Below are 59,773 nucleotides of genomic sequence, written 5' to 3' on the forward strand. Positions count from 1 at the left end.
TTTTGCTCGCAGAGACGCGGAGCCGGGCGCCGAGCCTTCCCACCGGGCCGCCCCCTGCCCGGAGGGGCCGGGATCGGGGCGGGGTCCCAGCCCGGTTTCCGCGGCGGGCGGCAGGGGTCAGTGTTGCCCGCCGTACGCCGCCTCCCCGCCCAGGCGGGAGGCCGGGCTGGTAGCGGGCGGCTGCGGCTATTCCGGACGAAGAACGGCAGCTGCGCCCCGCCATCGCCCCGAGCCGCCGGGTTACGGAGGCCCCAGCCCTCACACCTACCGTGCTACCCGCGGAGTAGCCCACAGGGTTGGGGGCACCGAGGCGCGGCGCCACTCACGCCACCGGGGGCTCCCCCGGTTTAAGCGCCGGGTGCGGGTAACGTCCACCCCCCACGCCGCGGCAAAACGGGCCCCTCTCCTCACAAAGCCGCCCCGGGGGCCGGGACAGGCCAACCAGCACCGGGGAGGGCAGCAGCGGCGCCCGTCGAAGGGGAGGCGGGCAAGGACCGAGCCACGCAGCGCCCCACGGCGCCAGACGCCGTCCCTCGCGCGCCTTCTCCGCCGCCCCACGTGCCAGCAGCCCCTCCCTCCTCACTGCAGCAATTCTCTGGGCGCGCACACACCCCACCATTTACTCCAGTGAGCCTTCCCCCGACAGCCAATAGAAAGCCTGTTGCCAGGCAGACGGCTCATTTGAATCACCCAATCAGGCGCCCACCCACTTTGTCCCTCCTTATATGGGGAATCGGGATGCGCTCGCTACCCCTCCCCCGCCCACCAGTGCGCGCGAGAGCCGGGCCCCTCCCTCTCCCTCCCGCCGCGGGCAGAGCGCGGGAAAAGCAGCCTGGCTCACACCCCGCCCCGCCCCCGCGGGTTCCCGCGCGGGGGCCCAGCCGAGGGGCGGGGCGGGCGGGAGGAGCCCCGCCGCCGGGAGCGCTTCCAGCGGGAGGGAGGGAGGAAGAGAGGGAGGGAAGGCGGGCAGCTGGAGTGGAAAATTCCAGGCAGGAGGCCGCGTGAGCCTGACCGTCGCCAGCACTGCCCTCCCACACGGCACCGCTCCTGGCGGAGGGGCGTCCAGGCGGCACGGGGGGCTCCCCGACCGTGCCGCGGCGGGCAGAGGGCTCGGCTCCACCCCCCCGGCCAGCCCCTGGTGCCGCAGCCCCGCGGAGAAAGCGGAGCCGGGCTTTCGTGCTTCGCGCCCCCGTCTGGCCTCGACGGGCCTGAGGGGGGAGGCGGGGGCTGCGGGGCGCCCCCGGAACCGGGCGTCCGCCGGCGGCCCGTGTGGTAACGCCGAGCGCACATTGTTCTAGCGGCCGCGCTTCCCCGCGGCGCAGCCCGGCCCGTCCCTCTCTCCTCCCTCCTCCGCCTCCCGTCCCTCTCCCCTCCCTCCCCCTGGTCCCTCCTTCCCTCGTCACCGGGCGGTGTATAAATCCCCTTCCCCGCTGTATCCCCCCACCGCGGGAGACCCTGGTACTTTGGCCCCCGGGGCGGGAGCCCGCCGCCTCCGAATCGCTGGGACTTTGCGCTCCCGCCGCTGGCCGCCCGTCCGCCCCTCTTTCCTTCCTCCCTCCCTCTCTCTCTCTCCACGCGGGGCTTCCCCCTCGGAACACGGTTCCCACCGGCCTCTTCTTCCCTTCTCTACCCCGGGCCAGGATGTCGGAAAAACGCGTCGAGGAGGCGCCGGCGGAGCTGAGCGCTAAGGTGAGACACACACAACCCCCCCGGCCCCCGGGCCACCTCGCTCCTGACGGTATTGGGGGGGGTGGGCGGTAGGGGGAAGCAGTGAAGGGCGCCGGTTCTGCTCGCCCCACCGCGGGGGGCGCACGGCGGCGTCTGAGGTGCCCCGGCGCGCGCGGAGGGGTGGGGTGGGGGGGGGAGCCCCTCGCGCCGCCCGGCCAATGGGGGGGCGGGGGCGGGGCGGGGGGCGCGAGGGGGCCCTCGCGCCCCCCGCCCCGCCCCCGCCCCCCCATTGGCCGGGCGGCGCGCGCGCTGGGCTCGCCTCGCGGAGGGAGGGGGGGGCGAGGCGGCAGGGCCGTTGGGCAACGGTTTAACGGTTTAACGGCGGTGGCTTCCCCCTTCCCCGGCCCCGTCGTCGTCCCGGGCGGCCGGCGAACTGTGTGGACACAAAGCGCGGGTACACACACATACACGCACGCACATATATATATATATATATACACCCCTTCCCGGGTGGCGGGGGGGAGGGCCGGAAACGCCTCGATCCTACGGACAAGGTTCTTTTTTTTTTTTTTTTTTTTTTTAAAAAACAACCCAAAACCAAACCCCAAACCATTAAACTCTTTCGTACTTCTGGTTTCCACATGTGTGTGGTCTAAAAGTAGCTCTGACGCGTTTTCTTCGCTGCCTCTTTTTTTTTTTTTTTTCCTTCTTTGTCAGGGAGGGCAGATTTAACGCCTAATATGTTCTCTGCTCACCATTATTCCGCATCTCCTCTAAACCCTCTTTGTTTAAGCATCCCCCCGTCTTTTATTTTCTTGCCGCTAACCACCAGAACACGGTTGGTTGGTTTGTTTTTTTTCGCATCTCGCGTATAGGAAATGAAAGAAAAGAAGGAAAAACTTGAGGAGAAAGCGGTCCATAAAGAAAAGAAGAAGGATATAGTAGAGGTGAGGCCCTTCTGGGGGACGGATTTGGAGGCGTCGGGGAGGGTTTTACAAGGGGTGGTTAGCTTGGCTCGCTGCGCGTAATTGATATGAAGGGAATATGGGAGATTAAGAAAGAGGACAGGCCAGGGGAGCTCGCGGGGGAGAGGGGTGAATGAAGAGCGAGCTATAGGATAATTGTGGAGAATGAGGCTTGAAAGACTTAGTGCAGTCATCATGGCCCAGTGAGAAGAAAAAAGATCAAAGAAGGGAAGGGAGTCAAGGGCGAAGAGGAGTTAGATAGCACAGGAGATGTGGTCCTGCACCGACTGTAGTATCCGGAGGTGTGCATAAGGGAGTGGAAGTTGAAGAAGGTGGGGGGGAGGGACAGTGAGGAGATGCACAGATTGATGAAGGTCAGAAGGGACCTGGAAGCAGATGTTCTATGAGCGCAGGCTAGGTCATTAGCCTGTAACCAGCAAGACGTTCTGATTGTTGGGATGGGATGGCAGCAGCTTGTCAGGATGTAAGGCTTGCGGTAGTCAGGGAGGTTCATATTGGCGGGGAGAGGAGATGACTGGAAGGACTGGTTTTAGAAAGACCTCTGGTTGGGAGGAGGGTTTCAGCTGGGATGGTGGGAATGATGGTGTCTGAGTAATGGTGTACAGGTCACTCGATGGACATCTGAGACTGGACTCTGAAGTGGCTGGAGCTGCAGAGATTGTTCTTGCGCTTGCAGCAAAGAGCACATGGGAATGTCATCCTGACGCCAGTTTCTGCTCTGACCAATTTGTTTCACTCAGGATGAGGAAAATGGAGCTGAAGAGGATGAGGAAGATAATCCTGATGATGTGGATGAAGAAGAAGGTGATGAGGATGAAGGTAGGAATAATTGGTGGAGGGAGAATGGGAGAAATTGGGCTGTGGGGGAAGAGAAGATCATGGAGGGAAATTCTTCCTCTGAGCCCTCTGACCGCGAGATTGCGTTCTGTTAAATGCTACTTCAGTTAACCTGAGATTTCCTCTCTTGCTTATGCTTAGAAGGAGACGAGAATGGGCAAGAGCAGGACGGTCATGCAGAAAAACGATCTGCAGAGGAGGAAGAGGTGAGTGATAGTGTGAGAGTAATAGCAGTGAGAAGGAACTAGGTGGAACTAGGTTACGTGCCATGTACTGATCAAATCGCGCGGATGCTGTTGCTGAGTGTCTCAAATTGGCCTTGGGTCTCATTGCTGCTTTGGCAGCAGATGGTTAAACAAATCTGACGTGGCAAGGGGATAATAAACCCCCATAGACTCCTTGCAGGAAGTCCTTCCACTGGCAGCCACGGTGCTGAGTGTTAGAGAGTCAAGGTGCTTGAGATTGTGCTGGGCGATGACCCCTCCAACACCTGTGACTTCTGGGCTTCAGGCCAGAAGGTGGAGTTGCAAGGGTGGTTTGCAGGGTCCATCTGAAGTGACGTGAGCCTGGGCTTGTTGTACCTCCGGAAAGTCACAGCGGGGATGTCCCACCAAATGGAGCTGTCCACATCTTAACTGTGACTGTCAATGGAACAGTTGTGTCAGGCACTCAAAGATCCTTCAGAGGAGTGGATTTAGGGTGGGTCAGACAGATTTCCATACGGAGGAAAGAGCAGCAGTAAGAATTCTGTGGGGAAATGATGTGCCTTAGTGTGGTGACTGGTGGTAACTCCTTTTTTTTTCCCCGCTCTGTGTCCTACATAGGATGAAGTGGATCCAAAGAGACAGAAGACAGAGAACGGGTCTTCAGCTTGAGTCCTTCCCTCCCATCTCCTCTGTTCCGTCCATCTCTCCTCCTCCATTCCAGCCTGTGCTTGCACTGTCCATTAGCCTCTGGCTTCACACAATCTCAGATGAGGAAAGATTAGAAATGCTCTCAAACAGGGAAGACAGCAGTTTCCTTCTCACCCGAAGACCTGCCCCATCCGTGACCTTCCCCAGATGAAGTTATTCCAGCCCCCCCGGAAGTTCTTTCAGCTCTGCCCTGCTTACAAATGATCCTCTTCCCTCAAGAATCTCCTCGTTTTCTGGGGCCCTGTATGAGATCTTGCCAGGCCCGTCGGCCAGGCTACTCATGTGGCAGGCAACCCTCCTTCCCTTCTCACTTGCCCTCCTTTTTCTTGAGTGTTTTTGGAGGTTTTTTTGTTTGGTTGGGTTTTTTGGGGTTTTTTTTTGTCACTAGTATGTCTGAGATTCTTGACAGCTTCTGCTCCCCAGACCTGCTGTCAGATCTCCCTGAGTCCAGGAGGCTGCGGGCACAGATTTCATGGTGCGTTTCCCAGTCCTAGGCCTCCTCTCCCGTCGCCTGCTTTCCCGCTGAACCCTGGGAGACAAGGAGAAAATTGAGTATTACAAGCAAATAACGGTTCTATTAAATGACACACATGGAGACAGAATTTATCTTAAGCTTTTTTTTTTCTCCTAGTTTACATGACAACAAGCTGGCCCTCGTGAATTTTTCAGAAGATAAGGGTTGTTTTTATACATGAATTTCATCTGAACTGCATATTTTTTTAATTTGGAGGCTTTTTTAAAACAAATCAAGAAACAATTGGGGACCAAACTTTGATTTCCATTTTTTTCCCCTTCAGATTTTCTTGTGACCATTTTTTGTAAATTAAAGGCGATACAGCCACAGCATTTTCTATGGCACAGACATCACGAGGATGATAGATATAAATATATATATTGTTTTCAACTTAGCACTGTAAATAAAAGCGTTTAAAAACATTTCGAACGGCGTGTGTGGGCAGTTGTGTCTGTACATCTTGGGTCGGTAGAAGGTGGTTTGCGGAAAGACGGGGGTGGCTGGGTCAGCAGCAGGTTGAGTGAGGAACCTGAAGGTGTTAATTACCTGCGTTAATTACTCGGATGGCCCCTGTGGGTCCTGCTCCTGCCCTCTGCCAGGTGGTGACCGGGCTGTGGTGAAGCTCTGGAAGGCACCACCAGGCCTCAGCACCAGGGGACGGAGGCTCAGAGGGGGCCGAAGCTTGGGCTGCCAGACATTGCCAAGGGTGGCTCTGAGTACTGCTGCCCTGTGGCCTCCTGGCCCTGGCTGGCTTCAGGCGTGACCCACCCCGTGTCGGTCACATCACTAGGGATGTGTTTTAAGAGGCAGGAGCTTCAGTTCTTTGTCCCACCAGCTGCCTGTGAGAGATCTGTCAGGCGTTCTGTCTTTTTATCTTTGCAGACCTCGAAAGCTGCTGTTAGCGTTCCTTCCTTTTCAAACTCATATTTTGGCAGTCTCACAATGGGGCCGCCAGGAGCGGGAGCTGTAAGCGATACCAACTTTTGTCTGAGCATCGGTGGCTTTGTGCTTGTCCAACTGCAGCAGCAGATCAGATACTGGAAGCGCAAAGAGTTGCTGGTCTCTGGAGGGGCAAAGCATTGACCGTCATTTTCTCCAAATGTCCACGTTTGGCTGCAGGACTGGCCCCAGGGCGCAGAGGGACACAAAAGCATGGTGCAAGTGGGACAGCTGGCACCAAGCCCCTTCCCACCCATGAACATCTCTGAGGACGAGCACTGGCCTGGTGGGACCTCACTGCACTGCAGGGTGTGGGTGCACCACTCCCCCAGCCCCCATTTGCTGCTGGAACCTCTGCTGGGCCTGGACCCATCTTGTCCCAGGGGCCATCACAGCCCTGGTGCTCCTGCTCCAGCCCCTTCCCTCCTTCCCAGCTCAGTGTCAGGGAGGGGATTTGGGCCCTTCTCCTCCAGCAGCGATGGGCCTGGTTCAACCAGGCCCCTCTGGTCCTGGGATGTCCCCACCTCCAGCTGGGGCTGTGTGCTGGGCTCTGCATTCTGCAGCACAGGTGTTGCAGCCATGCCCTCCCCTCTCTCTGCTGCCCTGGGTGACCCTCAGCTGTGTTCACTGCAGCCCTGTCCCACCCCGCAGAGGCCCCTTGGTGCCTTCCCCCACCATGACCAGCGTGTCAAAAGCAGGTAGCTGCTGCCTGGCATTGACTGGCAACAGCCCTCCCTGCTCCCACCCACCTTGGCCACTGCGACCTCTGCACTGATCCAGTCTGTGTGTATCTAACTGCGCTTTTGCAATTTTGTGTTCCTACTATTGCTCCATTTAAAAAAAAAAAAAAAAAAAAAAGGTGGATTCTAGTCCCTGTTCAAGACATTTTCATACTGGAGCAAGTCCTCAGGACTCCCCCAAACTTTCTGCTGACCAGTCACCTTTTACTGTTTGGTACCAAAGATAAATTATTAGTGGATGATACAATCTCTGCAGAGGCTGATTACAGTTTCCGCGCTTCTTCCCCACCACTGCAGCAGTGACTGACTATGCGGAATGAAGAACATACTCGCCATTGAGAACTTGTGGAGAGATAACTCCCATCTCTGCTTCCTGTGTGGATGCAACACCAGCACCTCTGGCTCTATCCAGCTGGTCATCCAAAAGGAAGTGAGGCAGCACTCAATTGTTAGGCCAGCACGAGCAATGTGAGCAGCCACCCCTCATTTCTCCTGAGGAAAACACTGCAGGACAGAGGGAAGCGACAAAGGGCTCCCAGCCAGGTTCCCCGTGTCTCTGTGGACCCCTTGACTCCACCGCTTCTACCAGTTCTTCCATCTTATTCATTTTTATCGAACACCTTTGTCATCGTCTATGTATAGTTAGAAGATATAGCTATAGTTATAGAAATAGGTAGAAGAATATACGCTTTGGCATTTTTTCATCTCAGTGACCTGTGGGACATCATCATTGCCTTGAGGTGAGGGCTACAGATAACAGAAAATTGCAGTTTCTTTCCTTTCCTTAGACCTGCAAAGATCCCTGCTGTATCTGGTGGTATTTTAGCTGGCAAGGTGATCACAGCAAGAAGTTGCATATATTTCCAGAAAAAGTTGAGGCTGTATCCATGGTTCTGCACCACACTGTATCTCAAGCCTGGCCATGTGCTTGATTTGCATCCAAACTTGAAGATGCTTTTCATCATTCTGCCTAATTCTTCCACTGTGAGATCAATGGTGTGGTGCTGGTGTCATCAAGGCAAGAACAAAGTTTGTCTTCATCGGTGATTCCTCAGAAGTAATGATACCATCGAGGGGCCTTATTCCCCTTCTGGGCTCTGTGCTAATGCCCCACTCATCTAATTTAATTCCTGTGACCATCGGTTAACCTCATTGGCTGGGGGCAGAACTCTCTCAAGGCTATCAGTTTTGCCAAAAGTTACACCGAAAGTTAATGCATGCTGGGATTAAACTGCAGGAGACTGTCTGCACAGAAGCGTGTACTGGCCGGACCTAACCGTCTTTTGATCAGGTCTTACCACTGGGTCAAGTGTGACTGTAGGCTGAACCTTGGTTTTCAATAAGCCCACAACAAAGTCCTCAGTGGTTTCACCTGAGAGAGGTTTTGGTGTCAGGAGACCTTTCCTGAGCGACTCGCTTGCTCCAATCACAGCATTGCTAGAGCTGTCAAGGAGATGTCTGGTGCTCACGGTCCCTTCCTGGCTTCTGATGGCACCTGCTCCAAGCTTCTAGCAGCTCTGGTCCTACCAACAGAGTGGCACCAGAGGTTTCCATCTTTCTTGTCCTCTGGCGCTGCTTGCTTTGAGAGAGTTGTGGAGGTGGCACAGTCATGCTCTTGCAGGTTCTGCTAGGCTTCCCTCTAGACTGACAATGTCTGCTTGCGACAGCCCTTTTGTGTGGTTTAGAAAAGCTAACGCAGACACCAGTGCAGAGAGCAGGTAGAGCTGCCTACCAGCTGGTAGCTAGGTCCCTCTCCTACCTCGGATGAGTGAGTGACCCCCGGCTCCCCGGCAGGGATCACCAGACGACTGGGACCTGGACACGCCAGGGCAGTGAGCTCACCACCTGAAGGCTGTGCCGGGGGGTGCCAAGGCTGCCAGGATAGCACTGGTGGGATGCGAGATGCTCCTTGTTGGGTGACCGTACAGGCACAGCCTCCTGAAGAGGACAGCTCTGGCTGCAGTGGTGAGCAGCAGACGACAAGCATGAGAAGAGGCAGCTGAACTCCATGTTGATTGAATAAAACAAGTTAACGCTTCTGGTTAAGCAGAGCAACCTCAGCTAGCTTTGGAGACAGCTCTGCTGCAACCGAGGGGGTTGGGCTAGAGTGGGTCCCTTCCCACCCACATCTTTCTGCGATATATGAAGAGGTAGAGGGCAGCCATGGAAAGTCTGAACTGAGTCTGAAGGTATTTTGAAGTGCTGAGCCCAGAAGCTACTGCTCTTTGCGTTTTATAACTGTGACCTCCTCATTTCTCCCTTAGGCAAATGATCCCCTCCGCCCAGACTCTTTGGTCTTTCACACCATTTTTAAGCCCATAAATGAAACAAGATCAGCGTAATCAAAACCATCGCAGGGGCAGAATCGTGAACCCTCCTTCAGACCTGGAAAAAGTGAGCCCTCCAGCTGCTGCTGGTCTAGGAGGAAACCCCTTCTTGCTTCAGGAAAGTCCATAATCACCCTGTTGTACTAGCTTAAAAAAAGTAACGAAGACTAATTACTTCTCTCTCCCACCCCTTCCTCTGTGATCCGGGGTCTCTCTAGGCCCTCTGGTTAGGAGATACATTGCTCAGCCGCTTCCCATACGCCATATGGGAAACTGAAACAACTTGCCTTCCCAGATCCTTAAGAAGCCCGTGTACTTTTCCCTCCCACCTCTCTCCCTTATTTCAAGAGCGGAGTCAAAGGCAGACACGCTCATGGCTGATCCAGTCTGTGTGTTTTCTCGGGGAAGAAGTCTGTGTTTACATGTGTGGGCTCAGACTGGGGACATATCGCAGATGGACAGGACTGGAGCGCTGGTATTATCGGTGGGTGAGTTTGGGGTTAGTTTCCTGGTGAGCTCTTACGGTTCAAGCAAAACATGGACATTCACAGGGGTGAGAAGAGACCAAAGGTGTTAGCATTCAAGGGTCTCAGCCACACAAGATGGCTTATGGACCAAGCGTGGCACCATCAGATGCAGCTTCGCTTTTGTGGGAGGCACTTTCTATCAGACACAGAAGGGAATGCTTTCCCATCTCAGGCTGTTCAGGAAGCCTGAGTCCCGGCTGGAAGTATCTGTGCACAACAGCAGTTCCTTAGCTGAGCCTCAGAGAACTGGAACATCAGAGCAGACAAGCTTCACCTTGTCAGGTGTACCTGTGCAGGCAGGCTACGGCAGATGACTAGGTGACTTGTTGCAAATTGCCCATTGAAGAGGACAGAAGAGCAGGTGACCCATATATATGCTGTGGGTGATATCTAGCTGATGCTGCTTGTCATTGGGGGGTTGTAGGAACCTCACATTCTACAGATCTCCGGTGGTTTTTATGCTGACATTTGTTGTCCCTATTCTCTGCCATGTATCTTAAACACTTTGTCTCAAAAAGCCCAGTTGAACATTTCCAATGTCCTAGTGGGGTTCAAGACGCTTTATTTTCAATTTAGTCACCTAATCCATGAAGTGGTGTCATAACGTCATCAGGGTGTTTGGCCACATGTCCCACAATGAAGAATCTTGTCCCTAGGTCTGAAATGTTACCGGAGCGTCATGCATCCAAGATGAAAGATCCTAAACCCAGTAAAGGCTGTAAGGTGTAGCAAAAATAGTCAGCTTCCAGAGCTCTGTGATTATGTATGAATGCCAATACCTCTCTGGCAGCTCAGGTGGAGTCATGTCTTAGACTTTCCCAGGTCTTACAGCAGGTCATCCATCATTTTAGGCTGCATTTATTAGGCTGCATAATTTGTAATGAAAACTTTCAAAGACCCTTACCTGAAGCATCCTTCAGCAGCTTTTCTGTTGTTGCATGTCCAAATGACTTCACGAAAAGGTCTTTGCTGGACAGGACTCCACAATGTGAACTTGGGTAGTGCTCTGTTAGACTCACCCATAAGCACACCAGAAATCCCATCTGAAAACTTCCAGCTAGTTGCTGTTTGCTTATGTGAAGGACAGTTTCTTACATGGTACTTCTAAATTTTTTTCCTATGTCAGATCCAGTCTTGAAAACAGCGGAGGCTGTCAGATATGGCTCCAAAAAACCTCCTGAGCTTCCAGCATAGCAGCGTGGTAGATACGGACCCAGTTTTGAGCTGGGAATTTGCGAGTTCTTCACAAGGTAAATTTCACAGAAGATTCAGTAAAGAAGTTTGGAAAAGCCAACATTGTAATTCAGATGAGTCATGAGGTTTTGCTCATAACTAAAGAAAATACAGACTGCTTCAGGGTCTGTGAATCCCTTTTCCTAGCTATAGAAATAAACATTCTTGTAGAGCACTGCTAACAGTGTGCTGTGTTGACTGTAGTTTCTTGTTGGGAGAGGATCCTGTCCCAACTCAGTTTCCCTGTTTTAAAGAGCTTCCAGATCAGATTCCTACAGGTGTTCCCAGTATTCCCCAGTGTTGCTTTTGCTTTTACTTCCAAGAGTGAAAAGCCTACAGATAGTTGATGAGATCCCAGACCGCAGACAAGAAGGAAGACTGCTGCCATTGAATTGGGATGCAGTGGTGACACCTGCGGTGTCCCAGTTGCTATACTGTAGAACATCTCAGCTCTGTACGGGCTCTCACCACTGAAGGCTACAAGGGGACCTCCAGCAGGACCCGCTCCTTCTGCTTAACTTGGGACACAAAGGCTAAGCCCCAGTCTCTTCTTTCAAGACCTCTGCTTGTTCTGCAAAAGAGCACCACTCTGGGAGAACAGGCAGTACAACCAGATGTACCTCAAACTGATACCTCTTTCAGCTTGGAGGATGCACCTTACATTGCTTGTCTTGATCCTCTCGAATGGATTTATTAGTGGCAGAGGAATCGCTGGAGTCCTTCAAGCATAGATCTACGGCTTTCTTGCCTAAAGGGCCCCCTGGTGGCACCAAACGTGACATGCCTGCAAACACTTGACTGAAAGACTGCGAGCAGTCGCCATCCGAGTTTCCACATACCCAAAATGCCTGGCACAGAGCACGCTGTGAGCTGTCGCTTACAGTGGAGGAACCAGGAATGGCTGTCATCACACCGCCGGTGTTATAAGAAGCCTAACTCAAACCTGGAGAAATGAGAAAGTGCCTGGCGTGGTCAATCAGCATCAGATTTGTCTTGGCTGGGTGTCCACAGGGTGATTTGAGCACGCACAGGTTGCTCTCTGGCTTCCAGGAGAAACGGTCCTTTGCCTCGAGAGTCCAAGGCAGGTCCAGAAGTCCCCAAGCAACCATAGCAACTGTCCCGAGTATCTTAAAATCTGTCAGTGCTGCACTGTGAGCTGAGTTTAGGATGCTGCTTGGATAGCCCACTTCTCCCAGAGCCATTTACAGACATCAGCCGGCCATTCAGAACGTAATTCTATGTGACAGCAATGGCATTTTAAAGGTTTTCTGTCCTTTCCACTCTTCAGCAGTTTCTCGTCCACTCAGTTGTGCCCGTAGGAACCTGCCACGGAAGCCATTTGAGTTATTCCCCATTCTAATTACACATTCACGTTTTCCTCTCCTCCTGCTTTTAAACCTAATGTTTACATTGGTCTGGCTTACAGGCCCATGAAGGGCCACGGAATCCCACCCTCAGGCACCTGGGAAGGTTTCCAGGTCATCTTCTGACCCTTCAATGAGTATGCCCCTTCACTTTGAGGAGTTCCCTCTTTTTTTTATTTCTACCTCAAACGTTTGTTTTCCACAGACCAGGGCAGGAAACGCACTTAGTCTCAGTTTTGTGTTGGTTTTTTTTTTGTTTTGGTTTGTTTGGTTGTTTGTTTTTTTCTTTTGAATAGCTACTCTTGGGCCAGTATTTTGACTGTAGCATCCTTTTCCATTATTATGGCTTCTAAACTTTACTTTGGCTCAAGACTGGACCATTTTGTCTGTATTTCCTCCTCTACACAAGCTGATCAGGTCTTACAGTTCAGGCAGGGGGCACACAGAACCCTTGAGGTTACCAGTCTTTCAGAGTGACTTTTATTTTGACTTAACAAGCAACACAGAGAAGAAAATGATAGTAAAAAAAAATAAAATTAAAAAAAGCATGAAAAGAAGAGAAACCCCTGTATCTCCTTCAAGTCTGGAACAAGTGAGCCCTCTGACCACCTGTAACTAGGGAAAAAACAACAGGTCCCTGCTCAACTCGGGGGAAAGTCCCCACACCCACATGCCGCCACCACCAACTCAGTTCATTTGAGTCCGGGAGCCTTTTCCTTCCTTTTCCCTGTGGGTTACGTGCCTCAGCTCAGCAGCCATGCTCCTCGGCTGTTTCCCAGCCCCACGCTGGAGTTTTCTTGCAGAGCAAGACCAGCTGGCTTTTTTTCTGTGAGTCTCAAAAAGGGCCCACTTACACTCTTAGGGAAGCCCTCCAGCCAGGGCTGCGAGTAAGGGAAAAGCCAGGGGAAATATGAATAGATGGTGTTTTATTCTCATGATGGTGAGAAGCTGGCTTGGCTTCCTCATTCCTGCATCCTGGGGCAGAGCAAGAGCATGCCATTGACCATTTTTCATGTCAACGGTCTGCAGGTGGTGAAGAAGCCACCACAGGAGTTCTTCCCATGTCAGAGCCTTGCTGTGAAAAACACGTACCTTGTTTCCAGCCAAATTTTGGGTTTAATTTCAAGCCACTGGTCATCCTTATGCTCCTCTGCTGGAGTAGAGAACCTGCCCCTATTTCACATCTTCTCCTCATGGGGAGAAAATATCAAGGACAGATTGTGAATGTAGAAGCACAGAAATGGTTGTAGCGGTGGTCTCTCTAGCCTAGTCCTCTGCTATGGCTGATACAAGATCCCTAAAGAAAGACACTGAGAGACAGAGCATCCTATAGAAGCTTCCTGTAAACAAGAGCTCAGGATATCCCAAGCTGGCAGGCATACCCAGGCCATCAAATTCAAAAGCCAGTGAGGAACTGATCCTCCACAAATTACCTAATTTATACTCCTGGTCTCCACAACATCCTCTAACAATAATTCTACTGTCTTCGTGATTGTGACACATAAAATTAATTTCCTTTTTTTTGCAGTAAAGTTGCTGCCTGAGCTCACCACTGTTTCCTTCGGATTAGGTAAAATATGTCAAACACTTCAAGTTCTGTACATTCAAAAGCAAGATCTCCAGGCCCCAAGTAATTTATTTTTTTTTTGTACCACTCTTCTAAATCCTTTTCCATTTTTCCACATCCTTTTTTAAAATCATGGACACATTCCAGTAACTTGTGCTGTAAACAGAGGTAACACAATCTGTTCACTCTTTGAGATCCCATTTTATACAGCATGCTATCATGTATCTCACTCCCTGGAGTCTTTTCTTCCTAGGATACTGTATTCTGTTCTGGAAGTGTGATCCACATACTGTGTTCCTCAACATATAACCTTATGTTTTAATTCTAAGTGTGATTTTACCAGAGGTCTTAGAAGGCGGTTCCTTCCCGTTAACCTTGCCAAATATGAAGTCTGCACCATGCCAGGAGAGACAGTCGCACCTGCAGAGCTGTGAAGCCCTCCTAACCACATTTTGGCAGCATAAGATAGCCATGGACATCAGAAAGCAGTTGGATGTTGAACAAGTCATGTGGCAGCCTAGCACTGGAAGCTCACAGAGTCTGAGTTTCTAGGATGCTTTCAGCTCATCAGCGAAGGGTCTAAAGTATTTACACAGGACACAAAAGCATTAGCTGCTTTATCTTCTACTCTCACGCACACTGTACAGCTAGAGAGGGTCCTTTGGTCTTTTGTGGCTTTCTGGGAAAAACCTGGCAGAGAAGCCTGTTACAGTGGAGAGAACGCTGCTCAGCGTGACCTCTTTCCCTCCTGGAGAACGGGACCTGACAGCTGCAAACAGAAACTTCTTAGAACTAGAAAAAATTATAAATGGTACTAAACAAAAAAAACCAATCGAGCTTAAACTCATGTTTTCCCTGTGTGGTCTTAATTGCATCCTAGTGATCAACTCCTGCCAGAACTTCCTAATATTTAGTTTGTTGTCCCTCCATCTTGGGAACCCAGATCTCTCCCAGCCCTCATTGTGACACAGGAGGTCCGAACCCTTCTTGGGAATTTTAAAGCCCCCTTAACCAGAAGTATAGTTCCACCTCTTTGATCTCAGCCTCCTTCAAGGGTAAATAACAATCAGTCCTTATACCAACAAAGCCTGTTGTATGTGCCATAAGGACAGCCGGTCATCTTCCAGCGTGGTGAGAATGGGAGGTACCTCCAGAATCAGCGAGGTCTCTTCAGTAGCCAAAAGCTGGGCTTCATTAGCAAGAACATAGCAAGCAGTGATTAGTCCTGTCTTCATGGCACGTGAGAAACCATGTCTGCAACACTGTGGGATGTTGGCATGCTGGAGCAAGTCCAGGGAAGGGCCCTAAGATGGCTTTGGGGTGGATGACACGGCACGTGACAAGGGGCATTTGTTCAGCCTGAAGAAGGGGGGGAGCTAACTGCTGTCTGCTACTGTCCAAAGGAGGTTAGAGAGAAGACAGAGCCAGACTTTTCTCATGGGGGCACAGAGAAAAGGCAAGAGACAAGGAGCACAGGTTGCAACACATGAACTTCCCATGAGACACAAGGAAAACCTCTCCTGTGAGTGTATTGCAGCAGTGGAACGGGTTTTTGGAGAGGCTGGAGAAGTTCCACAATTGGAGGTGTTCAGGATGTGCCTGGGCCAGGTCCTGAGCAACCCAGTCTAGTTTGAGAGTCACCCTGCTGGGATCAGAGGGATGGAGTGGCCACCCCAGAGGTCCCTTCTCACATGTGTCTTCCTGTGATGCAGTGACTAGCAGGGGGGTTTATTTGATTTTGTGTTTTTTCTTAGTGGGGCTGTAGAAGCTATCTTACAAAATGATGCAGGCTGCCACCTGCCATGAGGTGCCAAATGGAGAAGAAATGGAAAAAACAGCTCAGCTGCCACCACACTCTGAATTTCAGTCTGTCACACAATTGCGTTAATCCAGCATAAATGCATAGTGCTGCAGAAAGGGGCAATCCCATCTTCCCTTTCATCTCTCCTGCTGCCTCTCTTTTGTCAACACTGATGGGCATCAGAGAATTGATTCAGCTGAAAACTAAACTATAAAGAAATAAATCCCTTTTGATTTACAATGAGCCCTTTCAGTTTAAAAATGCACCATCTCCCTCCCTAGCAATTTTTGTTCAAAGCAAAGCGGTTGGGGATCACCAAATCAGAGACTTTATTCTCTTCAGGAGTATTCTGGAGCACCACTGTCCCCTTCCTTGCTGTGCCATCGTCCACATGAACCTTCCCGGGGATTGTATTCTTCTGCAAATGATTTCTCATAGCATCACATGCTCCTTTAGTTACCCTCAACTTTTTTATAGCTAGCTTTCCCACTAGAAAAGAAATTACATATTCTTCATTATTAATAAGGTATTTGCCTGTAGTCTCCAGAGCTCCAGTGTACCATAAGCTACAGACTCATGTTCTCCTGCCATGACGCACCGTGAAAACACAGCACAGGGACCAGATCTGCTTTTTCACAGCTCCTCAGGACACATGCGACTGAGCCTAGAGCCAGACCCCTCTGTGCCCTGTGCAGTGCTCAGCCCCCAGCATCTGAAACATGTCCAAGGTGCCGCTTCTGTGTCAGCGAGACCCATGCTGCTGCCAAGAGTAAGACATAGAGAGGTTTCGAGCCCCATGAACAGAAGGCACATCCTTCTGCGGCAGTTTTTCTTTGAGGGGATGCTTGCTGTGTTGTCAGTTCAGGGCAACAGCAGCAACGGGGATCCGAGCCTGGCATATCTGGATCAGTCTACCTCTCTCTTGGCACACAGGAGACCATTGATATCTCCCCCAGCAGATCAGCTGCTGGCAGGTCTCACACCCGCAGACACAACCCACATCTGTTCTCCAGAACAGACCCCCCAGGCCAAAACAGCTCTCAGGAAAGGCAGTCGTAGGGTCTCCCTGCAAAACTGGCAAGAGACTGGCCAAATGAAGAAGCCACACCTAAGAAGGGGCTTGTGTGTAATCCATTGGGGAAATCTGGGTGCCTTTGTTTCACTACATGTCCCGGGTCATCCTCCCAGCCTGTCCTGACACCGCACTTACCACCAGTCTTGGTGCTGACAGCTCTTTCAGAGGTCTTGTTTTCTGGCCATTTCTGCCAGTCCTCACCTGCTTTCTGGACTACCCCAATGTCCAGCAGTTTTCTGTCATCCAGCTCCACTGTTGGCACTGGATCTTCCAGCCCTCTAGGGCCCAGGAACCCTGAAGATGATCAGACCCTCTCTCTCTCACTGCCCCTGGGAGAACAGACCATATTTTGGGAGTTCCACTCTCAGACCAAGTTTCAGCTCCTATCAGAGCACTTCTCAGTTGCGTTCAGCCCATGCCTGAGTCAACGGAATCTTTTAGGACCGTTCTGCTACTCCTCCAGTCACTCAGCGACGTGCGGCACATCGGGTCAGTGCCTGACTCCTTCACCTCAGTTTCAGGTCACTGTAACCGAGAGCTTTCTCCTCACAGCTGGCATGCTTCCCCCATCCCTTGCATGCTCTGGGCTCCTGGGTACCTCTTTGTTCTTGAGAAAACTCCCTGCAGCCCTGGGACATTTGGGAGGCTATCGCATTTTGTTCCATTGAAATAAAAGCATGGCTTGAACGCTGCAGTGAGAAGTGAGTCAAAATGTAACCTAGCCTGCTGCATGGCTTTTTGTAGTTGATCCACCTCACCCTCTCTGTTGCAAAACACAAAGGCTGTGGCATCAAAGACATCCTGCAGCATCAAAGATGTTGCTTAACTAAATATTGGCCAAGGTACTAGTATCCATCACTGTCTCCACAGGTAGTTGTGGATATCCAAAGAGGATCCTGCAGCCTCCCATCTCTTCTACAGCAAGGATCTGGAGACCTTGTGAAAGAGAACAGTTACACACTCCTCTACAGCTAACGCTGGCCAGACACAAGATGCTAGCTGCCAAATATGCCCATGAATGCTGCAGATTCTCTTCAGTGATTAAATCACTGGGTTGGGTTTTTTTTTAGCAGAAATGCAGCCCACAGCTTCAGTCAGCACCCTCCAGTGTTGTTCCTGACTTTCTAATTCAGGTTTCTCTGGGATATTCAGCTATCTACTCAGGATTGTCACACAAAGGTCACTCGCCCTTTAGAACTGTAAAGAAAGAAACTGCAGATTTGTCCAAAGACTCCGTAAAGCTATGCTTTCCTAAAGGTGTTCCCATGGGATTCTGGGAAGCAGGCCACCACTAGACTGTCCTCAGCTCCACATCAGAGAGCTGTGGTGTCCCAGGCACTGCCCATTCAGCAAATCCACTAAAAAGGACCTTTTCAAAAGTAACGAGCCTCCCAATAAACGTGAGGCAGACAGCCACTCTTCTTCCTCCAAGCACTTCTGCAGAGTCACATTTTGGTTTTGCCAAGATCTACTGGGCGATGTGAACTTTCACTTTTGTAACCCTCTTCTCCTCAGCCCTTTCTGGGATCTGTCAGCTCAGATAAATGGGTGCCTCCTCTAAGACCACTCTCTGATGTGCAGGGTACGCTGGCCCTGGGAAGACAACATGCTGCTTCCAGGCATCACAGAGGGACAGAAGGCTGGAGCAACCGCTTTCTCCCACGAGAAAGGAAGCACATTTGGTACCCATCCTGGACTTAGAGAAGTTGAGCAATTTCATATCGATCTCAGGGACAGTGCCTTGGTAGAAATCATCATGACCCTTTGTGGGGGAAGACTGATTTGCATCCCTCTACCTCAGGGGTGCCTATTTCGATGCATTTCCGCATTGTGCATCTCACACAAAGCCTGGTAAATGGTGGCCACCGGCTCTTTCTGGTTCAGGGTCCTGCTGCTTGGCTCCTCCACAGGCACAAGTTGTTGACCTGGGAACCACTGCATCCGTCCCTAGCACCCAGAGAAGGGCAGCTCTGTTACTTCCCCTCTGGAGCTGAGTTTAGCTCTGTTTTAGCTCCCTGAGCTTCCCGGTCAGTGCCAGAAGACTCAGTTAATCCCAATCTCACCCCTGGAAACCCCATTGCCTGTCCAGGTGCCTGTCGAGTACCAACCAGCCTTTGCTCACACTACATCCCCTGCCAGACCTTTCCTTCTGTCTCCCCAGGCGTGGCTGCTTTTTGTTCACAGTCCCTTGCCACAAAGTTATTAGTTATCTCTTATTAGTAAGTAACTTCTTTTTGCCTGTTATGTTTGCTTTAGCTCTGGGCAAACAGCAGTCAGGACGTTTTAAATGAGGTCCTTTTGGTGAGAACCCTATCTCAGGAACACCCAGACCAGCTGATCTCAAGTTGCACAGCTGATAACCCAGCCTTCCAGTCACAGCGCAATTTCTTAGGTCAGTCAAAGGTCTGCAAATAAACGATAGAGCACCTCAAAAAGTCAGCATGAAGCAGTAGATTATGATTAGCTTCAGACCTGATGCTTGTAAGGACCAGAACATGAAAATGGAATCACTCACAGAAAAACATGGTATCATAGAAATCTGGAAACGCAACGGAAAATTCCTTCAGCAAGACTAACTCAATGACGCTGCAGAATAGTGTTTTCTATTCCTATTTTTCTTGTTAAGTGTAGTTTGCACCCATAAGACATGCCAAGAGAGACAAGAAAAGCAATGTGGTAAGGTTGCGCGCAAGGTGACTGCTGCGGGTAAGTCTGGAACCTGGCTGAAGCTCGTTAATGCCTAACACGGACAAAGGAGTATTTAGTGAGCTGGGCTTCTTCTAAACCCCGTCCTGGGCTGCTCCTGTCACAGCCTGCCCCTCGTTCCCCATGGCTCTGCCAGACTCCCACACGTCCCTGTCGGCCCCTCTGCCGGGGGGATGCACGCAGGCAGTTCTGAGAAGATGCCCCCGTGCTGATCTTGCTCCGGTCACTGTTATTTGTGCGGCAGGGTCCTGTTCTGGGAGATGACGACAATGACATTCAAGGGAGTCAGCATTTAAAATGGGTCGTTAGAGAGAAACGTCACAGGTGTCTTTGCTAAAGATAGCCCGGTGCTGAGTAAAACAGTGCCGTCAAAACCTTCATTTCACAACATGCTCACTCAGCAAAATAACCAACCCCTTGGCCCAAAAGCCCCCCGGTGCCAGGTAGCTCCTGTCACTTTCCTGGGCTCTCCATCCATCCCTCATGACCACCTCGTGGAAAGCAGACGGTTCTTACAAGGAAGAAGCATTTCCTAGAGCACGGGCTCAGTTAAGGGTAATTTTGGGGACTAGAGGAGAATAGTGGCCGGGCACTGAGGCTCAGAGTGTGGAGCGGGTCGGGGTGGAGGGGGAGAGCAGTGAGCTCGGTGTGTCCTCTGGGCGAAGCCAGGGGTGGGGGAGCAGACGGCACTGGGCTGCGGAGCTGTAAGTGTCTCCCCACCACGGTTCCATCTCTCTCTCTCGCGTTCACCCACACGCTCACACCATTCTCGCAGTGCTGATTCAGGGGAAAGAGTGGTTGATGCTTTCTGCTTGGACTGGGCACCACAAACTGTTTTTCTTCAACAGTAGGAAAAAAAAACACCTCCTGCCAACCGTCACAAGTTCTCCCCCATCTTCTCTTCTCCCTTCCTCTCTCATGCGATCCCATGGGCTGCAGAACACAGAGGACACGAAGGATGTCTGCAAAGCAGTCCCCTGGGGACATCAAGGCACACAAGGTTGCACCAGGTTCCCGTACACCAATCCCACTCCTCAGGAGGTTGAAGAGCCACATGTGATAAAAGAGGCGAGAGCCACCACCACAACAGGGAGCTGCTGAAGCGAGGCATACCCCTTGCTCTCTTTTATCCTCCACCTTCAACCACCCAGCTGAGGAAAACGAGAGAGCGAGCAAGGATCCTTCCACAGTGAAGAAGTGGCCACTCTGAGTCACCTCCCTTCCCTCACCCCCAGGAAAAGCCCCAGCCCAGCCCTCAAGCCACCACCGAGGGGCTCAGGTGTCTGACACCCATCATGAAGGGCTGATTAAGTCCAAAAGAGTCAGAGCCAGTGGGTTGCTGGAAAGTGTGAGCCACGACAGTGGGGGTTCTCTGAGGCAAAAGGGGCCCCAGGATGAGGCACGCAGATGGAAATGTATAACCCTATGAAAAGCTCAGCAGCTACATGGGAGCTAGAATGAGCCCCCCTCAGCGCACAAGCTCAGGTGGGTTTTCCCCACTGCGGCTGGAGGAGGAGGGTCCCTTCCTCGCACCCCCTCACAGTGCCACAGCACGCAGCCCCTCTTCTCAGTGCTGGTCGCTTCTCCTGGATGCTCCTCTCTGTCTCCTCAGACCACCTCAGCTTTGTCCCACGTTGCCACTGGGCTATGGATTGATGGGTTACATGTGCCCTGATTGGAGGTCACCATAGACCTTTTCCTGCCTTTGAACTGACCAATGAGAAAAAGCCGAAAAATCAGCACATCTGAAGGATTAAAGAAGGAAAAAAAACCCAAAACAAAAACAACAAAAAAAGAACAGCAGAAAAAAGGCCAACATGTTCTCAAAAGCCCTGAAACAATTAGAGAGAAGCTGTAAGAGGCGGAAAGATGAAACCAAAAAAGGCAAGAGATGAAAGAAAAACATGAAGGGCACTTGCTGGGAAGTGTCTTCTACACTTTTTCCACTGTCTATGTAGAAGCGAAACTTGTAAGAAAAACAACAGCGACCCAAAGAATTTCCACTAAAAGGTGCTTAGAGCAGTGTCTCTGGTCCCTCCCTCCCCTCTCTCACTGGCTTCAGTTCTGCCTTCACGTGCCTCAGACTTACACTTGTTTCTTGGTCGTGACGCATATTCTTAGTGATATGAGGAAATTAGCTGCCCGCCTCCAATATAAAGGCATCTAGGGAAATACTTTGATCAGAGAGAGAGAGCACGAGAGCAAGCACGTCCAGCTGACACCCCGCCCTTGGTCCATCCACCCAAAGATCTCCTTTGCCCATGCCTCATTTTTGCTGATCTCTCAAAGCTTTTGACTTGATCAAGCACGGACCCAAGTGGGAAGGCGCAGCCCCTCGCCTCTCCTGGATGCCACCATGAGGCCGGTGTCCCTGGTGCTGTTCCTCACCTTCACCCTGCCGGCTTTCAATGGTAAGAGGGGCTGAACGTATCAGGGAGGGCAAAGTAGCTCGGTAAGCTGGGTCTGGGTGTTACTTGGTCCCTGACAGGTCTGGAAGGGAGAATTTGTGCCCTTCTAAGCCCACTGAAGATGGCCAGGTATTGCTCCATGAGTCTTACCCTTTGCTCAACTCTCCATCTCCTTACAGCTGGCCACATACTACCAGGAGTAGCAGAAGGGGAAAGAAGGGAGCAGAAAGTGTGGGCCAGAGAGGGGAGTTCAGCCATCCTGCCTTGCCACCTCAGACCCAGAAAGGTCCGGAAGAGCTGGCAGCAGCTGCCTGACAAGACATCCGTGCTGTGGAAGCGGCAGGGGGGAAGGTACGCCAGATTTATGTCCTTGTGGGGACTGGGGAGGGTGGGAGGCACTTTGAGCCCCCTTTCTCCTTCCCCACATTCCCTCCTTCCTGCCCCCCCCCACTCTTGATCTCACCTTTGCCTCTGGCACAAGCCGCTCACTTCTCCTGCTCCCAGCGCCCACCAGGAGCCACACGTGGTGCTGGAGGTGGGGTACTCCGGCCTCCGGAAGACAGCGCTGCCCATGAGGCCCCGGGTGTCAGTCCAGGACTCTGCCTTACGCAATGGCAATTTCTCCCTGCGAATCAACCCGGTCCGGAGCGAGGATGCCGGGCTGTATGAGGCACTAGTAGCATATGACACGGAGGTCCAGAGCTGCCAGGTGGAGCTGGGGGTAATCACAGGTAGGAGAAGACGGAAACCCTGGAGAATGTCGATTTTAAGTCTGGGGAGGTTGTAAGGGTGGGACAGGGGGGGATACTGTGTTTGCCAGGGCAGGTTAGAGTACAGGCAGCAGCCTCCCGAAAGCGCACAGCTTCCTGATGTCTGCTCTCTGCTCTGGAGAGACATGCCCAAGGGACAAGGCTAGGACAGGAGGGGTACAAAGAGATGGTTTGGTAGTGCCCCCATGATCACAGCTTCCCCTGTCTCCCCCCTCTTTTCTTTTTCTGGCAGTAACCATCAGTCCATCCAGCCCTGTGGTAGAAAATGAGCCACTTCTGTTGAGCTGCAACTCTAGCCACCGGGCCAGCCTTGTGGAGACACGCTGGTTTCACAATGGGCACCCAGTACCCACCTCCGGGACCTTCTGCTCCTTGCATGGGGCTCTCTCCATCCTCCGGCCAGCCACGAGTGATGCGGGGTCCTGGCGCTGCCAACTCAGATACTCCGATAATGAGATCATTTCTGCCACATACAACCTGCGAATTTTAGGTGAGGTCAGCCTCTGCATTGCTACTCCAGCATCCCCAGGTTGCTCCCTTTGATGTGACTGACCAACCCCAGTGCCTCCACCTTCCCACCCTGTCCTCACTTCCCAGGCCAGTCACCACCCCACATTGTCCTCTCTCTCTGCCTCAGGTTTTGATGGCCCAACCAACCCTGTGGTCTATGCTGCAGCTGGCTCTGCAGCTGATCTCCCATGTACCTTGAGCTACCTTCCCAGTGCCTTTGGGATCAACGTGGTGACAGCCCACTGGAGCCGCCTTGCAGGAGGACACTTGCAAGACCGGGGCGTCTCCCAGAATTCGAGCAGCAGAAGCTTCCTGCTTCATATCCCTGAAGTGGGGCCAGGAGATGCAGGACAGTACCACTGTGCTGTCTCTGTTGGCAGCAAGACAATCAGCAGGGACGTGACCTTGGCAGTGTTTACAGGTGAGAGGAGAGACAGGGAGATAAATCACGCCTCTGGGGTCCCCCACCGCTTGCAGATAAACCTCCACGCATGTCAGTGCAGTGAGTGTGGGTTCCTCCTGCTCATAGGTTCTCGCCCCTGAGCAGGAAACAAGGTGTAATTCAGGGCATTGCACTGCACAGGACTCTGCTGAAAACAAGGTGTTTCTTAGGTAACTTGATTATTCTTCCTAAGATTGAGGAAGACAAAGAAAATAAATTAGAGGAAGTAATAAAGGAGGGGTGCATTAGAAGAAGGAGGGATGGGGAAGAGACGTGGACCTGCCTGCAGTCTTTCCTGAGGATAGTTTTTTCCTTTGCTACAGTCACCCCAAGCATCCAAGGACCAGTTTCTGAGGGGTCTCGTTTGCTGCTCACCTGTGGCCTCACACACCCCCGGGGACATGAACATTTCCAGTGGAAGCACCTCGACTCAGCCCCCACTAACAGCAAGCTGGCTGCGGCCATCTCCCGTAACCTTGAGGGCCATAGGTCCCAGATGGGTCCTACCTTGGAAATATCCCAAGTGTCACAAAAGGATACGGGCACATGGGAATGCAGTGTATATGGCCCAGAAGGCAGACTGGGAGCAGTGCAGTATGAGCTGCAGATCACAGGTACTGTCCCCCATGGATCTGTAACCCACCCCTTCTTCTCGCCCTGTTCCATGTCCTGGTGCCCTTTCCCCTCTCAGCCTCACCCCTTCCTTCTCCCCTTTGACCGCTTGGATCCCATCTTCTTGATATCCCACCTTATCTCTCACCAGTTCTTCCTGTTTCTCCTTCCAGTTCCCTGAACCCTTTTCCAGTTTGCTTCTCTTTGTGCACTCCCAGCCTTCCCCCAGAGTAAAATCAACCTTCCCCTCCTTCCTAACCGTGGTTCCTCCCCATAGGTGCCCAAGTCTCCAGCCCTCCAACCATCTTCAGCGGGCAAGTTACTTTTGGGCTCACGCTCACCCTCTTCTTCCTGCTTACGGTCTGTGTCCTGGCTCTGGCCCTACAAAAAAGGGTAAGTGTCTATCACACCATTTCCATTAGTTTTCCTGTATGACATCACTTATTTGACCTTCCCCTACGTACCCTAGAGACAGCAGTGAAATGTCTCAGGGACACCGTGGCCAGAGGAAGAATGGGACTCGGGCAGCCAGATCAGAGTGTCAGGGACATCTAGTGAAAGCTGTAACCTAGGCATCAGCAGGTCTGGCTAACTGTGGCATTCGTCTGGGGGCAGGTCAGACACTTGAGAGGAGGGATAAAACCTCCTAGGAGACAATCACAGCCCAGCCTTGAAAAGCTTCTTGTTTATTCCTGCAGAGATCAAGCCACGTTGTAATAGAGGAGGGTTAATGTCCAGGCTTTTGTAGGTGTCCTCTCTCTTATTCCTTATCTGGATGCTTTGATGTAACAGAGTCTCCTGTTCTGCAAAAATGCCTGCTGGTCCCCAGATGCCAATCTCGATGCAGATCTGTTGCTGGCTCAGCCCTCACACCTCGGCTGTCTGCTTCTGGCAACTTACTGTCCTTCATTTGTTCCAGTATCTTGTCTTCTGAAAACTCTGCCTTGCCTTTATCATCCCAAAAACCAGGCCAGCACTGATCGCTCCCCAGCATGCCACTGGAAAAAAACGTGTGCAAACAAGTCATATAGTTTCTCTGCTGTTTTTATACAGTTTCTCTGCAAATGAATTACATGGCAAATTCCTCCTTCAGAGTTTCTCTTTGCTGACGAGGCACTTCTTTTGTGAGTAGCCTTCCACTCAGCTTCTCGGAAAGGGCCCACAGTGAAAATCCCCTTCCAGTGCAGAAGGGGCCAGGGGCTCAGAGCAATCTCAGGTTGGGAGAACTTGCCCTGGCAAAAGAGCTGGGTGCCTTCAACCCGCCTTGAGTTGGAGATGAGGGATGTGACAGCATTGATGCAAATTATTAGTAAATCCTGGTGGCTGGAGGCTGAAGACTGGCAACATCAGAACAGAAGAAAGATGGGCCTTTTTTAAAAAAAACACTGCGGGTAGCGCTCAAGAGACTCGTGACTGGTTCTTCGTCATTGGCCCTTAATCAGCACTGATGGTAAAGGATAATCTAAGGCAGAGATCTACAGTTTCTGGCTGACTCTCTAGACTGTGCAAGTCCAGGACAAGATGATCGGAACCACCCTTTCTGGCCTAAAACCTCAGAAAAATAACCCTTTACAGTATAACTGTAAACCCTCAGCTGGCAGGAAAAAGGATACCTGGGTGTCCAGCTCTGCTAGCTTAAACAGCTCTAATCCAGACAGGATACTCACTGCCATCCCAAAACATTCCTCACAGCCTTGCTTTGACAAGTAAGCAAAACTCCTCTGTTGCAGCACAGGTCCTCCATCCACTGGTGGTCCTCCTGCCCTTCTCTGCGGTCTTCCCAGTGGGCTTATCCTGTGTGCGAGTGCAGATGAGGTGCCTCGAGCAAAGATACTATCTCTTCTCTTGTTCTCTCCCTCTCTCTGCTGGCATTCTCTGAGATTGCATTTGCTCTTCTTGCATTGGTTGAACACTGGCTGCTCACTGGTATCCCCTGATGGGCTATTTCCCACACATTAGGAATTCCTGTTCCGATTCCCTGAGCCTCCCAATGTGCGGTTAGTGCTGTTGCATTTCATTCACTCTGTCATTCAGTTTACCGCTCCATTCTCCTAAAATATCTGGGCCTCAGGTGATATTTTCATCCTCTTTCTCCCAAATGAGGCTCCTCGACTTTATCAGCTGCATAACTCATTAGCACTTTCACACTCTCGGTGTCATTAATGATTGATCCCACAACGGATTGTGTAAGACCTGTGCTTATCATTTCCCTACAGCCTGGCAGAAACCTGTCAGCGAAATCCCAGTCCCTTCCTCCTAGCTGAGATCACACCTACCACACCATTCTTTTACTAATCTCATCTTTCCAGTGTATCGATTGCCTGCGTGTCACCATATACTTTACCATTATCAGGAGCTCCGAGATCTACCTCTTTTCCATTGTCTAGAACGTCGCTTGTTAAAGCGGTGTGTGAAAGTGGTTCTGTCTTTAATTTGTTCTTATCTCATTTTACCTGAACCTTCATGCCTTTAATTATTCTCCCTGAAAAGGTGTTGTAAAAATCTGGCATACCGTTGAACCTGACAATGGCCTGACCGTTGCCCAGATCATTCTTTGCTCTCGCTTAAGCATGTCCTGTCTTTCTTATTCCTTATGCCCATGACACCACAGAGGATAGTGTTGCGCCGGCATTCCCCAGAAGACACTACATGTCTCCGAGAGTGGGACTGTGGCTCTTCCCTAGCTCTAGAAGGGAATGGGAGCCTTGTGGTTGCAAGCAGTAGGACCATGTATTCCAAGGCAGGGAGAAGCCCAGACTTCTCTCATTCAGTCTCCCTCCCATGCCTGAAATTTCCCCTTTCTTCCCTTTCAGGCACGGCCTCCTGCCTTCCCAGCGCTGGAAGGGATGGTTGCAGTCACTGTGCCGAGGAAGGAGATGGAGGAGAACCAGAAAGAGAAGATCCAGCAAACTGAGTGCTGATGGGAGCAGGGACACCGGGCCCGGTCTGCATGGAAGGATGAAATTCTGCGTGCCATGCTGCAGAGAGACGGGCACCATGCAGACCTCTCAGGAGGGTCTAGGCATGGCATGAACATAGCAGGAAGCCATGTGAGCACTGTACCTGCAGAGGGGCTGGAAGCTGCGTACCAGGGCAAGACGAGACTCACTGCTGCAGTAAGGTGGCAGGCAGCACAGACGCTTTGGAGCTATTGGAAGTATTTGAGCCAGTAGCTATTGCCTGCTTCAGTGCCACTTCTCTCTGCCACCCTTTGCCCCTCCTTCATGGCCTCTCTCACAGCCTTTCACTAGCAGGACACTTAAACGTGGGAGACAGCTGGAGCCCCTGCCGCCCGATGGTGTTTTCTCCCCTCTGCCCACTTTCTTCTCCCTCTCCCCACACTGCCCTGCTCTTGCGCTCATTCAGTGGCAAAGGGGACCCCACGGAGAACTGCACATGTTGCACATTTCGAGCATTTTATTTTATTAGAAACTCCTTTTAGAATCTAAAATAAATCTGTCAGACAAAAAAACCCTCTGGCCCCTGCGTGTGCTTGTGGAAGATCGCGCCTATTGACGGTGCCGGGTGTACCTCTGTCTGTGTGAAGCAGCTTCTAAGGACTTTGCTGCCTTCTCTTTCTCTTTCAGTTCTTTTACTGAAGTTGCCTGTTCATTTCTGACATTTTGACAGCGGGGAAGGGGAAATTAAATGCCACTAGAGAAGAAAGAATCACAGGTTCTGTCTCTCCTTTCTGCTGTGCTTCAGAGTCTTTTTTCTTTCTCCTGTCTGTCTGCCCCTGTTCATTCATTCATTTATTCCTTTAGTCCTCACATTTTCCTGATAGATCTTCAGTTGATGTTAGGGCGCTCTGTCACTCTCCTCTGGCTAAGGACGTACTTACTTATGTAAACGTGAGTCCACCAGGTCCCATCTCTCACGACCCTCAATGGGTTTTGGTTTCACTTAGAGAATTCTCTTCACCTCCTCTCCGAACAGCCATGGAGGACTGTGGTACTGCTCTTGAACAGTCATTGCATGCCACCCCAGAAGAAAGCCTCACTAGTAAAGAGAGACACGTGCGTAGCTTCTCCCATATGGGTCACGGGGCTGTGTCTGCTCAAGAAGGCGGTGGCACAAAAATGAAGCTCTCAGTGTTTAGGAAGGGAGATTCCCTTGACTCGAGCAGAGGGCTTCACTACCAGGCCAGCTTTTCGTTATTTCAGCAGGCACGCAAAGAGGCGTTCTTGCTGTGTGGCCCTCACCTTCCCCCCAAGAGCTACGGGTGCACAGGTAGTTAATATAGTCTGAGATACTCGGACTGCAGGTAGCGGAGCAGCACCTAAAAGTCCCAACTAGCACACTACGGGGATCACGTCTGGACTCCACAGCTCTTTAACTGCTCAGCTAGCCACGTGTTTTACTGTAAATGATGCTGATAAAAAAACGATACATTTACTGTAAATGACAAAAGAGACATGCAAGCAGAGGTGCGAAGCAGATTTGTCTGTTTCAACTACCTCATGCAATTTCAGGCAGACACTGAAACAGAGACCCCATAACAAAGGACAGTCCTGCCTGGTACTGGGCATCTTCCTAGGCAAATGATAATGCTGCATTATTTTCAGGTTGGAGTGATTTGTCTAGCTCAGTCTCCTCTCTCTGCCAGATGCTTTGGAGACAGAGAAGAGGTGGGTTAGCAAAGAGGTATCATTAGAGATAGAGAAGGGTTGGCTTTAAGGGGCAATCCAATGTTCAGCAGGACCACATCATATTCCCTCAGTGCCTGAGAGCGGTTTGCTCTCTCTTCTCATACACAATGGGTTGCTCTCTCCTCCTGTAGGTAACACTTTTAGCATTGCCTTTTACCAGCCTGGATGTTCTCATCGCTCAGATGCGTGCCTGGTCTCTCTTTAAACCTCACTGTTTTCTCGTACTCTCCGACTTCTTCTGGCAATCAGTACTCAGGTCTGCTTATTCACTGTGTGAAAACGGTTCCTCTTTATCAGTTCTGAATTCAAAGCTTTCCGCTTTCATCATCTGTTTTCTTTTCTTGTGTCACAAAGTCTGGAAGAAGAGGAACTCCCAGTCCACGTTTTCACAGCCAGTCATTAATCTACAGCCTTTTATCACATCCCTTGTTTCTTATTCCCTCAACCCCTCCTGACTTGTTGCCCTTCAGATCCCAGATTTTGGGGACTTTTCCCCTGACAGTTTGCTCAGGGCCTTCTCTATGCATGGCCAACTCTCCTGGGATCCTTCGCTCTGGAAGAGGGGGCAGCAGCCCAGTGGAGGAGCAGTGCTGGCTTACATGGAGGCATGGTGCCTTTCTCCGCATTACTTCCATCCTGCCCTTCATGTCTCCTGACATCTTGTCTGCTCTTCTGACTGTTGTTCCCCACTGAACAGCACTGAGCTTGTACCGAGCTGTTCACTGTGTCCTCAGTGAAACGCCTGCCGTGGTGCCCGAGGCTCTTGCATGACCTGGTAGAGTTAGAGTAAGCCAAAGCCTAGAAGTATTTATGCAGTTTACATTTTCCCCCCAGCTACATGACTTTGGGAACAGTGATGCTGAATTTCATTTGCCTTCCTGTTGCTGAAGAGCACAGCTTTCTTACGCATCTCCAATGCTCTTGTTGTCCTCTTGTCTGCTGACAAATTTAAATAGCTCCATGTCATCTACAAACCTGGCTTTCTTGCTGCTTTCCGCGTTCAACACTAGTAACTCATGACTTAATTCAGGTACTTTTGGGCCTCACTGCTGCCTCGGATGACAACTGGCAGTTTAATCCTTCTCCTCGCTTCCTGCCCCAGGGCCAGCCTCAGGCGCGCAGCAGAGCTGTTCCCACTCGCTCCCCACGCGGGGTGAATCCATTGCCCTGGTTACCCCTGCAGCTCCCAGGGGGCAAGGAGAAGGTGCAAGCTGTTCGAAGATGCAAAGCGCAAGCTGAGCACCGGATTATTTACTGCAACACGGGTACTCTTGCGTCGTGACTCTTCACCAAGAACTGGCGATACCTGGAGCCAGTTTGACCAGAGGCATTCACGCAACTATGTACGGTTACACTGCAAGACCTGGGCAGGCAGTAGGCACCTCCACAATCACTGTAACACCTGTACCAGGTCCTGAAACTATTTTCTTTGTAATAGGGAGGACAATGGTGGCTGAGGTCCATAATCTGTGGAGGGTGACTGTGGGAATAGAGGGCAGCATAGGTCTGTTCGACTTTGATGAGATAAAGCTGCGTCCTTGAGAGAGGGCTTGGGGGAACAGAAACAAGTAAGAATCAGCAAGAAACAGGACGTGAGAATGAAGTTGTTGCTCCTCGTGAACAGACAGCAGAAACCAATCGGAAGAAGTAGAGAAGCGCATGGCAGTCGGCCTTCAACCTATCAGCAGAACACAACTTGCACGTGGAGAGCGTGTATAGCTATAAAGCCTGTCAGATTGTTGCAATAAAGGTCTTTGGTCTGTACCCCACCAGACTCCGTGAATCCATCCTCCACAAATGGTGCCCGAACAGGGACAAAAATCGTAGGAACGTACGACCGGTGGACCAGCCCGGCTGAACGAGAAAAAAGGCAGCGGGAAGGAGAGCTGCAGTCCGGACAAATAATCACCAGAAAGAGGTGATCAGCTGGGGACGTGTGAGGATGGGATCGAGAGAGTCCTCAGAGGAAAAGGCAATTGTATGTATATTAGAAAAGTTTTTAAGTAGAAGGGGTATTCAATACGATGAAGGAACTTTTCAACTTTTACTGGCATGGTTAAAAAGCAAGGGTCTTCCCGCTGATTCTACAACGGCTTTCCAATTATCAAGCTGGGACCAAGCGGGCGAAACTGTATTTGAGACTGCAACAAAAGGGGATGCGACTGCCACAAAGGTTTTGACAACCTGGAGGTTGATTAAAGATACTTTACAGCAGGTAAAATCTGAACGAAATGCCACAGCAGCCACCGTTGCAGCTATGGCACCAGACAGCCCGATTACCACTCAGACAGAGAGGGGGAAACCTGAACCCCCGAGCTGTCCGGCTGCGCCGTTAGCACCTCCGCTAGATGTGATGTTGATACTGCCGTGGTCTTCTGTGTTACCGGGTTGGGGCGATTCCTTGCCAAGTCCGGCACCAAGTCCGGCGGTCACTGCAACTTACGATCCTGCTCAACACTGGCAGAATTTACTTAAACAGGCATTACAGGACGGCGATATAGAAGCCGCTACTGCCATCGCCTGTCCGGTACTGCTTAGTCAAAACGGGACAAACACCTGGAAACCAATAAAGTGGGAGCTGGTCAGAGAAATGCGGAAAACAATTATGCAGCATGGACTAACCTCCCCTTATGCACAAGGACTATCAAATAACATTATGAAAGGACACATACTAACTCCATTCGATATCAAGCAGCTAGCCGAAGTTATTTCTACCCCAACACAGCGAGTTCTTTTTATGGGTAGGCGTATATTACAAGTCTTAAAGCATCCAGGCTTAATAGATATGATAGAAGCTTGCAACTGAGTGGGATCTATCTCTTATCAAACCGATTGGCGTCAAATTCTAGAGATAATAGGGAAACAAGAGGATATCAGACAAGATGTGAGCAATAACGATGCTGCTCCTTCTGGGGCAACTGCTGCACCTCCTAATTTTAAAGCAGACAGGTGACACCACCAACAAAGGCTATGAGACCTCATAAATACAAATTCCACCAGCTCTGGGCGCTGAGAATGGTGTCCGAGGCGTCACAGATGTTGCAATCTTGCTTTTGTAACCAGCAGAGCACTTCAGGCACATGAGCACTACTGACAAAATACAGGCAAAATGACAAGCGTGGCCATTGAGCTGTTCTGTTTGACAGACCTCAAGGAAAAATGCTCAAAAGTCAGCCACCACCAATGCAGAAATAACTGCCTATGGCCACAGGAAGCTTTATGTCCCAAATGCTGCAGGATGAAGAACAAATCGTCGCAACACTAGGAAGTGGGAAAATATTTCTGAACACTGAGGGAATCGAGGTGGTACAAGGCAAATCAGGGCAGCTGAAGTGGAAGGACCAAGAGTCTGTACAGTAAAGCAAATAAATCTGGAAATCTGTCCCAGGTGGAGTCAATAAGAAAAGCGGCAAATAAAACAAATGTCATATGAAGGAAAGAGACCTGATGCTTTTCCACAAGGATACAGCTACAGGTCCAAAAATCGGACAAATATTTTCAATGTACCAGAAGCAGAAAGCTTGAGAAAAACACAGGAAACCCAGTGGATTCCCTTCTGGCAAAGGGGAGCAGTAAAGGAAGGCAAAGAAAGTACTATACATACAAATTCCTTTACATCTTACTCCTCCAAAAGGAATACAAAGAGGATCTTTAATCATAAATTAATCTTTTTTGATAAGAAACACCAGTACTATCAGAAAAAAAAATAAATCATGACTAGGTCCAAATGTTCTGCATTCAAGACTTCTGAGGGATTTCAAATGAGAGGCTAAATAAAGGCTAGCGTATAGTGTAACCTGACAAAGCAGCAACTAGAAACAACAGTCTATTGGGGTCTCAGTACATTTTGCGCAGCCCTTTAAAAATAATAAAAAATTAGAACCACATCTCAAATGACCTAGGACACTGAGGCACACTGAGTTTTACATCTGCTTGGCACACCAGTAGGAACAATATCAGCACCAATTCTGCAAAAATAATCCCCCATACCTCACTACTCTGCCTGGATTTCTTCAACTATTTGATGCAGCAGTGATTAAAACCAAAATATCTGCGTTCATTCATTTTGCCTTCCAAAGGTTCCCGCAGACCAAGCTCCTTACAGGGATGCTGTTGTTGTAGGTGCCACCCACTGAGACTCAAGGCATCTTGGACAGTCATTACACAGTTGTGGGCTCTATCATAGAATCGCCTAGGTTGGAAGGGACCTTTAAGATCATCGAGTCCAACCATTAACCTAACACTGAGAAAAACACCACTAAACCTTGTCCCTCAGCACCACGTCTACCCGTCCTTTAAACACCTCCAGGGATGACGATTCGACCACTTCCCTGAGCATGCTGAAGAGCTTCTTCTCCTAGGTTTCCATCTTGCTGACCTGCTGGGTCGATGCAACTCACTCCAGATCTCAAAAGCTGTCCTATGGCGTACCTCTGAAACGGCTGTCGCTCCCACCTAAAGGGTCGGGTTTCGGAGGGTCTTAACAGTTAGAGGGCATAGGACACTCTCTGTGCATAGGAAAAACATCAGGTGGTGATGCACAAGGGCAGCTTTTGGGAGGACTTGTTATTTCTTATTAATATTGAGGTCTCTCATGTTCTTCTTCTTTTACAAACACTGGGAGTATTCCTCTCATGTCAGCAGGTCAGCATCCCCCTTTTTTCATGGAAAACAAGGCAGGTTTTTGGGCTGGGGAGGAGGCACCAGTGGACTCCCTAGCAAGCTCTGGGGGGTTGGCAGGAGCTCAGCCGGGGACCCTCCAGTCAGGCACTCCCCAGCCCTTCGAAATCTCCCCCCCCCGGTTGAGCGCAGGCACGCCGGGTCCCCCGAAGTGTCCCCCTGCCTGCCCCACCGCTCGTCCCCAAGGCACCCCGGAGCTGCCCGGTGGCGGAGCCGCGTGCCTCCGTCACCGAGGGCTGTCCCGGGGGATGGGGGGTGGGGGAACACGACTGGGGCTGGCCGGCCCTTGCCCCCCGGCCGGGGGCTGCTGCTGCTGCGTCTTCTCCTCCTCCTCCTCCTCCTCCTCCTCCTCCTCCTCCTCCTCCTCTCCCTCCCCGGCATAAGGCACCTCCGCTCCTCGGTCCCGGTTTCTGCCGCCATCTAGTGTCCACGCACGACGGGGATTTCCCGCACCCCCCTCCCCCCCCGCCCCGCGCTTGCATTATCAGGAACATCCATCATTTGTTCCTTTTATGCTGCGAGCACCCGTGAGTCAGCTCTCCCGTGACCGGTTAATGCGCCCGGGTCCGTCTCTCCCTTTGCTTTCAGCTGAGGAAGTTAAAGCAAAAATCCCTATCATTGCTTCTCGGAGGCAAAACCTTACGGCGTGTGCTGTTGAATTGCATCCCACTTTAACGCTCCGAGCCTCAAGCTGCTTCCAGTGCGATATTCCAGACCCTCTCTGTACTGATGAAACCCTCCCAGTTGTGCCTCATAACGAACATTGTCACTAACTTCTCCCCCTTCCTTTTGCCAAGGTCATTACTAGTAAGATAGTAAGTAACACCCGTCCCAGGCGGGTCCTTAAAAGCTCCCCCAGCCACCTCCCTCCTGCCTGTTGCATTTCTGACACATCTTTAACATCTTGGTTAAAGTTTAAACCATCTTGGCTTGGTGGGTTTTTTAGGCTCACTTTATCCCCTGTCACTTTTGGTGACACGCTTTTGCAATTGGTCATCCTTGGACTATCCCTCTCTCCAGTGCTCCGGAGCAGCCCCTGCCTCCCCAGCGTATCTGGCTAGTCTTTTCCCCATCAGACCTCACACCCCCCACTAAGATTACCTGGCTTGTCTTTTCTCCGGTCCCCAGACTCCACACTCCCCACTAAAATACAGGGGATCCCTTGCTCAGGAAGAACATCTGTGGAGATTTCCTAATTTTCCATTCTGACCAGCAAATGAACCTTCACAATACCTGCATAGAGAGTCCTCTTTTCCCAATTTAAGCTTCTGCAGAGAGACTCCAAGCACCTGCAGAGAGGGATCTCATCCCAGCAGAACTTAGGGGCCTTCTTCCTTTCCGAGGTAGCGTGGCTGCGCTGGGGCAAATCACCAGGCCTCCTCGGCAGCAGGCTGGTTGTTTCTAGCTCTCCATGTCTAGCATCAGAAATGCCCGTCAAGAAGCTCAACAGGCGCCGGCTTTTCTATTGCAAAGAGAAAGATCCCGGCCTTTGAAGCTGCTGACATTCAGGTGCCTGAAGATACGGTTTTCAACACTTGTCCTTCCTTCTCTCCAATATCGCTGAGCAATCGCTAATTTTCCAATACATCTGGCTATCCTTTAACCATCAGAGTTCACAGGCACTGGCTTGCCAGGGAACTTGGTTTTTGGGAGACCGTTTCTGGAGGTTTCTTGACTTTCCTCTGGAGTCAATAAAAGGGTCTTCTCAACACATGATTTCTGAGACCTTTTTTTCCCTTTTTCACACTTCCTCGGAGAGACTTTGTGTGCCTGCAGACTGTGACTTCCACCCAGCACAGCCTGTCACCTCCTCTCTCCACAGAGATCTATGAGAATCTGTTATTCACCAGCCCCAGTCTGCAAAAATATTGCTGGTGATGGGATTAGAGCAAAGAGAGCCAGCGCAGGATGGGTGAGGAGTGTCTCTGTAGGGGAGAAACAGAAAAACATCACAGCCACAAATCTGGCGGGGGGGTGGGGAAGCTTCCCACTCTGCTGCAGGGTCAGTGTGCGATGCTGGATAAGCCCCACTTTCCCCAGGGGTGCAGTACAGCAACTGTCCCAGCGAGGTGAGAACCAGCCTCGCATGGAATTTAAAAACCAGTTAAATATTTATGAGAAATATTACATTCAGAAGAGAGACTGGCTGGCTAATATTATTCATCCCTCCTGGATTCTGATGTTTAATTAATGCTTGCAAAGTGCTTTGAGATGCTTGGATGAAAGTGATCCAAACACGTCACCGCACGCTGTGACCCTCAGTCCCCGAGGTACCTGTTCACCACACAGCTGTAGCAGCTCTGAGAGATGAGACTCCCTCCCGAATACCCCCCTGGGGTGAGAACGGGTCTGAGTGGGGGCCAAGCCCACAGCTTTGTCACCTCAGACCCACATCCCTGCTTCTCCTTGCAAGTCTGCAGTGAGTTCAAGTGTGTTTTGGAAGCTTTGCCCCTTCAGGGAATGCTCTTTCTGGTAAGTATTTGCAGTGACATAAACCAACTGCTTAAAAACAAGCCAGTGTTTCTGCATTACAGCATGCTGGGGAGACAAAACACAAGCCGGAATCCGTGCGAACCGAAGAATCAGATCAATGCCCCAGACCCCCAAGCCTGGAGATGCCAGGGTCTTACAATCACAACCCGACTTTTCTCAGCTCTGTTTTTTCCAGGACAGCTCCTCTATGGCAGCTAAGGACCAGAAGGGACATTTCTATTTGCAGACATGTGAGAGCATTTTGAAGATACTGATGTGATGCCACAGGCGCTCACAGGAGAGCCGTGTCTCAGAACAGGGCTTTCACAGGCTCTGGACACTGGCAATGCGGGCACCCATGCCATGCCATGCCATGCCATGCCACCTCATCCCATCCCATCCCATCCCATCCCATTCCATGCAGTCCCGTAGCCCGCATCCCACACTGGGAAGTTCCTGTCTCACACAGGTGGCTCTTTCCCTGTGGTGGGATGGCTTCATCTTTCTCCAAAGCCACCACCAATGGACCAGCTGTTGCACTCAAGGCCTTATCAGCGCTGTTGCTTTCGCACCTGGCAGCACATTATGAACCTTGATGCTGCGTCTGTCTGTCCCTGCTCCTCCAAAGCCTGGTTGTGTCTTGTAACCCCCCATCCTCCAGACAAAGGGGCAAATGACTGCCAGGAGGAGAAGAGTGGGTGGCACAGAGATGAAATCTCAGCCATGTCTGGGGCTCAGTGGGTTTCCGCCGTCTTGGCTGAGGCTGGGATTCAGAGAGAAAGACACTAAATGTGGGTGGAAAACCACAAAAGCCCCCTCCTCCACCCTACAGAGAAGGGAAACAGCTGAGATTCAGTAGCGTTACAGGTTACCTAAGAGTAAACTTGTATTGGGTTTGCATGGCAAGGTTTTGGTAGCAGAGGGACTGCACGGGTGGTTTCTGTGAGATCTGAGCAGGAGCAGGCCCCATGTCAGTCAGAGCCGTGTCCAGCCAGCCCCAAAACAGATCCACCACAGTCTAAAGCTGAGCCAATCGGCAGCACTGGTGGTGCCTCCGTTTTAACATATTTAAGAAAGTTTAAAAACCACTTCACAGCAGCTGTGAGAGAGAGGAGTAAGAAACTGTGAAAGAAACAGCCCTGCAGACACCAAGGTCAGTGAAGAAGGAGGACGAGGACAGGCTCCATCCAGGCACTGGAGCAGAGGTTCTCCTGCAGCCCTTGGAGAAGATCATGGTGATGCAGGTTGTCCCCCTGAGCCCATGGAGGTCCACATTGGAGCAGATATCCACCCTGCAGCCTGTGGAGAGTCCACGCTGGAGCAGACTCCTGGCAGAAGCTGTGGCTCATGGAGAGGAGCTCACGCTGGAGCAGGTTTTCTGGCAGGAGCTGCAGCCCATGGAGGAACCACGCTGGAGCAGCCCGTTCCTGAAGAACAGTACCCCATGCAGAGGACCCATACTGGAGTAGACAGACTCATCAAATCATAGAATAGCCCAGGTTGGACAGGACCTTGAAAGATCATCTGGTCCGGCCTCTCAAGGGAAAGGGGCCCTAGATGGGATTATCTAGCAACCTGTCCAATTGCATCTTGAAAGTCTCCAGCGATTGGGACTCTACCATGTCCCTGGGGAGGTTGTTCCAGTGAATTATTGTTCTCACTGTAAAAAATGTCTTTCTTATGTGAAGATGAACATGAAGAACTGCAGCCTATGGGAAGGATCCTCATTCGAGCACTTCATGAAGGACGCCACGATGGAGCAGGGGAACAGCATGAGCAGGAAGGAGCGGCAGAGACAAAGTGTTATAAACTGACCACAGCCCCCACTACCCGTCCCCCTGCGACACTCTGGGGAGAGGAAACAGGGGCAGCAAAGTCAGGTGTGAAGATAAGCCTGAGGAGAACAGCAGGGGGGGAAGGTGGTTTTAGTTTTGTTTTTATTTCTCACTAAACTACTCTGTTTTCACTTGGCCATCAATTAAATTAATCTTTCCCTGAGTTCCCATGTTTTGTCCATGAGGGTAACTGTTGAACGATCTCCCTGCCCTTTTCTTGACCCATGAAGTTTTTTTTCATCTTGTCTTCTCCCCCTGCCTTACTGAGGAGGGGGAGTGCGAGAGCGGCTGGGTGGGCAGCTGGTGGCCAGCCACGGTCAACCCACCACTGTTATAAAGAAAATATTGTCTCATCTCACCCCAAATCTCAGCCATACTCCACAGAGAGGTGACCCTAACATACCATCAGGGGTCCTCTCTTCCTCTGTTATTATCCCTGTGCAACACCTGGGGTCAGGTCCATGGCTGGCTCCTCAGAGGTGCCTCCGCTTAGTGTTGACGCAGGAGACAGGCTGGGAAATGGAGGTCGGCTTGCTCTTACAGAGTATCAGAAGTGCGGCCTAGGTCCGGATCTGCTCAGCTAAGATGATAATTTGCGAGCTCTCTTTGTCAGAAGAGCAGAACCGGTTTCCAACCATTCACTTTTAAGTTTCAGCCCCGTCACGGCCTCCCATCAGCTGCCATATGGCCAATAGGCTGTCTCTGTTTTACACACTCATTCTCACCAGGCACTGCAATACATCGCCTTCCGTTACGTTCTCCATTTCTGTTCACACCCAGAGTCGAGATCACATGCATTTGGAAAATCACCATCCACCTAGAGAAGTTGGCGGATGTCAGCAGAACTTGGACTGGTAGCAAGACCTTGCTGACGCTCCGGCTGGAGAGGAGGAGACATCAAGGCCGACGTCTGTTGAGCTGCTTTCTGAACATCAACTTAATTCTTCTTTTGTTTCAGCTGTAGCTGGGTGAGATCAATTACGGCAGGTGACAAACACAAGAAGACAGAAACAGAGAGGCAGAGACGGAGGAAAAAAGAGGTAAGGAAACTTTCTTTCTTTCTTTCTCTGAGAAAAGAGGCCAATCTGTTTTCGTTTTTTTTAATGTTACGAACTTTACTATTCCACACGAGTTGCTGTTTCGGCGCAGATGGGTTGGTGTTGCCCCACTTAAAGGTCTGATGTAAAACCATCTTGAACCTTTGACTTGATAATACTTCTGGCTGTGCAATTCTACTAGGTCTTTTAGTTTTAACTAAGAAGTGTTTGTCTCCCTGGATTTTTCCCTGAAAGGGGCAAAAAAAAGGGGAGCTACGAAAAGCTCAAACTGCCTTGGAGCCTGGGGATCTCACAGATCTTTCATATCCATGTATAGGGAAAAATGTCAAATATGAGGGCCTATCACTGATGACCGTATATCCCCCAGGGTCAGAAACGCACTGGGGAGCAGCCCTCCACCAGCTGCCACTTGCTATCACCTTCTCCATGTGCCCTCCAGGAAGGAGAACTTTATTCTAAAAAAAGCCTGAAAAATAAGAAGATTCTGGTCTCTAGCTAACTAGGGATGTCTGCTTTCATCTGTATGTGCTGAGACTGGAGGGGTCTGTTCTGCTAATCCAGGCTGACTGTGTCACTGCCTGACACCGGCTGCCGATGTAGCCCAATCCACTAGACTTAGGGCTGATCGAGCAGTGTTTCTTGGAGAAAGAGGGATCCTTTCAATGTAAGGACACCAGAAAAGAGACTTGCTTTACCCTTCCATGGGCTGCTCCACTGTTAAAAATGTGAGTTTCATTTCTGGTTGAATTTTTCAACTTTCAGGTGGCGTATTCTACTCAGCCTTCGTCAGCCACCTCAGATATTCCTCTACGTGGTGCATTTAAGTTGAGCTCAGGTTACTACTTAATGTTCTCCACTATAAACTGAACAGTCCTCTGAAGTCCCGGGTGCACGTTAGCCGCAAATCAGTTCGCAGACTTTTCCTTCATCCTCCCCAGTGTTTCACAAACATGGCTGCCAAAGCTGCCTGCAATACAGCAGGGCTTGCTTCACCTAAATTGAGCATCCGTCTCCTTCCCGCTCGTGGTTCTCAGGCTCCCAGGGACACTGTCCACCAGATCTGCCACAGCCTCATGTGGGGACCCTGTATTCACCAGGGAAAAATTAAGGAGGGGTGTCTCCTGGGCTCCCTAGATGTAATGGAGGCATTTTTGCTCTGACTGGGCGGGTATACGCCATTTTGCTGCCCTGACCTTATCAATATGTATATAGACCCTTCTCCCGTCTGGGCTGCACATCAAGTATGCTGCATGGTAAGATCTCGCTGTTCCCACTTTGGCAGCTGCATTAATGATACCTGAACGCCATCCCGGGCATGCACATGGCTTGGGAGGGTGATGGAGGGCCTGCCTTTGGAGGGCATCTCTGTGCCTTTGCTAGTCACAGCCTCCAGCAGCTTTAGAAAGTCACCCCTGGGCTGCAGTTGCGAACTGTAGGATGAAAGGCTGTTTGTGAAGCCAAAAAGAGAAGGGTTAGGAGGAAAGATGGGGGAGAAAGCTCAGAAAGCAGGTGCTGAAATGCCTGTGAGGCAAAGGCAGGTCTTGGCGTCCCCTTGGGCTGCCGGAGGGGTTAGAGGCTGCAGGGAGCTTCCCGGAGTTGCGAAGATGGAGCTGCTTCTCATGGCCTCCAGATAGGTCCAGGCACACGGCTAGGCCATGAGGACTTCGGGGCTGAAGAGAGCTTGGGCAGCGCTGAGATGGCGGCCTCCTCCTGATGGTGGGACCTCTCTCTGAGAGATCGGCAGTCTCACCCGCCGGGGCCCATGGCCCCTGCCCCAGCAGTTCCCTCTCGCAGCAGCTCCCAAGGCTGCCCATCACTCTCAGACGAAGGGCCAGCGGCGCCCGAGGGGAAATCGGGCCAGTCTCAGGGGGACAGTGGGGCCCTGTGACATGGCCTCCAATGCTATCGTCTCTTTGCTTTCTGATGGCTAATTTTGTTGCATTTCATGGAAGGGACCTTAAGGATCATCTAGTTCCAACCCCACTGCCATGGGCAGGGACACCTCCCACTAGACCAGGCTGCCCAAAGCCCCGTCCAGCCTGGCCTGGAACACAAGGATGGTCTCTTACCCTGCCTGCTGCTCGTGTATGTTTGCTTTAACATTAATAAATAATTTCAAGGAAACCGCTACTGAGTAAAACAGCCAGATCAGCTTTGCTTTAGATGTTTAAACTGAGAAAAAGAGGAGTGGATTCCTCTGTAGCCCAGAGCCCCGCAGCCAAGCCACACTGATGCGCGGGGACAAGAGGCAGCTGCCTCCCTCAGCTCCATGGCCTGGCAGCCACGGCCGGGGGAAGGAAGGGCAGCCCAGCGGCGGCGGAGGCTGAGGTGGGGAGGCCTTTGGCAAGCGGATGGCTGGGAGGGCCCCCCCCCCCCCCCATCCTACCCCCAGCAGAGCAAGCTGCTGCCAGATCAAAAAAGCGCAGCCACAAAGCAAGGGTGAGAGAAGAAAACATGAAAACCGCAGGGCATGAAAGAAGCGCAGGAGCGCACAGAGAGAGGGAGATGGGCCCACTCTGCATCAGGAGCGGTTTCTGAGTTTTGGGGTTGCATTTTTTTGTTTTGTTTTGCTGTGTTTTGTTTTGTTTTGTTTTTTTATTTCAGTTTCCTCCTGTGTCATGCCGGTGCCAGCCTAGGGGAGAGCTCTCTATGGCCATGGCCTGCCGGGGCTCGGTGCTGGAGGGGGCGAGGGGCTGCCAGCCCCTCTCCCAGGCAGATGTTCTCCAGGCTAGACCTGGTCCTGCAGGCATCATCCCCCGGACCGCTCGCTCACTGCCTCAGCTCTCCTTTTCCTATCCCTCAGAGAGGCAGGGATTATTAAAAGAAGGCAAGAAGGAAATTAAACCAGTTTAATAAGAGGGGGAAGTTAAAATGAAATGGAAATCAATGTTCACTTGGGAGGGAGCCCTGCTTCTCTGTCGCTAGACGTGCTAATAAATCAAGTATGCCTGGACTGTTTCTGGCACAGAGGCCAACTGGCATGAGATGGTCTGGGCTATTAAACTCACTTAACCTCTAAAATGAACTGGCGACATGCCAGTCACCTAATGGGAGTGGTCCCTGGCCCCTGCTAACACCTAAATGCATCCCGGGAGTTGCTCGGGAAAGCGAGAATTGTCCTGGGCCAAAAATGTGTCAGGAAATGTTCTAGCAATTTAACAGGACTGACGAGTGTGTTCCAGTGCCTGGGGACATTCCCTGACACCACTTAATTTATGAGTACCACCAGAAGATACAGCTGGGCTGCCTGTAAGGAGGCTGTGGGTCTGCTACAGGCATCTGCTAATGAGAACGGCTTGCTGAGTTAATATAGCAGAGCTTTGCTCACTGAGATCTGTGAACTCCAGAGTAGCATCGCCTGTGACCTGACCTGGAGGGATACAGAAGGAGACAGAAAGACAGGGGGAAAATAGGAAGTGGCACACATGAGAAGTAGAGATAAACAGGGAGAGAGAAAGTGTATAAGGGAAATTGTAGCTGAAGGCAACCGATTTTCCCCACTGACTTGTAACATGTAGGTGATAAACATCATATTGTAGAGGTCTGACACAGAAATACAAAGATTAGCGTGAATGGAGTAGGAATGCAGCACATGTGAAACCTCAAGAAGAAACAGAAAAACAAAGGTGCATCAATCTATGTCTACCACGCTGTGCAAGGTCAGCAGTTCACCAGTCCCACGGTGCTCTGGTTGTGTGGTTTCACTCAATAACGAGGTAGCAAGAAGGCGAAGAACAAACCAAAGCCATAAGATGACAGGAAAATAGAGAGTCCCAGCCAAAACAAAATGATGGTGTGTGACTCATCGATTTCATCAATTTTTACCTGTTCCATTATCTTCAGGTTTTATATAAAGCTTAATGACTTAAAATATTTGAAACCCAACATGGACCCTATTAATTGTTAGATACCACTCTAAAGTGGGGGCTGACTTTTCCTGCTGCTCCCACTGGCACAGGTGGGGCGAATATTCACAGCAGGGATGAGGTTTCTTCTGTCATCTCAGGAATGGATCTTAGCCAAGGCCCTACACCAGTTCTCAGTTATAGATGTTTCTTCGGAGTGCGACGCACACAGATGCCTTGTTGTTGCCCCTTTCTTTATTCTGTAGCATCGCCCAGCAAACTGCTTGATCACTGCTATTGCATCTGGCTAGAAGTGATCTCCAATCACATGCACTGGCTCCTTTATTTTGCTTTTTTCGCACAAAACAGCTCATGCAAATATTCCCTGGGTCTGGGATGGGTTTTTTGCTTTGCACAAGGCAAGCCACAAATCTTCTCTGACTGTGCCTTTGCCACCTATGCCTCTTCTGATGGTGCACATGGCTTCTGCCTTGCTCTTGCACCTGTATTTTTCATATGTGTACATTTGTACATCTGTCTCGCTGTCAGTTTGTCGGTTGTGCTGACCTGATCTCCATGTAAATGTAGTGCTGATGTTTTCATCTACTCTTTGATAGTTTCATGTGCTCTGATCATTTAAATTAGTTTCAATATTAAATTATCCTCTAATAGAACATATTTAATATTGCACATAGTACATATAAATATTGTATAAAATTACTCATGTATTTCTTTTGAGTTCAACCCCGTTATGACTCCAGCCTTCAGTCTATCATGTTACCTGTGAAAGGAGGTTTCTATTATCAGCGAGAGCCGAGTGACCTTCCCACCAGCTATCCTACTGACTTCTCTGAAAACCAGTGTGAATTTTTTTGTTAGGGATCCAAAAGTCCTTGGGCTTGTATCTCTCCTCCACGTCCCCACTACTTGTCAGTTCTGCTTCTGATATCTGACTTTGTCCTTTGGTAGCATCCAGTGTTCTCCCATACTCCATTAAAACAGGACTCACTTTGTTCAGCTCGCTTCCCACTGCTTGTCCCTTGAGCTTTGTCAGCTTCTGTCTGACCCTCCACTTGAGGAGCTTTTGTGTTTCAGATGCTTCAGCTCACATAATATGCTCATCTATATTTGTTGGATTCTCCCCAGCCTTTGTTTATAAAAGTTCTTACCTTATGTGTCAGCAGCCAGGTTCTGGCTAGTTTAAATGAAGCCTCTCTTGCGTTAGAGAAAGCTCATGCTTTCTGTACGGTGCCCTCGTGCTCCCCAAGTTCCTCGGTTCCTGATGACCCCATACCCCTCTTCTTCACACTACTTTCTCTGTCACGCTTTGTAACTTGAGCACTCTGCCTCATCCTATGCGTGTTTCTAGAAGCATTTCCAGCTATGAATTTCCTGCTTTACAAGTTAAGCTATGCCATAAGACCTTTTCCGACCTGTCTGCATGCTGTCAGTGTTCACACAGCACCTCCCAGCTCCCTTTCACAAACCTGGCATCCTCCAACCTTTGCCTCATCCTGACCAGTACCGAGCTTGGAGGTGGGATGCTTCTGAGACGCCCCAGTGCCTTGTCGTCTGGCTCCCTGGCCCCTTGAGCTTCACCTCTTGGCTCAGCCACCCTGGCCACAAGGAGGTCTCTGTCTGAGGGATTGCGGATGTCTGCCAGGGACAAGTCCTCATAGGGCTGGCACCTTAGACAAGCAACAGGAAAGGTTCACCCCAAGGGCCTCTTGGCACGGGCAGTGCCTGCTTTTGAAGAGGTGAGGTCACCTCACTGTTTTTTGCTTGCTCCCCAGACTGGTTAATCTGCTTGGCTTCCTTTTTGTGACATACGCCTTGGTTTAGAGCTGGGTAGTCTCCTTGCGCCAGCAGCCATGGTCATGTTGTCAGCCCACCCAGCTGCAGCTGATACCAGCACTTGGTCTCTGCTACAGTTGAATACTTCATCTAATTTGATAACTCACCTTAACATGACAGTTAGCTCCCAATTCCCACTTAAGGTTTCGTTACCACCAATGCAACTTCTTCTTTCTGACCTCATTCCTCCCTTTTCCCCAGACTTTTTGTTGAATAGTCCTAAGAATTCAAGCAAGTCTTTCCTACATCGGACTTGGTGGTTATTGAGATTTTTAAGGTAAGAAATAAGTAGACAAAAAACAAACTAAAGAAAAATATAAATGAGAGCCTAAAGATGGCATTAATCATAGAATCACAAAATCGCACAGAAATATTTAGATGGCAAAGGACCTCTGGAAGTCACCAGTCCAACGTCCTGCTCACAGCTGGGCTGACTCTAAAACTACAACACATTGCTCAGGGCCTTGTCCAGGGAACCTCTGAATATCTCCGAGGGTGGAGATTGCCTGGCATCTTTTGGCATCCGTTCCAATGCTAAAGCGCCTTCAGTGGGAAGAAATTTTTCCTTATATCCAGCCGACAGTTCCCTGCTGCAACTTATGTCTGCTGCCTTGTGTTCTTCTCCGGTGCACCTCTGAGAAGAATGTGGCTCCTTCTCCTAGGTAATATCCTTTAGATAGTGGGAGACTGAAATAAGGTCCCACCTTGGCTGTCTTCTCCCTACCAAACCCAGTTTTCTGTCTCTCACCATATATCATGCGCTCCAGCCCCCACACTGTCCCAGTAGCCCTCCATTGGACTCTGTCCTGTTTGTTGGCATCCGTCTTGTACTGGGAGGCTCAAAACTGGATTCTCTATTCTAGATGAGACCTCAGGTGTGCCAAATAGAGGAAAATAATTAGCTCCCTCATCCTGCTGGCTGTGCATTTGTTAACGCAGCCCTGTATGTGTTTAGCCTTAATTGCTGCAAAAGCACTGATAACCCACCACAGAGAAGTAAAAAAGCGCAGAACTCTTGGCAATATAAACACCTGCAGTCCAATGAATGCCAGAAACCTAGGGATGAGTAAAATAAAACATTTAATACCAAACTCTCTGGGGAACACTCCAGCTGGATTCTTTGCTGAAACACAGGGCTCAGGTGACTTTACCAACGAGTTTCCATTTCGTTGCACTGAAGGATGGTGGGTACTGACTGGGAAGATGGTCCCCATCCACTGAGGTCTGAAAATCAGCCATTATTAACAGAGCATTTGGGTCTTCCAGGATAGCATCCCTTGGCAGCGACAGCATTTCCAGCGCTGCGGTCCACAGCAGGGAGGAGCGCTCCTGCAGTGATGAAGTCATGCGGCACGGTGGTGAGCAGCACGCTTGCCATCTTCTTCGTTCTGCTTCTGGGTGAGTCCTCAGCTCAGCGAACCCTCCCAGTTCTTGCAGCCTTTCCACAGGCCTCACAATTTTTGGGGTGTTTTTAGGCTCCTCCTGATTTGCCATACAACATATCTCACACAGCTTAGAGCCAGGCTCACTCCAGCAATGCAGCTGTGACAGCCACCTTCTTACCTTGTCTGGCCCACCTCCACTGCCCAACCGCTCTCTGGCGGGGGCATGCAGTGGAGATTAGGACAGAGGGGCTAGAAGCTGAGGGGCTCCCTACATCCATACCTGGTTATTTCAGAGGCTGAAGCTTTGGGATTCAGGCTGTTCCCAGCCTGCCTGCTGAACCTGACAGCCGAAACCACGGTGTCTGGACCATCACCAGGTTTGGGGAGCTGCCCTGTAGAGATGCAGGAGTGGGGTTCCTGTGAAAGCCAGGGTGCCCCTGTCGCTTTGCTTCAAACTTCACACCGGAGGAGTGGGCAGGAGAGGTAGGGGCCATAAGCAGTGAGTGCGTAAGGGTGGTAGCACACCAGTGTCTGACGTGGACAATGTTGCCATGAAAGAACAAGACGACCAGCTGGGGAAGGCAGTGTGCGATTCAGAGTCAAGGTTGACAAAAATTGTATGAATATGAAGAAATGCTTGATGAGGGACTCGTCCTTTGGGCAGAGCCATTTCCTGAGCCAAATACAGCCCAGATCCTGCACACTGAGCACAGAGTGGAAAATACTGCCCTCCGCACTCCCTCCAGCTGCCTGGGCAAAAACTTGGGTGTTTCTCATCACAGACTTGCCTTTACAAATGTGATGATACTGGTTTGCTCAGTTTCACTGCTAATGTTATAAGATTAGGTGGACTCTTTAGTGCTCATTTTCCAAGAAAGGAGTAAGGCCAAACCTTATTCTCAGTGTTCTCAGATACTCGGCTTTGATTCCTCTGGTTGCAGAGGAAAGCTTGGAAATCTTTTATGGACCTTACCAACTCTTACTAATAGCATTTATAATTTCACAGTTTAAGACAAATGCATTGTTTTCTGTGGTCCAGTGTGCCCATTGAAAACCTGTATTGGCGATGCTGCAGATCACCCATGCTCTTGGAAGAATATGTAACTTGTGGAAAGTTTCTTCAACCTTATACATCCTACTTACACATCCTACTTCAACCTTATACATCCTACATTAGGCCAGCCTTCCCATTTCTTTTTTACTTTATCCTTTCATTTTCCTGGACTTTCAGCCTTGATCCATGCAAAAATTGGAAGAAAGGGTGAGCAAATTTGCCAGTGTTGCCTCAAGTATTGACTGGGGAGTGAAGGAGGGCTGGTGTATGCTCTTCTGCCTTTGCTACCAGTGGGATAACTAAATCTTGTCCAGTGGAAAAAGGTTGTTTCAGTAAAACTGTTGACATCTCAAAATTGTAAATGATGGCGAATCCACCACAACCGCTGGCATTTTCCCTGTTTCTGAACGTATGTGAAACAGAATAACCATTAGCTGTGTAAAGAGACCAAAGTGGAGGGGAGGGAAGTTGTGGAGCTGAAAAGAAAAGGGATTGATTGATGAGACAAAGGAGAGAAAAAATCAGAAACTGAGGATAATCTTCCCAGTATCTGGAAAAGGGAGGAGAAATAGCTGCATCTTTCTGGAAGGATGGGAAGTATTCACCGAGCCACCCTTCAGAAAGTGAATGTATGCCTTTCTTGGTGGGTATTGACTTTCAGGTCTGATCCCCATTATGGGTCATCAAGATGAACTACAGGTTGGGGTTGCAGGCAAGCCAGTGATCTTGAACTGCAGAGGCATACCTTCTGACTCAGGTGTGACCTGGAAGTACTCTAAGTTTGTCGTAAGGGCGTTTACAACTAACTCTTTTAAAGGTAAGGCTTCCAATTCATCACCTCTTCTCCCCAGTATATGGCTGAGAAATCTCTTTTGTCCTAACCAAGCTTATTGTTTCAAAAGGCAAAGCTACTATGAGCGATCGATCTGAAATCATCCCCAACACTAAACAGCTGAAGGTGTTGAACTTAAAGCTCACCGATGCTGGCATCTACACCTGCGAATATGGCTCTCACAAAGTCCATATCTCACTGCATGTCTTTGAATGTGAGTGATTAGAGGGCTTTTATCCATGAGGAGGTGAGGGGGGAGGAAATGAGGAGACTGTAGAGCTCAGAGAGACACCTCTGCTGGGATTTTTTATCCAGCTGCCATTTCTTCTGGCCTGGGCTATGATAGTTCATTTCTCCTACATCTCCAGGGCACAAAGTCTCCATATTCCTTTTACTGTGACACTTGCTGCTCTCTCGCAGGACGAGGAGTTGACTTACTGGCTGCACTTTTTGTCTTTACAGTGACGATTTCTTCAGATGGGCACTTCCTGCCAAATGAAGTCCCCAAGCTGACTTTAATGCAAAATTCATCCAAACCGCTACCCAATCTCAGCATCACATTGTTCAACAGCAACAATAACACAGTAATAACAGAACCCTTAGAAAAAAACCCTCAAAAATACATACTGGAGTTAAAGGAACTGGAGGCTACGGACAGTGGGACCTGGATGTGTCATGTCCATGCAGACTCTCCATTGATTAATCAGAACATCGCCTTTGATGTGAAGGTATTAGGTATGCAACAACAAAAACGCAACTCACACAGAGGCTCAGGAACCAGTGCTCCCTTCAGCTCATGAGCTGAGCTTTTACTTTCCAGCATCCCAAGCACTGGTGCTCCAGAGTCGATCTCCCAGTGCTTCCAACACTGCAGCTTGGGGATTGCTCTGCTGCCTGCGCTCTGTCCCACACTTGCTCCCATTTTCCTCTCCAGGCTTGTCCTAAAAGATCTCCCTCTCCTTGGGGTCTGTTCTTCTCAGCTCTGGTAAGCTTGGGAGCTTTGGCTCTTTAAACCCATCCTCAGACACTAATTGTTTATGCTTCCTGGGGTATCTCATGGCTTTTCTTCAAGTCCTCTTTCAACTGAGCACAGCATGCATCTCTCCAGATCAAGGGTGGACACGGGGAAGTGTAGCCATGGCTTTCCCTGTCTCTGTATTCCTTGTCTCTTCTGATTTCAGGTTTTCAGAATCCAGTCTTGGAAAGAAAGTATGCAACTGTTGATAGCACTGTCATCTTGTCATGGCACCTGAACTTCCGGAAGATAATATGGAAAGAAGGTTTCACAGGACGACTGAATTGGAAACGACAGGAAAATGCAACCCCTCATGAGCTATTTGATTTCAATGTCACAGCCCGGGGAGAGCAGCATAAGACCAAAAAAAGCAACCACTTTCGGTTTGAGATACCTGAAAGCAAACCTGAAAGCACCATAGAACTGAAACTCCACAAAGTCCATTTCAACCATTCTGGGCAGTACCAGTGCCAGCTGGCATACAAAGGAAGATATACACAGAACAAGATAGAGCTGGTGGTGATGAAAGGTGAGAGAAAAAGAAGTGGGTGAAGAGACGAAGATCTGCAGAAATCTAGAAGCCACAAGAGTATGAATGGACCCACCTTCCCATCCTCTCACTCATGTGTTCTTTTCTTACCTTTACAGTCTCAGCTAACCCTGTTGGGCCACTCCCCAGGGGGGCCAAGACGACGCTGATCTGCCAGGTCTCTAGTCCTCTCCCACCCAACGCTCACTTGCTCTGGGAACGTGTGAATGGGACTCAGGAGGACGTCAAGAAGTCAAAGCAGAATGAAGCAAAGGTGGAGGTGAACGTCAGTGCTGCAGGGCTGTGGAACTGTCACCTCATAGAAGACAATGACATGAAGATCAGCCTTAGTTACCCCGTGGGTATGGAAATTAGTGTCACGTGCCTGTCTCCAGTCAAAGTCCTTAAAATTCTTTTTGTATGTGTCTCTGAATACTTTTCTCCTTCCACAGAGGAAGCTCCTGTTTGGATTAGCTATGCGGTAACTGGAGCAAGTATTGGAGGCAGTGTGTTGGTGTTTGGCCTAGCATGCCTGTGCATCATCAGTGGTATAAGCTGGCAGCGGAGAAGGGTGAGTGCCCTCATCCCTGTGAAAGGTGAAGAGATGACAAGTCTCCCTAAACCATAGGAGTCGTCTGATTTTCTGTCTGGGTGCAGGGCAGAGCAGATAAAGGGTCAATCCTTAGACTCAAAGCAAGCTGCTAGAGGTGGACAGTTTGCAGATGTCAGACAGTGCTTTACTACCACTTCAGAGGAAAGCATTTGAAGCAAGAAAATATCCAATCATTATTTATTCCTTCTTTCCTGGCAGCAACGGGCAAAAAGGATGATACGAGCAAGACAATACTTGTTGGAAAACAAGACATGTCAGTGTCAACAGTAAGTGGCAATGAGGGCATCTGGAATGGGCAAAGACTCTGTTTTCAAGACAGGGAAGTTTGATAGTCAAGCGGGGAAAAATGGAACTTGAACCTGCTTAGTGCTACGGTACAGATGCATTTCATAATTTTCAGGGCTTACTCATGTTAAGTCATGTTTAAGAGTTATGAGCTGTGTTTAATGAATTTCCTGTTATGCCCCAAACCCATGATAGCGCCATGCTGGGGAACTTTTGAGCAGAGAGTTTTCACTTGAATTACCTTGATGTTGAAGAGGAGTTGGCCAAACCCAAGCAGGAGCTACAGAGTCCTTTGATGGGTTCCACAGTGAATCTGGGACCTGGATATCAAGGTTGTGGAGGTGGAAGGCACACAACCAAGCTCAAGGATGAAACCTAAATTTTTAAAATCCATGATGTCCATAATGTGATTCCAGCTCTGCTAGCACAATGCTGGACTGCAATTTGTGAAAATTGCCAATAACCTCTCGGGATTAAGGAAAAAGAGGAGAAAACCACAGCACAGGGTGAACCATGCCCTCTCCTAAAGGCCCTGGGTGATATCGTAGAATCATAGAATCATAGGGTTGGAAGGGACCTCTGGAGATCATCTAGTCCAACCCCCCTGCCAGAGCAGGGTCACCTTAGAGCAGGTTGCACAGGAACGCGTCCAGGCAGGTTTTGAATGTCTCCAGAGATGGAGACGCCACCACCTCCATGGGCAGCCTGTTCCAGTGCTCAGCCACCCTCAGGGTAGAGAAGTTCCTCCTCATGTTTAGGTGGAACCTCCTATGCTCAAGTTTGTGCCCATTACCTCTTGTCCTGTTGCCGGGCACCACTGAAAAGAGCCTGGCCCCATCGATATGAAATACACTATCATGTCCTGGCCCTTTTCACAGGAGCAGGGATTTCCCAGCTGCCTTTTTCCAGGTCTTTAACCTTATTATGATATCAGGCATCATAGCAGCTGTGAAGGAACACTGGCAGCTATTCTATCACTGGAATTGGAGAACTAAGATGATGCATGAACCAGTTCAATTAATGTATAGGTACAGAACTGTACTTCTGCTTAATATTCACTAGTGACAGAGGCAAACTGTGATAGTTTCACTTATTTTATTTTCACTGTCACTGAGAATTCCTTGAGAATGTTTATTGGCAAATGTTACTTCATAGCTGGGATGTATATATGGTGAAGAGTTGGTTAGCGCAATGTGTGTCAAAGAATTCACCTTGTTTTCACCTACTTTTTATCAAGGTTAAAAAATAATCCCCATAAGGAGAGGACAAAGCCCATACAACTCCATCAAAAACTAGATAAATCTGTGCAATACAAGTGCTGATACAGTTGTTCTTTAACTCTCTTTGCCAAGTAAGCAGCTCAGTGTAACTGAAACCTAAACCGCAGCCATGTGGATGCCCAAGCAACCATTTGCACCCTCAGCTACAGGGGCGAGCCAGCATTCTCTACACTAAGCAAAAAAGTGGGGGGTTGGCTGGCTCTAATGTGACTGAGCGGAGACTTTCACCTCTACAGTACTGGTACTCACATAATGCTTTTCTCTTGCAGTCGGCTGAATAAGTAGTATTGCAGCACTGGAGTCAGAAGGACTGATGAAATCTCTGCCTTTACCGAAACACCTGCCAGCTCTGTGAATCCATCTCCCTTTCTCTGGTTTTGATGTAATTATTTCTTCATCATTCCCCCAGTCTAATGCTGTGGAGGGATGTTGTCTGGCTATGAGCTGATGGACAAGACAAGAAACCCTTAAGAGTTAAGATTGATTCCGAGTTCTATAGTGAGAGATACTGAATAGAATATATATACACACACATATATATATGCTTGTATTTCGCTCATGCACTTAATTTGACCTTCTTGTGGAAACAATTTTATGTGCTTCTTTTATCTGCCTGAGCTACAATAAATTACTTCGGAGTCGGACGTCTTTTGGGTTTTTTTGCAAGCTGGACTAAATATTTTCTGAGGCACTCTCATCTGGTTCAAATTCACATTTCTCCCTTTCCTGCTAGGATGTGGAATCCTGATTCTCACTATCTCCCACCTCCCTGGCTGCCACGAGCCTTCCTTAACGCACCAGCCCTCTGCTCTCCATGAAACCTGTCCATCCTTGTTTGCCTTTCTGGGGCAGCCTGAGCCCTACAGTGCCCCCCAGCCCCATCCCTCAGCTTGCAGTCTTCCCCTCTCCCACCACAAACCAACGCACAAGTGAAAACACCACGAGCAGCAGGATAATTCAGGACTAATTTTGTCAGGAAGGCAGTTCAGGATACCAACGGCTTCTGGAAATCAAAGCCTGAAGAAGTTATGAATGTTGATCTAGAAGGAAAGTTTGGGAAGGGGGTGACAAAGTAATTTCCTAGGAGAACAAACCAGCCTTGGACTGCGCAAGCCTGCAGAGTGCAGAGAAGAGATGCTTCTGAGAAAGCCACCAAAACCAGCTCCTCGTTGGCTCAGGGAGATGGGAAGAGGGAGTGAAAAGCACAGGACATTTAGGATGGAAGTAAAAGCGTGTTGTAGAGATGCCAGAATGTCCTGAAAGAAAAATACTGTTAAAATATGTACACAGAAGCCTTGTGTTTATAGAAGCTATTCTACTGTCTGGTAGCGGCGGGTCAAAAAGGCCTTGAGGACCTACAGCTGCCGCTGGCTGCGCTCCAAGTCTGTTCGCCTGCGCTGGGCTTGCTGGGGAGAGACAGCGAGGGGCTCTGGGCTGTGGGAAGGGCTCCTCGTGGAAGAGACACCACCCCCACCCCCCGCAGGACCCCCAGTGCTGGAGGAGGGGGTTTCTCTATAGCAGTCACGCTGGCATCCCGCTGTTACCGAGGGTGAAAAGACAGGTGGCAACAACGGCAGAGACAACACCTGTGAGATGGGGGAAATCTTCCTCCTCCCCCCACCCGCCACAAACCCATCTTGCCTCTGGATGAGGACGCAACCCCAGGCAGCTGTGGCAGCAGGTGTGGGCCACCATGAGGGTCACGCCTGCTCCTCCACCATCGTCCTCACACAAAAAGGAGCGACGAAGGCTCACACTAATGCCATTTTCCTTCCCATAGCTTGTGCTTGTGCACACAAAACTCCACTAGTTTTGGAAATGCCTTGGTCCATATCCCAGTACACGCAGTTGCATCCTGTCCCTGAACTATCAGCACAAGTAGGGAGCCGGCTGAGGTCCATCAGTCTGCTAAACAAGGCATCATCAGGCCTTAAGGAGAGGTCAGTTTGGGGAGCTGTATGAGGGAAAATGAGCGCAAGGTCAGTGGTGTTTGATATAGCGATGACGACAAAGTGCTTGGTGTGGTCCCCTCAACCAGAACCAACCTCTGCTTCTGAAGTCCAGTCCCTTCTCCTTAAATAACTGCTCAAGTACCCAAGTCTTTTCCTTTTTCCACTCACACAGGTGTCCAGAGCAGAGGGATTACCCTGTACCACCTGATCCCTGGGTGGGACAAAGCAGCACACTGCTAGAGCATCCATCATGATCTCCTCCAGCACTGCAGCCATCTCCAGTAGTTCAAATGCTCACCTGAGGCCCAGGCAGCTGAACCAACCGCCTCTGTGCCTAAAAACACAAGCCTTGACTTTTTCAGCGAGAGGATCAGCCTGACAAAGAAAGACTAAGCTAATAGGGCCTGCCTGGCCTCCAGCACAGGGTCCATCAAACCTGGCAGGTCCAGGATGAAATGCATGGGTAGCAGAGAATGCCCACACCGGTGGCTCAGAGAGCATGGAGGTGCCTGTGCTGCCTGACAGCACTGCCCACAGCTGTTGAAGCCAGGAGGCAACGTGCCTGCCCCACCACAGCCCTGATCCCACCCTGGCAGGTGGTGGTGCAGTCTCCAAGCCAGGCTGGCCCTCTCACGGGGTGAAGAGTGGCACCATGTGGACGAGTGACCCTTAGTTCAGCAACCCCAGTTCTGGTCTCTTCCAAGGGCTGGAAGACCATGGTCCAAGTGACCAAAGACCATGTCCCTATTTACAGTTGGTACCGACCTGCAAAGCGTGGTCAGGCTCACAGCCCCACCAACGATGCAGGAGGTCCCTCCACCCATTTCCAGGTGCCCTGGTTGGCGTTACAGTGGATGTGATGGTGCCACTGGGATGCCTGTAAATGCACAGCCACATCCACAGATGCACAGCTTCCAGTTCTCCCATCTGGATGGGTGTAACAAGAATGATAAGCCTTCCTCAACCCTGCACAGTTCCTCAGTAGGTCTTCTGATCTCAGCAGACATGACCCTGCCCTACTCTACTTGAAACTCACCTGCAAGCATAAACTACTCTAAGCTCCAATCTTGTAAATCTCTTTTTTTGGCAGGTCTCTCTGTCTGTGTCTTTTCACATGATGACCTTCTTTGTTCCCTAGACACACAGACTGCCCTGATTGAGAGAAAAGTCATCCACAGAGCGAGTTCTAGATGGGCTTTGCTTTCCATCTGAGTGCAATACTAAAAGCTTCAGTGTGGGCATCCAGGCAGTACGGAGGTGGACGTTCAGACCAGATAAGAACAAGCTTGCACAAAACAAAAGTTACGATGTAGATGTACCTAACGAGTCCCTAGCTGGAGGGGACTGCAGTAACATCTTGCCCAGGTCTGGGCTGCAGTAATACAACAGCACATTCCCTTTCTGAGAAAACACACTTGTCTTCACAGCCTGTGCAGCAAATAACACTGGCAACAGCGCTCCTGGGCAGTATTGAGTATAGAGATGAGAAGCCACGTGTCCCTATCAGACCACTTTTGTGTAGTCCCTTCCTTGTGGCATCCCAGAGCTTCACAGGCTGTGTTGCATGTATCCTGGTCTTCCTTCTCAGAAGGCATTGAGGACTTCTCCCTTTGCTCGGTGTGATGAGGGTGTATCTACACCACGCAATGGAATAATCCCTCTGCGTGATGCAAACCACAGCGATGTACAACTCTACAAAGCAGCAAACACAATGACAGGCGTATTTTATCATGTGGTGACAGCTCATCAGAGTGGCCCTGAGATGATGGCAGGACTCAGAAAGGCATACGTGGCAGTACTTAACAAAATGACAATGGCAGCAAGAGCTCTGTGCAGTGATGTGGAAACATTATGGAAAGCAAGAGTTTAGAAAAAACTGAGAAGTGTTTTTCCCTAACATGTTGGTCTTCCTGGTACTACTGTTCCCCATGTTTCTGGTCTGCAGAATGGAAAAAGCACATGCTTCAGTCCTTTGGACTCACCTACAACGTATGGTCCCCTGTCAGGACCCACAGACCTGCTTGCTCCAGCGGAGGAAGGGCTTTGGATGCAGCTGAGGCTACACCGCCCAGTTCTGCTGAACCAGAAACACACAGGCTGAAATCACCCCGGCCCGTAGCCCTACCTCCCCAAGCCCCTCCTGCCTCCCAGTTTATCTCTGCCCTTTGAGTGCGACGCGAGGCGGTGACTCGGTGGATGCTGTCAGCCCGGATCTGCCAAGGCAGTCCATGTGACTCATGCTCCCCGCGGGCTCTGCAGCGAAGCACTCACATCCCTCAGCCTTCAGAGCCAAATGACCCTGTGTGTTTCTTTGCATGTTCCCAAGGTCTAGAAGGGAGGAAGCTATGCACTTCAGCCTCGTCTAATTTCTGTTTATCTCAGGGGGGAGGAAAAAAAAAAGAACAGTTTTCAGCATCCATTTGAGTGTCTCATCAGCCTAATGCAGCTGCAGAGAGAGAGGAGCTTCCATCTGCCCTTCTGGGAGGTGAGGGTAGAGTAGAAGTACCAGACCATTGCAGATGCTCAGCGCCGGACTTGTTCCTTTCTGAGAGTATTCCCAAGCACGCGCTTACTAGGAGGGATCTCGGGGTTTGTTAGCTCATGTCCGAGCAACACCCCCAGACCACAGCAGGCTGCCTTTGCCCCACGTATGTCAGCATCCTTCCCCAGCCTCGCCCCTGAAGTCGTCTTTGGCTCTCCTCCTGTTCATTTTCTAGCCAGCTCAGCCAAGCCTTAGAGGTGCTTCCAGATTTGGAGAACTAGAGAATAGCAGAATAAGAGGTGGTGGCAGAGACTGCCTCACTGGCAAGGAATCAAAAGGGAAGAGAGGAGAAACCCCAGCTCCTCAATGCTACGGCACCCACTGGCTGGTGTCCAAGTGTTTCAGGCTCTGGTGCTGGGAAGCCCCTCCTCTGAGCTTGTCTGTGTGCTGCATGGAGGTGGGGTCCTGGAGATGAACAGCAGTAACAGTGACGCTGGCTCTGTGAGGACCACGGGGCCTGAGGGGCCACCACACCAGCTGGAAGGACGACGGGAGCCAGAGAGCTTCCCTGGCATGGGCCAGCTGCACGCAGCGTGTCAGCGGCACTCCTGAAATCACAGCCTATTTTTGAATTAAGAAAAGATTGTTCTGGTCTTGAGAAACCTCAGAAATATCTAGACAGGCCAGAGGAACAGGTAGTAAAAAGAAAGTTGCGGTTCTGTGTTCCAAATCCAAAGAAAAGAAATCATTTCAGCTCCTTCCAGATATCGTAGGTTCCCAGATTAATGATTCAAGAGCTCCTAATTATCCTTTCTGTGTATGAGAACAAACAAGTAAGTGTTCAGTAATTTTGGAAAGTGGCGCAATTATATTTTGAAGTGACATTTTTACATCCTTTACAGATTGGCACTCACTGTGCTGGGAGATCAGTGAGGCCACAAGAGCAGGAGGGATGAAAAAGGGGTCAGCAACGTACAGAAGAGAAGAACACTCAAATCATTACATCGGGTGGGGGAAGCAGGAGGGTATATACACCTCTGCTAAAGGGCATGCACCTCCGTAACAACCATGTATTTGACAAGCCTACCCTGGTACTTTTCTCACAGAAAATGTCATATACAAATATTTATGTATGTGGCAGAGGAAAAAAAATCTTTTAGAAGGTGCCCAGCTGTGTAAGGAAATACATTCAGCCGTAAACAAGCATCCACAAGTTCAAATCCCAGTTCTTACATTGCAAACCCTTAATATTTCTGTGTAGCTCACGACCAGCATTAGTCGTCTGTCCCCTGGTGTGAGCTATTATCATTTGCCCATTTTGCAGATGAATTATCCCAGAAATCTCACTAAATCTTTCCGTACGGTGCTAGAAATAGAACCTAAGGTTTGGATGTGACAAATCTACATTGCAGTCACTGTCTTTTCCGCAGGAATATGCTAACGCATCTGCTTGGCTGGATTCTCGTTAGCCATTAACCACACCCTGCTCAAAGAGCCAGGAAGGATGCCAGGAAACCTGCCAGCAAGCACACCAGCGTAGCCTCACAAAAGGCTGGTGTGAGCCACGTCGGGGCTCAGAGGATGGATTTAATTGCATCCATGATCTGCGAGAAAAACGCGTGAAACCTCTCATGGTCACTATCGAAGTCCTGAGTAACAGCTGCGAACCACTAAAGCCCCGTGAAGTGAATTTGGCTGTTCTGTTAATGCTTTTGCTTTTACGATTCTGGTGTTTGTTTCTTGGTTAACGACCTCTGTTCCTTTAAGAATCCAGGGCACCTCTGGGAAGAGCATTTCACCGGACCTGCAGAGCTGCTGTCCAGAAATAACTGATCTTTATGCAACGAACTTTTCCAGAAAACATTTCTTACCCTGACATTGTAACAGCGGTGTTGCTTTGGGCCTGGACGCCTTAGGATATTCTAGTGAGCTACTCAGCCTTTAGACAGCAGATCACCGGTCGGAGTCCAGCCTGGCTCTGCAGGAATTAAAAATTGCTCCCAGCTCTGTGAGTCCTTCTAGGAGATGAGTCAGGGAAGGGGTCTTACTTCTAGCCTGGACTTCCTAGATACACAGGGAACCCTGCAGTCGTAGGGAACCTTGCACCATGGGGCTTCAGGATTTCCAGATCCCAGCACTGGTGCTCCTTTGCCTGTGCACCGTCAATATGCAGCACATGCGCGGTTGTGACCCACGTCTTATCAAAACCAGCGAAACCAGGTGTCTGGAAATCCTAGGCAAATAAAGAGCGTCTTTGAAATCCATTTAGGTGAGATGGATGGATGGACGAGCATCTGCTTAGGAGTATGACAGCCCAAGGGTAAATGCTCTTCTCCTTCCCACAGAGTTCATTCCTCTTCACAGTAAATCTTCAATTTTGTGCTCTCATTCAAACTAAGAACCGGGACATGTTTGCAAACACAAGAAGCCTCCTCGAGATAGGAGGACCTGTCCTCATGCAGGTCTGCTCACCAACCTCTGTCAGGTGTAGCCCAAGCCATGAAGAGATGCTGGGCTGCAGGATGCCCCTACCTGAGTGGAGCTGAGGCAGGCAGGCAGCACAGAAAGTGCCGGAAGCTTGGTTTGCTGTTTCCCTGAGATAACAAGAGGATTTATTCACCCACACAGCACAGACAGGCTAACCACTCACACTAAGGAGACTCAGCTTCTGAATCAGAAGGGGATGGTAATGTGGAAGTTATCACATTAAGTAATTCATACAAATGACACAACTGGAGCTGCATGAATGTTTACATTTGTGGATACAGACCTTCTCACTTCAAGGCATAAACCTACCGTAAATGATAGGAGCTGAAAAGAAATGATTGAGGGGGGCCATAATTGTCCCTTCTCATGTCTCTGGCTCCTGCCGTTGCTGGACTGACCACTGACATGAACCACCTCGGGGCTGTTCCACCGTGGCAGCTCCTGCATGACAAAGAATAGCCAGAGCACGGCAGCATCATTGCCACCCGGCTTCCTCCAAAATATCTCTTAACACCTACCTGACGCCAAGCCAGATCTATTCTAGTGGTTCCTGATTCTACTCACTGTCTCTAAAAGAGGCTCCAGTCACAATGGCCACTGCAATGCAAACAGGTCTCACCTTAGAGATGATCTCTTTTATACCTCGGGAACTGCCTTTGCTGCTGCCCCTGCGCCTGAGAACCAGCAGTACCTCCAGCTTTCTTACTCAAGAGTCCCTCCTTCTGCTGACCACACAAACCTCAGATGAAATTCCTTGGTATCCAAGGCACTTGCGATCACCTCAGACAGTATTTGGAACAACATATGAAATCTGCCCTGTCAGAGGGAGTGATAAAGCTGAGCAGACCCTGGATCCATAGGGTCAGGTCCACTTTAGGGTGATGAAGCAGGAGCAGATCTGTAGAAGAAAACAACTGATGCTGAGGACTTAGTGACCATGCTGTAAATGTCTGGGGGCTTACTTCAGACTATCTGTATCCCAAAGCAAAGCTGAATTCTCATTAGTTCTCAGAGCCTGCTTGTCACTCATCTTGCAGGTCCTTTCCCCTAAATTGTTCATGTTCTCCTGATCCAAACTGAGGTGCTGATGCAGCTGCACCCTGAGTGTCCAGAAACATGGACTCCCATCCAACCCCAGTTCCAATGGAGGGGTGTGGACATTTTGGTAGACATCAGCTCCTAAACGGAACAAGGACAAAGAAGGTGTAGCAAGACAGTAACTGGGGAAAGTGAGATGTCCGTTGCCTTGTGACGCAAGGATTGCCCTCGCTGAGGTGACGCAGCTGGAGGCAGAGCTTTACCCCTCCAACATGACCAACCCATTCCTGCGAGCACTACTCCTACTCTATCGCCTTCCTTCCCTGTTTGTGGGACGGTGCTGCTGGCTGGTGAGGGAAGAGGCCACCGCAGCAGCTGGGCAAACCGAGTCAGCTCTGCTACCGCGGCTCACCTGGGCAGGGGGTGTCCTGGCCTCCCCGCTCTCTGAGCATCCCTTGCAGGCCCCTCTCTCCGCACTATCTCTTTGG

The 59,773-nt window shown here is 50.2% G+C and overlaps 3 protein-coding genes across 6 annotated transcripts; all 3 read left to right on the forward strand.

Annotated features, from left to right (window-relative positions):
• Nucleotides 1–969: 969 nt before the first annotated feature.
• PTMS (parathymosin) lies at nucleotides 970–4,500 on the forward strand. The gene is made up of 5 exons (XM_054188161.1): nucleotides 970–1,689; nucleotides 2,544–2,615; nucleotides 3,395–3,473; nucleotides 3,633–3,697; nucleotides 4,316–4,500. The coding sequence occupies exons 1-5, from the start codon at nucleotides 1,642–1,644 to the stop codon at nucleotides 4,364–4,366; spliced, it is 315 nt and encodes a 104-aa protein (XP_054044136.1). The 5' UTR covers nucleotides 970–1,641; the 3' UTR covers nucleotides 4,367–4,500.
• Nucleotides 4,501–21,009: 16,509 nt separating this feature from the next.
• On the forward strand, nucleotides 21,010–27,370 carry LAG3 (lymphocyte activating 3). Its single transcript, XM_054214760.1, has 8 exons — nucleotides 21,010–21,609; nucleotides 21,786–21,957; nucleotides 22,111–22,337; nucleotides 22,609–22,866; nucleotides 23,014–23,307; nucleotides 23,652–23,942; nucleotides 24,218–24,333; nucleotides 26,754–27,370. Exons 1-8 carry the CDS (start codon nucleotides 21,555–21,557, stop codon nucleotides 26,859–26,861), a joined length of 1,521 nt encoding a protein of 506 aa, XP_054070735.1. The 5' UTR covers nucleotides 21,010–21,554; the 3' UTR covers nucleotides 26,862–27,370.
• Nucleotides 27,371–30,370: 3,000 nt separating this feature from the next.
• On the forward strand, nucleotides 30,371–51,970 carry CD4 (CD4 molecule). Of its 4 annotated transcripts, XM_054188318.1 has the most exons (12): nucleotides 30,371–30,507; nucleotides 38,535–38,616; nucleotides 44,535–44,610; nucleotides 45,600–45,731; nucleotides 47,434–47,589; nucleotides 47,675–47,818; nucleotides 48,067–48,339; nucleotides 48,786–49,148; nucleotides 49,268–49,510; nucleotides 49,601–49,719; nucleotides 49,960–50,027; nucleotides 51,596–51,970. In XM_054188318.1, the coding sequence occupies exons 4-12, from the start codon at nucleotides 45,671–45,673 to the stop codon at nucleotides 51,609–51,611; spliced, it is 1,443 nt and encodes a 480-aa protein (XP_054044293.1). In that variant the 5' UTR covers nucleotides 30,371–30,507; nucleotides 38,535–38,616; nucleotides 44,535–44,610; nucleotides 45,600–45,670; the 3' UTR covers nucleotides 51,612–51,970. The 4 variants fall into 4 exon arrangements, with proteins under 4 accessions (XP_054044293.1, XP_054044292.1, XP_054044290.1 ...); XM_054188317.1 differs by lacking the exon at nucleotides 44,535–44,610; XM_054188315.1 differs by lacking the exon at nucleotides 30,371–30,507 and having other exon boundaries at nucleotides 38,358–38,616.
• The last annotated feature ends 7,803 nt before the right edge of the window (nucleotides 51,971–59,773 follow it).

Source organism: Rissa tridactyla, chromosome 1 (assembly GCF_028500815.1).
Source record: "Rissa tridactyla isolate bRisTri1 chromosome 1, bRisTri1.patW.cur.20221130, whole genome shotgun sequence".
NCBI classification, from domain to species: Eukaryota; Metazoa; Chordata; class Aves; order Charadriiformes; family Laridae; genus Rissa; species Rissa tridactyla.

Bases quoted from the DNA above. Each gene is read 5' to 3' on its own strand.
- PTMS (XM_054188161.1), top strand. From the start codon at position 1,642: ATGTCGGAAAAACGCGTCGAGGAGGCGCCGGCGGAGCTGAGCGCTAAG. The intron at 1,690-2,543 runs GTGAGACACACA...TCTCGCGTATAG, and splicing joins CGGCGGAGCTGAGCGCTAAG to GAAATGAAAGAAAAGAAGGA. The intron at 2,616-3,394 runs GTGAGGCCCTTC...TGTTTCACTCAG, and splicing joins AGAAGAAGGATATAGTAGAG to GATGAGGAAAATGGAGCTGA.
- CD4 (XM_054188318.1), top strand. From the start codon at position 45,671: ATGAAGTCATGCGGCACGGTGGTGAGCAGCACGCTTGCCATCTTCTTC. The intron at 49,149-49,267 runs GTGAGAGAAAAA...TTACCTTTACAG, and splicing joins AGAGCTGGTGGTGATGAAAG to TCTCAGCTAACCCTGTTGGG. The intron at 49,720-49,959 runs GTGAGTGCCCTC...CTTTCCTGGCAG, and splicing joins TAAGCTGGCAGCGGAGAAGG to CAACGGGCAAAAAGGATGAT.
- LAG3 (XM_054214760.1), top strand. From the start codon at position 21,555: ATGAGGCCGGTGTCCCTGGTGCTGTTCCTCACCTTCACCCTGCCGGCT. The intron at 22,338-22,608 runs GTAGGAGAAGAC...TTTTTCTGGCAG, and splicing joins GGAGCTGGGGGTAATCACAG to TAACCATCAGTCCATCCAGC. The intron at 22,867-23,013 runs GTGAGGTCAGCC...TCTCTGCCTCAG, and splicing joins ATACAACCTGCGAATTTTAG to GTTTTGATGGCCCAACCAAC.